The sequence below is a fragment of the Nicotiana tomentosiformis genome, chromosome 8 (genome assembly GCF_000390325.3).
Source record: "Nicotiana tomentosiformis chromosome 8, ASM39032v3, whole genome shotgun sequence".
Taxonomy (NCBI): domain Eukaryota; kingdom Viridiplantae; phylum Streptophyta; class Magnoliopsida; order Solanales; family Solanaceae; genus Nicotiana; species Nicotiana tomentosiformis.
The window spans coordinates 48,366,952-48,439,040 of NC_090819.1; the positions used below are offsets into that span (position 1 = coordinate 48,366,952).

The 72,089-nt window shown below is 38.0% G+C and overlaps 3 protein-coding genes across 3 annotated transcripts; 2 read left to right on the forward strand and 1 right to left on the reverse strand.

Moving 5' to 3' along the window:
- The first annotated feature begins 25,148 nt into the window (after window positions 1-25,148).
- On the forward strand, window positions 25,149-25,616 carry LOC138897432 (uncharacterized). Its single transcript, XM_070183401.1, has one exon. It carries the CDS (start codon window positions 25,149-25,151, stop codon window positions 25,614-25,616), a length of 468 nt encoding a protein of 155 aa, XP_070039502.1.
- Window positions 25,617-32,402: 6,786 nt separating this feature from the next.
- Window positions 32,403-33,101, reverse strand: LOC138897433 (uncharacterized). The gene has a single exon (XM_070183402.1). It carries the CDS (start codon window positions 33,099-33,101, stop codon window positions 32,403-32,405), a length of 699 nt encoding a protein of 232 aa, XP_070039503.1.
- A 4,861-nt stretch (window positions 33,102-37,962) lies between these two features.
- On the forward strand, window positions 37,963-50,121 carry LOC104109188 (putative ABC transporter B family member 8). Its single transcript, XM_009618416.4, has 9 exons — window positions 37,963-38,454; window positions 38,558-38,612; window positions 38,812-38,990; window positions 39,121-39,578; window positions 45,863-46,403; window positions 46,473-46,652; window positions 46,736-48,013; window positions 48,094-48,500; window positions 49,441-50,121. Exons 1-9 carry the CDS (start codon window positions 38,221-38,223, stop codon window positions 49,793-49,795), a joined length of 3,687 nt encoding a protein of 1,228 aa, XP_009616711.1. The 5' UTR covers window positions 37,963-38,220; the 3' UTR covers window positions 49,796-50,121.
- Window positions 50,122-72,089: the final 21,968 nt, after the last annotated feature.

A 72,089-nucleotide genomic window follows, 5' to 3' on the forward strand; every position in this document is an offset into this window, starting at 1 on the left:
TGGGCTCAGGCAAGAGATAGACCAATTTGGCTCAGATATCCATGACCTGCAGGCTCAATTGAATAAAAAACGTTGAGGCGTCTGATGCCTAACAACCAATTGTTATGGATACTGGCCAGCTTGTGGAGCACAAAGAGGAGTTCCAACCATTCCACCAAATAATTATTGATGGTGCCAAGGTTGAGGAAGTGTGAAAAAGTGAGGATGTCAAAAGTGAATCGATTTTAGAGTTGGAGCATATTGGACCTCATTCTAACCACTTTTCAACAATGTGTTGGGATGATGACATGGGAATCGATCCTTTCAATACCATGGAGGAGTCAAGGAATCAAGAACAAAGTACATATACTCTGAAATTCGCTAGGCCAAGAAGACAAAATGACATTCCTCACTTAAAGGCCAAGAAGTGCAAAATGTGGCATTATTTGCTTGATTCTTTTGTATTCATAGCACCACCCCGGAACCATAATCGTAAGATTGACTCAAATTTGGGGATACAATTTATATCTTCAAGGGGGAAGAAAAAGTTGTGAAGTTGGTGTAAGTCGGGCCACAACTATAAATAAGGAGCTTGTTGGGAGGCAACCCAACCTATATTTTTATAGTGTCACATTTTATTTTGCTTTTGTTTGCAGATTAGGGAAAGTTTTAGTACCCGAAGTTAGAAGTTGAGGAGCATGTTTGAGCATAAGTGTGGGGTCGTCCCGACCCTAAATATTGAGTATCATGTTGCTAGCTAGGCCCTAGAGGGTCTCAGGGAGTATTTCTCATCCTTGTTTTAATATTTTTCTCTATGATCATGCATCGAGGACTATCATAATATATGTGTCGGGTGGGGGAATTACTTTCTCAGTGTAATTGTATTAAAAAAATTCTCATTATTTTTTTTAACCCGTAGCTAGAAGTAGTCTAGTTTAGAGTAGTTTCTTCAAAAAAATGAAAATATAGGAAAAAAATAGAAAAAAGCTCGAACTTTTACTTACGATGGATCTCTTGGACAACTTTCTTGAGGGATTAAGGTCCGATTAAAAATACCAAAAAGATTTTCTTTTGATTTTATTAGGATAGGATAGGTAGTAATTCTCTTGATTTTTCTTTGGGCACCGGTTCTTTTCTAAGGGATGAATTTTTTGAACCGGGTACTTTTTATTTTTAGAGTAGTGTAGGATATAGAGACTCAGACTGAATTCGGCATACTCAATGACTTGTTTGATACCAATAGAGTTAGACGTGGGCATGTGGATTATAACTTTTCTTATGAGTTTTCTAGAACTACTTGTGCCTTGAAAAATGAAATAGCTTGTTTTGTGACGCTTAGGCTCATTTTCTTGACTCATGTGCTATCTGTTGTGCCTTGTGCATTAAAATTATGATTTGCCTCTGTACTTGCTTTGATTGAGAGTTAGAAGGTAGCCATCCTAATTGAATCATGTGCTATAGTGTGGTGAGAATTTTTGTGTAGTTCCATGTAATACATTTGTATCTAGAACTTGCCATACATGTGAGTTGAAGCGAAATCCTAGGTTCTGCTCGATTATGATTTTAGGCCTTCTTTGATCCTTTTTGAATTGTTATGCTACCATAAATAAATGCTATCCCTAGTTAACTCTTTTGAGCCTGTAGACCTTTTATTTGGCACCCACATTACGAGCTTATACCCTTTTGTTCTTAATTGAGACATTTGATCCTTGTACCTTTTAAAGCACTTAACTTGTAAAATAAGCACTAGAAAAAGTAAGGGGGAACTTGGGTGGCTTTCGAGTGGAACCAATGAAAGGAAGAAAGGTATACTTGTGTTGTAAGAAATACACCACTAGCAACTGGAAAAAAAAATTGCAAAAGCAATAATACATCTTGCCCTTGCTAGTGAGTGTGAGTCAAAATAGTGCTTAAAGAAAAATGCAAAGTTTTGGAGGTGATGTTGTTTGTGATGTTAGAAGTTGGGTTGAAGAAAGTTGTGCTTAAAGTGATTACTTGTCGTGTTAAAGTACTTAGGAGGGTTAACCACTATTTTCTATATATATCATACCCGTCCCTTAGCCCATGTTACAACCACGATAAAGTACTAATTGATTTTAGATTGAGCAAGGCCTACATTAGTAGAGATTTACACAATGGGCAAGCCTATGGTACCTTTTGTGCGCATGTGAACTTCGTTAAGAGAGTGAGTGATTTCTTCCATTGTTTGAAGTCCTTAAATTACGTTCGAATTTTATTTGAGTGCGTGGACTATCTCTCTTTGATTTATGGTGAGGGCACATATTTCATGATGAATAGGTGAGTTTATTAAGCTCCTCAGTCAGAGTGAGTAAGCTGGCCTTAAAGTAGTTATGCTAGGGAGCCATTTTCTGAGGTTGAGATGTCCCGAATTTGCTATTTGATTATTTTTTACAGTTCAATATTGTGCTTTGCATGTTTTAAATAGGGGAAGGTAAGTTATATGCAAAGAGCTAATTGTTGGTATCAACCAAAGTCATAGGTGTGCTTGAGCTTAATTGAAAAGTTGCGGCTTGATAGTGATAAGCTTAATTTTGTTTGGTCTATAGGTTGATTTTACTTTGCTCGAGGACGAACAAAGGTTTAAGTGTGGGGTGATGATGTTGGGCATATTTCTATATGTTTTAATATTACTTTACCCATATTTTAATCGCTTTTTATTTCTATTTGATATTTAAAATGCCCAATATATATTAATTATTGGTTTTATGACTAATTAAGTTATGTGTGATAATTTAGGATATTTGGAGTACAAACATAAGAAGAAAATGTGCTCCAGATATAGGAGAAGAGGGTGGATGCGTCGCATCCAATATAGAAAAAAATGTATTTGGTGTATCCTTGGCAGTGAAGTCGGAAGAAGGCATCTGCCTTAGCATCCGCACGTGGACACAGCAAAGATGAAGGAACAGAGGGTGGATGCAAAGCATCCGCACCTGGGCACAGCAGAGATGAAGGAACAGAGGGTAGATGCGAAGCATCCACTCCAACATGCAATGCTGAGAAGTTGATGCAGAGGCGGACGCGAAGCATCCACCCCAGCATAAATCCCTGAAGCTGAGCCAGAATAGGAAAAAGAAAACTTTAGCCCACGACTTTTGTACGCAATATATAGGCCAAAAATGCCTCTTTTAGGTCATCTAACACACTAGAAAGCGGAGAAAAGCCATCACAGAGTCCGGGAACCGTGGAATTCGTCTTGAGTTCTTCTTTTCCCTTCTTTTCTTTTGATTTTTATGTATTCTAGGGAATTATTTGATATTGCTACTATGACTATGCATGGCTAAACTCGTTTATTCTGGGGTTATAGTTTTACATGAATGTTGATATTCGGAGATTGATTTGACGATTTAATTTATCATATTGGGTTATTTATTCATATCCTGAGCCTAATTATTTTACTGCATAGCTAACAGTGAAATACTATTTATGAATCTTGAGTTGAACTTGAAAGAGGTAATTCTTGATTGCAATAGGATTGAATAGAGTGCGATCTTGAACCTAGTCATTGGGGAATTGATTTGCGAATATGGATAGAAATATACCTATTTGTCGTGCTTAGCCAATTGTGCAAGAAATCGTGAATGCGTTCTTTTTATCTCTAATCGCATAGGAATATAGGGTTTAGAATAAATTGAATAAGCGAGTAGAAGTTGTCAAATTTCTACGAGTATTATTGTCCTTGCAGGTTAATGACCCAGATAAAATAATAAGTCGAGTCGATTGAAGAATTTAACAGGATTGTTAGCCAGCCATAACCCTGAAATATTATTTCTCATTGAATTAAAATCCTTCGTGCTAAGTATGTTATTTCATTAGTTTTTTTTTACTTGCAATTATCATTCGTAGAATTAATCAAACAAAAATCACCTTGAAATTGTTTTTGACTCGATAAATTAGAAATCGCTTGATTTAGTTGATAATTGATCACAAGTCCTTATGGAAACGATACTCTACTCACTCTTTATTACTTAGTTGACCGCGTATACTTGTGTGTGTGAATTAGGGCAACAGTAGGTCATAGATATTTTAGCCAAATTGGTATATCTCTTACCTGAGCTTAGTTCTTCCTTCTATCATTTGTATCACCGTGTTCATAAGACCATCACAGAGTCCCCCATATTCTTCTATTAATTTTCTGTAACGATCCATACTAACAAAAATACAAGCATTATTAGAATCATCATATTACGGGCATGGATCAACAAAACATGAATACTTATCATACCACAATGATTTATTCAAAGATGCCATGTCAGGGAGAATACAAAAAAAAAATAGAACTTGAATAGGAAAAAAGAAAGTTTAATCTGTCTAAACAGTTAATTTCTAAGTCCCTAACAACGGCACTAAAAATTTGTTGCCCCAAAATATACATGCAAGTATACATGGTCGACAAGTAATAAAGAGTGAGTAGAGTATCGTTCCCACGAGGACTAGTGATTAACTATCAACTAAATTAAACTAAAATAATTAATCTATTCAAGTAATTTTTTAAAGTATGAATATTTAACTAAAACTAATCTAGAGTAGCAAACTAAGCGATTACAGAAAATAAGTCGGCAAGCTTAGACAAATTCAATGGGAGAAAATGTTCTAGAGCTATGGGTTAGCTAGTAATTCCGTTGAGTTTTCTACTTAAATTGTCTAATTAATTTATCTGGTTTATTGATTGACAGTGTTAATATTACTCGTAGCATTCTCCCGAAGAACTGCTCGCCTATTCAAGTTAACCTAACGCCTATTCCTATGGAATTAGGGTTAATAAGAACGCATTAATAATTCTCGTATAGTAACCAAGCAAGACGATTAAGTATATCCATATCCTAACCGCAAATCTGTTCCCCGTAATTCAGGTTCACGATCTTACTCTACTCAATCCTATATGCCATCTAAAATTTCCTTTCTCGAGTTCAATCCGAGATTCGTAGATATTATTCAATACGCGATCAGACAATTAAATAATTAAGAACAAAAATAAATAAATAAATCAATATGATAAAATAATAAAAATAATTCAAATTTCAAACTACAACGTTCATATACCACCCCACAACTCTAGAACTAATAAATTATGAGATTAAAAGAAGATAAGAGAAGAAAAATTAGTTTGAAGCTTTCTCCAAGTGTGGTCTGCATTCTCTACCTCCAAAGTGACGTGTTCTCCTCCCAAAAATATATTAGATATCCTCCAAATTAGATTTAAAACCCCTTTCATACGAGTTGGGACCGTGTATAGCCAAAATAATTTTATTCCGGACGAAATAGAAAAAATTCAGTAACACAGGTCCAGGCCAGCGCTAGGCGCTATACCAGCTTTAGAACCAGTGAGTCTGCCGCCTCATGCAACTTGGAATCTTTCCACCCAATCTCAACACCTTCCATTCTTTACTTAAAAATAATCACTGCCAAAGTCACGTCATGCATAGAACTTTAATCAAAGTTTTCTCCTATTTTGATCCAGAATTTTCCTAATTCACCAAAATTCACGTAATTAGTAAGTTCTTCATAATTGAAGAATATTGGACATATTCAAACGAAATACAACTAAAAAGTGATAAAAATATGAGTAAAGAAATATTAAAATGTACACAAATATGCCCAACATCAACCGTCGTGCGAATTTGAAAAATAGGACAACGAAACATGATTCTAGACAATCAGGTGAAAATTATAGTTATACCATCCATTTTCTCAAGCATTTGTCCAAATGGACGCTTAATGCGAGTTTATAATGGTAAGTTATTGTTTGCCCGTAAAACGGTATAGTTGAATTTATATGTGGTTTCTAGATAAGTGAATTAATTTGATCCTGAAATAAATAAATAATTGAAGAGTTGCGCAATACTTAGCCTTAAGATATAGACGAAACAACAGAAGCAACAATTCCGGGAATAAGGTTTCCGGACACAACAACAAAAGAATCGAAAAATCAGAAGATAAAATTGGATTGAGCTTTGTATAAAATATAATATAAGTTTGCCAGAAAATTCTCCTCCTTCCAATGACAACTGAGCTCACTATTTATAGCTATGAAGAAAGTCCTAGGGTCAGGCCCTTCTTTAATGTCAATTATGAGGGGCATTTATGAAGATGTAACGGTGAGCATAAATGTCAAATTTCTTGTAACGGATAATTGTTCTTAATGCTATGAATATTCTCTATTGAATGCTAGTGAGAGAAGAGCATTTATCACATCTTTATGAGCATTATTCTTCCCGGTGACAAACAAAACAGTTATCTTCAGTCCTCAGTTATCTCCCTGTCTTGGGCTCCACGTATCCCTTTCTCGGAGGGCAACGTGTCATAATATATTTTATCCAATAGAGTTATACAGCTTAATTAATTACCATTCATATGATGAGGGCCTACTTTTGTTCATGTGCGGAAGGGCAAAAGTGTGTCTACAAATCACACAGGATTATCAACTCTTTCGTTCTCAAATTTTAGTGGGAGTTCCCTTCCCAGAGTTAATTTGACTGATTCTGTGTTTTAAATTGGATATATTGATCCAGTTTTGAAAACAAGATTTAGATATGTAAATACATTATTATAAGCTGCAATTGTTTCTTTCAAATGAAGACATTATACTTTCGAAGACTTAGTCAAAGAATTAAGTTTGTGAGTTTTGAGAAGCGAAGTTGGACTATAATCTAAGATAGTACAAGAGGAATATAAAAAACACAATGTCCTGTTTAAAGTAAAGAATAAAGAATTTAAAGACAACGCGTTATGTGAAGAATGGGAAATGATTCCATGATCACTAGACAATAATTAAAGAACTATTTAAACTTTTGCGCAATTTGCTCGTGCTGCAGGATGCCAATTATATTATATATCTGGTACTTTAATTATAGCCATGTGATTAAAACTCTTTTATTTTCTCTTTGTATATAAGTCCTGGAGGAGGTGGGTATACTTCTTCCATTGCGAAAATAAACCACTACATACCGTTTGTACATACCAAAGAAGAGATTCAAGTAAGGCTGCAAAGGATGTGAAGAAGTTTTATTTAGCAGCTGGATTTTGGATGAAAGAACATGAGGTCAGTTTTCATAAAACTTTAGCTTCTTGCACTTAATTTTAATATGATTTGGTTTTTTATTTATCTTTTCAAATTGTCACAGCTTTTATTATGAGTGGTATTTTGTATATTTTTTCTTCTTATTTATTTATTTATTGAAAACGACGATGTCCATAAGATGATAAAGGCAAGCCTTACTCATGCACTTTTTTACTAATTAATGCTTAACATAAGTAGCAAATCTATAGCTATAGAAAGATTTGCAAAAACCTAATATCATAATTACTACCATATTATTTGTTAGATTTAAACTCAACATCATAAGACTTGTGGCACCTTAATCTGGACATTTGAGTTTCAGCTTATTGAGAAATTATTAGAAGAGTGTATAGTCAGTAGTCACCCATTCTTGAGTTTTAGTGGATTGAAAAAATGAAAAGAATTGCGAGTTGTTAAGAGAGTACAAAATGTAATTCATCCTAAATTAATGTAATTCTCTCTCCCTACTTTTTTCTCAATATTCTTTCTTCTTTTATTGTTTTATAACACAAAAGTAAAATGAAGGAGGTGTAAGGTTGGCTTTTTTTTTTTTTTTACTTCAAATACGAGTCACGATTTTATTACCACTGTGTGCAAAAAAAGTTGCCGAAGGGCGTCTAGGCCTTACCTTCATATACATTTTGGAGCCTGTACTAGTATGACTCAAGATTTGTAAACATAACAGTTCCCTAGCTATGAACAAACTCATTGATCCTAAAATAAAGTGGCAACAAAGCTGGGAGTTCAAGGTGGCTCGAACGTGAGCATGCTTGGTCTCCTCTTCTTGACTTGAAATGAAGGCATTTGCCATCTATCTGTGTTCAAAAGTCCTTTAATCTGACTAGGTAAAGAGCAAAAATTTGTACATATGTATTGGTTTTCCTGATTGTGGCTTAGAGAGGCCATTCTATCTGTGACTTGGTTGACCTCTCTAAAACAATGATTGGTGAAGATACCTTGTCTATTAATGAGTTTCTTAATATCTTGGACTGCTTCTTTGATTCTCCACGGAATGGTCCAGTTGCCAGAGATGCAATTTTATAGTAACATTGAATCAGTTTCACCAATGATTAAGTTCAACCTTTTTTCTATACACCACTTGATCTCAAACAAGAAAGCACATGCCTCAGCCTAATTGCTTGTACCTTGCCCCAGCGGAATGGAGTAGGCCATTATAAATTTGCCCATATTGTCCCTCACTACACCTCCTCCTCCACATTCACCATTTCTGCATGAACCATCACTGTTAAGTTTCACGAACAAGATAGGTGGTTTAATCTATTTCACCACATAGGTATTAGTTTCCATTAGAGGTAGTTCCCAAACTCTGCACAGGTTCTCCTATGAGTAGTTGAGATCCAATTTCCTGAATTGAGCTTTGACAATTTGTATAATATTGAAGTTGATTAGTGAGATAGATTTTGCAACTGTTGGCCTCTCCATTTCATATTTAGAGCTGCATTTTGACCTCCATAACTCCCATATTACTATAGGTGGAAGTATCCTGCAAAATATAGGCAGCCACAGAGTTAGCAGTATTATGATTTCAGTAATTTACAAGCAAGTTTCTAAGTGGTACTCCACTGTATACAATGCCAATCTTGCCAGCATAGTAGTCCCATATGAGCTGCTCATATTGTCCACTGATGAACAAATGTTGAACAGACTCTTTTGCAGATTGCATATTTAAATCTGTACAACAATAACACTTAGAAATAATATTAGTACCAAATTTTTTAATTCTATCATCGGTGGGAATTCTGTCATGGACAACTCTCCACGTAATACAGGCCATTTTAAAAGGCACATTTTTGTGCCAGATCATGCTATCAAATTGGGAGATCTATTTCCTTTGTCTTAGTTTCTTCCAGGCAGAGGCTATGGAGAACTTTCCATCTTGAGTTTTATTCCAGATTAGGGTGTCATTTTCATCAGGATGAAGATTGATTTGAAGAGCTGAAATCTGGTCTTTCACATTATCAGGAGGCTGGATGTTTAAAGTGGACCAGTCCTAGAGACCCTCATTTAGAACTTCATTGACCTTGATATTATCCTGTACAATAGCTCCTCCCATTCTATTGTGTAGAGGACCAAGCTTGGACCAGTTGTCAAACCAAAAACTGATATTCCCTTTTTTCAATTGCCATTGGATGCAGGGCTCCAGTTCACTCTTCAACTTACACATGGCCTTCCAACTATGCGATTGCCCATTCCTCCACTGAAGATTGATTGGATGCTCATTGCCAAAGTATTTGGCTTTCATGAATTGAGACTATAGGGAATTACTGGTTCTCAGGTTCCACCATTGTTTAGCCATGAAAGCCTGATTAATATCTTCAAGCCTTCTGAAATTAGCTCCCCCCTCTTCATAAAGGAAACACAAGTTAGACCAGGAGACCCAGTGGTATCTTCCCCCCTCTTCTTAGCCAGACCAGAAAAATCTGGCTATAAACTTCTCAATCATATCTAGTGACCCTTTAGGTGGATGAACAGCTGCCAGCGTGTGAGTATTGATGGCTAGGAGAACATGTCTAATGAGGACAGCCCTACCCCCACTAGATAAAAAATTTAGATGCCAACCTCTAACTCTGTTGATGGTTTTGGTAACCATATCCGCAAAGATAGAGATCTTCTTTCTCCCATAGTAGATAGGGCAGCCTAGATACCTCATGGGGAGTTTATCAAACCTCATACCAAGAATCCTTCCCTCTCTTCTGATAGTGCTCTGAGGGGTATTCTCAGTCATAGAGTAGCATCTTTTGTTCTTGTTTATCAATTGGCCAGAAACAGTTTCATACGTATTCAGGATATTTAGCAGAGGATAGTATCATCAGCAAAGGCCAGATAGTTGACTTGAGGGCCTTGTCTCTTCATGTAGAAACCATGGAATATCCTATTATTTTGGAGAGCATTGAGCATCTGAGACAATAATTCAGCACTGAGGACAAAAAGGGAAGGAGAAAGGGGATCACCTTGTCTAGGACCTCTGCTGGATTTAAAGAAGTCATGCATGCTACCATTGACTATCAGAGAGTACCAGTTATTAGAAATAAACCTATATATAAGATTAATCCATTCCTCAGCAAAACCCAGATGTCTTAACATGAAACATATATATGCCAGGAGACTCTATCATATGCTTCAGCCATGTCAAGTTTAATAACAACATTGCCACCTCTCATAGGTTTTCTAATATCAGAAATAATTTTCTGAGCCAGAAGAATGTTTTCAGTGATGGCTCTACCTTTCACAAAGCCACTTTGGTTAGTAGAGATGATTTTAGGCAAGAGGGAGCTAAGTCTAGCATTGATAACCTTGGCAATGATTTTTTCGGTAACATTACATAGGCTAATTGGTCTAATATCTGAGAAGCTTTGGGGAGAATCAACTTTTGGGAGCATCACCAGGCAAGTATGAGAGAAAAACCTAGGTAAGACAGCCCCATGGAAAAAAGCCACCACTGCTCTATGAACATCATTACCAACCACATACCAAGCAGTTTGATAGAATCTTCCACTAAGGCCATCCGGACCTGGTGCACTATCAGGATCAATAGAGAAGACATTGTCTTTGACTTCTTGAGTAGATGGAGTGAACATCAGGAAGTTGTTATCATCATCATTGATGACCTTTTTAATAATATTCAAGGCTTGAAGATCTTCAGTGGTGTTATCAGCGCTAAAAAGATCTTGAAAGAACCTTACTCCAGCATCAGCTATCTCAGTAGTACCCTCCATCCAATTACCATTACAATCTTTGATCTTCATGATGGATAACATTTTCCTTCTATCACAAATGGCACCATGAAAGAAGGCAGTGTTTTCATCACCTTCAGATAACCACCTTACTCTGGCTTTTTGTCTAAGCACACTATCTTGCAATTCTGCCTTAGCTTTGGATAATTTGAGCATGTTGCCTTGGTTGTTGTCATTAAGGTAGACTTCTTCAAGTCTTCTAATCTCCATTTTCAGTTTTTTTGGTTCCTCATAAATATCCCCAAATACAGTTCTAGACCAAGAGCTTAATGCACTGCATACTCTCTTGATTTTTTGATGCAAATTGTACAAAGGATTGCCATTGTCTTCTCCAAGCCAGGCCTATTGAATCACATTGAGGTACTTCTCGTGATGCACCCAGAAATTTAGAAACTTGAAATACCTAACATGCTCAGAAGGACTAGAACCACAAGCAATCAATAGTGGAGAGTGATCAAAACAGGATCTAGACATGTGTTTGACTGAGGTCCCACCAAATAGATCAAACCATTCAACATTGTAAACCAATCTGTCCAATCTTTTCCATATAGTGTTTGGGGGGTCTCTATTATCAGTCCATGTGAAATCAGATCCTACATAACCCCCATCTTGCAACTCACAATCAGAAAGACAAGAGATGAAGTCAAGACTTTTCTCAACTCTAAAATCTCTGCCCCTAGTTTCTCTGCAGCATTGGAAATAATATTAAAGTCCCCCACAACTCCCCATGGACCATTGATAGTACTGGCAGTTGCTCTAAGATCATCCCACAGAAGGTTTCTTAGTTGCTCATCACATTTGGCATAGACTGTCGTCATGAAGAAGGATATAGGCCTCTGTGTATCAGTGATATGTACTAATACGTGTTGCTCTCTGTCTTCTATGATATCGAGCACATATTCATTGGACCATAGAATTCAGATTTTGTTGGAGCAATTATGAAAACAAGACTGGTAGCCCAGTCATCTTTTAAATTTGTCTATCTTTCTTGCTGCAGCCATAGGCTCTTGAAGGAAGACAAAAGGGAATTTTGTATTGTTGAGGTGTAAGGTTGGCTTATGTATAATGCTTATGTGCTTTTGAACATATGGTTAAACCTTTTGTCCGCAATGGATGAGTCACTTAGGACCAAAATGCTAATCTATTAGTTGACCTCCAGAATCCAGGTCTTAAATTAGCTAGAGACATTCAAACACAAAAGTCTGAGTTCTGTAATTTATTTGAACTGCCATCACTTTGAGCTTTTTCTTTACTTTTTCACAAGTAAATTATTTTACTAATTCATTTTAAGGAAACCTACAGACATATATGAAAATAAACCCATATGAATATTAACTCATATCTTTATAAAACATATACAACCTCCGACAAATCCCACAAAATTAGGGATCTTTTGTAATGATATTCCTTTTTCTCTTTCTTCTTTTATCTTCTCCTCCCACAAACCGCCATTGTCTTTATCCCATCCCTGTTCGTGGTCATCGTAGTTTTGCCTGTTTACAGTTGTCTGCTAGAGTTCGTCGTTACTTCGTCAAAAGTTTGTCAAAGTTCTCTCCTATAGTTCCCTCAACTTCCGTGCACACATGTCATTGTATGACGTATGTATGTCGTTGTATATATAAGTCATATTTGACATACACATGACATACAATGATATATTGGTGACATGCATAGTATAAATTACTTGCATGTCACTGCATGTTGCTCGTATGTCTTATGTATATCACGTGATAGATGTGACTTACATACAACATACACGTGATATACATACGATATAAAGTTATTCCACCACCAGCCCTAACAGAAGTCACCACAACCACTACTAAAAACAACAATAACTACTCCTTATTACACCATAACAATGAAAAGAACATTTCCATTAAAAAAAGAAAGAAGAAGACTCCGGACATATCTCTCCTATAATATATTTCAAACTAGTAAACTTACCCGCGCTTTGCGCGGGGTTTAAAAAACATCAATAAAATTTTAAAAAAGAATTTATCGAGTTAATAACAAATGTAGATATTATCCCTCTTTTTATGACAAAGCAAATCGCCAATAAATAAAATACATTTGGTTTAATTCATAAATTTAGTTTATTTGTAGCAAATAATCTATGTGATGTATAGTTAACTGTATATTATCAATGAATATTACTTAAGTTTTAACTAATTAAGAAAGTCCAAGACTAAGAAAAATAAAACCTAAAATTAAAATAAACGTTGCATAGATTCTTAAAACTACCAATTACACAAATAAAATAAATTAAATTATTGTTAGTTGTATATTGAGAAGCTGAAAATTTTTATGAGAAAAAATATATACTTTTTGACAAAAGATCATTAGGAAGACCTCCTCCTCTTACTTTGCAAACATAAATGTTAAAACTTTTATTCCGTTAATTTATTGTATTATTCTGGTAGTTAAAGCATACTTTTATGGGATATATTTAATTGAGTAACTGCAATATTAAATTAGAGATAATGTCACACTTTAAAGAATAAAATTCACCAAGCATTCACAGGAACATTTAATTTTTTTAATAAAACAATCTTTCAATAACACACTTAATAAGACAAGAATCAAAACTAATTGTGTGTAAATCCTAACATTAGAATAATGAGTATTGTTTGCAAGTTGATTATGAACTTCACTAAGTTTTCAATCATCGATAGTATAACCCGAAAATAAAAAATACTTTATTTCATAAAGTTAATAACTCATTGTCTAGTGATTTTTAAAATACTGAAATCCTACCCCATTCACAGTGTTAAAATTTTTGATCGGTAATAATCTATTATTACATGTGATTTCTTAATTAATTAGATTACATTATATGTTAACTTAAAGTTATCTACAAATTGTCAATGTCATAGATTAATGCCTAATTCAAAAAAGTTCATTGAAGAAAAGAAATAGAGGCAAAAAAATTAAGAACATATAGTAAAAATATATTTATAAAAATGATAAATTATATATAACAGGAAAAGAAAAACACATTAAAATCTCACTTCGACGTCGGATAAAATCACGACTCAAAGTTATTGCAATTGTAGAGAATAAATATATACAACAAAAAACAGATATCAAAATCTCTATGTATTATTTGAAAAAAATCACTACTTCAACTTATACAACATAAACTTAAAGATGACAAAATCAAAGATCATTAACGAGAATTGTGAAATACGCTTTACTTCGATCTTCACCTCATTATTTGACACTTACTCTTAAATATTCTTCTTAAGATTCACACACGTATGGAATATCTTCGTGCATTTACCTTAAACAAAAAACAAAGAAGAGAAATTATACCATATCTTAGTGATAATTTTTCTTTTCCACTACAACCTTTGACATAGAGATAGCTCAAACCATTATAAGCAGAATATAAAGTTAGTATCAATCATATTTGTTCAAAACATAAAAGTCCTTATATAGGTACATATGGAGGAACATATAATAAATAATTATAAACTTACACATTAAATATTTAGAGGTTATGAATATGAAATGCATGAGAGTTATTGAGATTATTAAAAATATAGGTTATGGAGATAAAGAGGTGTGAGTTATGAAGATAGAATTTTTAATATAAAATAAATGGAAAAAATGATGAAAACCTCCCCCAAAAAAAGAAAGGAGAAAAAAGATAAATGTGTTTCTTGGCTTTAGAGAGGTGCCACCTCACTTTTCTATTGCCCACTTATATATATAGATATGGATATGGAACCAAACCCAAAAGCTTCGAAAGTCAACAATGGATTTCAGTTTTCTAGTGTTAATTCGAATTTCACTCCAGGTTTCAAATCTTGAATCTTACAAATAATCTTGCCTCAACATAGATTCAACCATAATCTCAATTATGAAATACAAAAAATTGAACCCCATATGAATGACGATGAAAATTTAAGAATTATAAGGTAGAGAGTTTAGTATATCAATTATTAATACATATGAGAAAGAGAGAAAAAGAAAACGGGCAAGATTGGGAGCGATAAAGCCTGTCAAAATTGGAGCCAAAAATGAAGGGATACTTATTCCCTTAAGTTGCAATATTTTGAAACCTATTGTTATATCGAATAATTATTTGAAAGAGTGTATAAAAAGTATAATGAGGGATTCTGTTTCGTCGTGTGGTGTAAAATTCTCATCATTTTAATGTACATCAAACTAAAATATAATTCAAATAATTTTGAAATTAAAATTAGAAAAAGCAGCGACTCAAGTTGATATATGGGAGCTTGTGCTAGGAACAAGGAGAGGATTGTCAATTTTCTTTTAGATATTCTGCCAATTTTTGTTTTCCAAAAAAATATTCATATAGTGTTTGCCATTTGTATTGGAAATACACTTCTTGGTTTTTTTTTTTTTTTTTTTGGGGGTGGGGGGGGGGGGGGGGGGGGGTTCTACTCCGAGTATATCAGTACTTTAACCATACCTTATTAACTAGTGAAATTACATACTATACTAAAGTAATTTATTTTGTACATTTAGTTTCACTTGATAGGAAATTATCAGACATTTAATTCAATAAAAAAGATGTGTGTAATGTTATAATTCTGTATTGCTGTAATAAATAATTAAACTTTCTGAAAAAACAAAAAAGAAAGTTAGTAATACTTGTTTAACGAAATAGATTCTGAAAAAAAAAACAGTATAGGAATAAATCGAGCCCACTGAATACACAGTGTGCCCTTAAAGAAATTATTCCCCTCAAGTACCCGAGGTGCGGGAATATATCCTCCCAGGATAGAACGATTTAACTCACCAGAGTGTTGGTACCAAAACGCCGGTGAACAGCGAGCCACTCGAAGACTGTAAAACATACTGGAATTTATTGTGCAGAAGAAGAAGAAGAAAAAATTTCGTAAGGAAAGATTCTGAGATTCAAACTCTATTTATAGAGTTATTTAATTAATTAATTAAATAATTGAAAGGAATTTTGTCCAAAAAGATTAATCAATCAATCGATCCGAAGCCGAAGCCGAGCCGAGCGAGCGACGACGACGACGGCGCGAGGCTTGCCTTCTTCTTAACTCTTTAAGAGCTAGAAGAAGAGCAATTATATATATACCCATCAAAAGCCTTTTCTTCCTCCGATATGGGACAATGTCCCTTTGCCAAGGGAAACTTAAATATTTTATTTTTCCTCCATTTCTCATTCACCCTCTTTAAGCTACACAAGCTTAAAATCCCAACAATCCCCCACATGAATGGGGAATGGCTATAAAATAAAGGAATGCACGGACGCATGTGTGTTTTACATGCAAGAATTAATTGCATCTGGATAAGTAGGTTTTCCTTTGAACTTTCCGTAGTAAACTTATATCGGATATGCTCGGTCAATCGATAGATTTGATATCTTTGAACCGTCGAGCTTTGTTGTATACCTAGACAACATAAGTCACACAATTAATCCTTAACCATCTATGGTTCTCACGGTTGTGTTCGTTTCAGTCATGAACACCGCCTGGTTTCATGAGTGCTTATAGAATGGGTCTTTACTTTCATTCCCCTTGAAGCGGCTTACACTTCACACTCACATAGGTGATTTCTAAACGTGTAATCCTATAGACACACTATCTGGTCATATCCTGCCAGACTTAGCAAATCATTAAAAAACCTTTAAGCTTTGTTGACTCATCAAAAAGCCTTAATGCTTTACCTCGGTTTCTGAACATTGTCTTCATCACGAGAATGGGTTGAGTTATTTGACAATATTGAACCGTCATTCATAACTTTGTTTGATCTCTTTGAACCTAGCTCGTGGGATCTCCAGTCTGCTAGGTAGAGTTACCGTCATGATGACTTGTCCTAGACCTTAACCTCATTCCCTTTGATGATCTTTCAACTGCCTCTCTAGATAGGCGTTTTGTAAGTGGATCCGACACGTTATCTCTTGACTTTATGTAGTCAATTGTGATAACACCACTAGAGAGTAGTTGTCTAATGGTATTGTGTCTCCGTCATATATGACGAGATTTTCCGTTATACATAACGCTCCCTGCCCTGCCTATTGCCGCTTGACTATCACAATGTATACAAATAGGTGCCAAAGGTTTAGGCCAAAATGGAATATCTTCCAAGAAATTCCGGAGCCATTCAGCTCCTTCACCAGCCTTATCTAAAGCTATAAATTCAGTGATCCACGTTTGGGCGATGCACGTTTGTTTGGATGATTTCCAAGACACTGCTCCACCCCCAATTGTGAAAACATATCCACTTGTGGATTTAACTTCAGATGATCCAGTGATCCAATTTGCATCACTATATCCCTCGATCACGGAGGGATATTTGTTATAATGCAATACGTAATTTTGGGTATATTTGAGATACCCCAAAACTCGTTTCATTGCCATCCAATGTATATGATTGGGATTACTTGTAAACCGAATCAGTTTACTAATAGTACATGCTATATCTGGTCGTGTACAATTCATGATATACATCAAACTTTCCAATACTCTTGCATAATCCAATTGTGAGTCACTTTCACCTTCATTCTTTTGAAGTGCATAACTCACGTCAATTGGAGTCTTAGCAATTTTGAAATCCAAATACTTGAACTTGTCAAGTACCTTTTCAATGTAGTGAGACTGTGATAATGCTAGACCTTGTGGAGTCTTGTGAATTCTGATTCCTAAGATCACATCAGCAACTCCTAAGTCTTTCATATCGAATTTGCTAGCCAACATGCGCTTAGTAGCATTTATATCTGCCATGTTTTTGCTCATTATCAACATGTCATCAACATATAAACAAACAATAACTTCATGACCTAGAGTGTTTTTAATGTAAACACATTTGTCGCACTCGTTGATTTTAAACCCACTTGCCAACATTGTTTGGTCAAATTTGGCATGCCATTGTTTAGGTGCTTGTTTAAGTCCATAAAGCGACTTAACAAGTTTGCACACTTTCTTTTCTTTATCAGTTACCACAAAACCCTCAGGTTATTCCATGTAAATCTCTTCCTCTAATTCTCCATTTAAGAAAGCTGTTTTAACATCCATTTTATGGATTTCAAGACCATACACGGCCGCTAGTGCCACTAACACCCTAATAGATGTTATCCTCGTTACTGGCGAGTAAGTGTGAAAGTAATCAAGGCCTTCCTTTTGTCTATAACCTTTGACAACAAGTCTTACCTTATATTTGTCAATAGTTCCATCAACTTTCACTTTCCGTTTAAAGATCTATTTCGAACCTAAAGGCTTATTTCCCGGAGGAAGATCTACCAATTCCCATGTATGGTTATCCAAAATTGATTGAATCTCACTATTGACTACCTCTTTCCAAAACGCTGAATCAGAAGATGACATAGCTGCTTTAAAAGTTTGAGGCTCATTTTCAAGCAAGAATGTCACAAAATTTGGTCCAAAGGAAGTAGATGTTCTTTAACGTTTGCTACGCCTTGGATCTTCTATACTTGGAGTATTTTCCTTTGGTTCTTCCCAAGGTCGTTTAGGTCTTTCACTTAACGACTCACATTCAGTTTTATACGGATATATGCTTTCAAAGAATTCAGCATTATCTGATTCCATTACCGTATTAACGTAAATTTCGGGATTATTGGATTTATGAACCAAAAACCGACATGCTTTACTGTTTGTAGCATATCCAATGAAAACGCAATCAACAGTTTTTGGTCCGATTTTAACCTTTTTAGGTAAAGGAACTTGTACCTTTGCTAGACACCCCCACACTTTGAAATATTTCAAGTTGGGTTTTCTTCCTTTCCATTTTTCATATGGATTAGATTGCGTTTTGTTGTGAGGTACTCTGTTGAGTATTCGGTTAGCTGTAAGGATAGCTTCTCCCCACAAACTCTGCGGTAATCCGGAACTTATTAATAAAGAATTCATCATTTCCTTTAATGTCCGATTTTTTATTTCCGTAATTCCATTGGATTGAGGTGTGTAAGGTGCAGTAGTTTGATGGATAATTTCATATTCCGAACATATTTCTGCAAATGGAAATTCATATTCTCCACCACAATCACTTCTAATCATTTTGATCTTTTTATTCAATTGATTCTCCACTTCATTCTTGTATTGCTTAAATGCTTCAATTGCTTCATCCTTACTATTAAGCAAATAAATATAACAATATCGAGTGCAGTCATCAATAAAAGTAATAAAATACTTTTTTTCACCTCGAGATGGTATCGACTTCATATCACAAATGTCAGTACGAATTAAGTCTAAAGGATTTGAATTCCTTTTAATAGACTTATAAGGATGTTTTACAAACTTAGACTCAATACATATTTGACATTTTGATTTATTACACTCGAATTTAGGCAACACTTCTAAATTAATTAACTTCCTCAAGGTTTTGCAATTGACATGTCCTAAACGAATATGCCATAAATCATTTGACTCCAATAAATAAGAAGAAGCTACAATTTTATTCATACTGTCAACAACCATTACATTTAGTTTGAAGAGGCCCTCTGTGAGGTAGCCCTTTCCAACATACATTTTATTCTTGCTTACAACAACTTTATCAGAAACAAATACACATTTGAATCCATTCTTAACAAGCAAAGAAGTAAAAACTAAATTCTTCCTAATAGTAGGAACATGAAGAACGTTGTTAAGCGTTAACACCTTGCCGGAAGTCATTTTCAGGAATATCTTCCCATAACCTTCAATTTTGGCTGTTGCAGTATTTCCCATGGAAAGCTCTTCTTCGGCACCAGCAGTAGAGTAAGTCGCAAATGCTTCCTTGACAGCACAAACATGTCGAGTGGCTCCAGAATCAATCCACCACTCCTTCGGATTTCCAACTAGGTTGCATTCTGAAAGCATTGCACACAGATCATCAATGTCATCATTCTTCTCCACTATGTTGGCATGTCCCTTCTTCTTATACTTTTTTGGGAGACGACAATCAGGGGCTTTGTGACCGGTTTTTCCACAATTGTAGCAGCTGCCCTTGAATTTCTGTTTGTTCTGCTCCTTAGTCTGTCCAGAAGACCTCTTTCTCTTCTTACTTTTTGGAGCAGTCTCCTCAACGATATTAGCTCCCATGATCGTTGAATTTCCACGAGATTTCTTCTCGGCTGTTTTGTTGTCTTCCTCAATCTTGAGACGAATCACAAGATCTTTCAACTTCATTTCTTTGCGCTTGTGCTTAAGATAGTTCTTGAAATCTCTCCACGAAGGAGGCAATTTTTCAATCATTGCAGCCACTTGAAATGCTTCATTCAGGACCATACCTTCAGCAATAAGGTCATGAAAAATAAGTTGAAGCTTCTGAACTTTGGTTCCAACAGTTTTACTGTTTATCATTTTATAGTCTAGAAACTTGGCAACCACGAACTTCTTCAAGCATGCATCTTCAGTCTTGTACTTCTTTTCAAGTGCGTCCCATAATTCTTTCGAAGTATTCATCGCACTGTACACATTGTACAAGTCATCCTCTAAAGCGCTTAAGATATAGCCTTTGCAAAGAAAATCTGCCTGCTTCCACGCCTCAACAATCATGAATTTCTCGTTGTCCGGCATGTCCGCAGCAGGCACTGGAGGTTCTTCACTAGTGAATTTATGCATACCAAGTGTGGTAAGTCAGAAGAACACCCTTTGCTGCCATCCTTTGAAGTTAGCTCCGAAAAATTTCTCCAATTTCTCTGCCGGTGGAACAGCAGTCCGGCTTGACGAGGCTATCGTCGTTGCCGCAATAGTCGCAGAAGAATTTTCGTTATCAATTGCTATTTCTCACTGTAAACAACAGAAGAGTTCAATTAATGGCAAAATCAGAACAGTAAACAATACTGTTATTAACAAAAACAGTATGTATAATAAATAAAATCGAAGTTTTTACATATTGTTTCACAGAAAAACGATGAAGTTTTTATGTTCTTCAAATCTTTTTATGAATTTCAATACTCTGATGAAATTTTTTATATCTTCAAATCAGAATAGTAAAATTCAGAAGGAGTAGAAAACCACACAGGTTTTAATCTCCACAAACAAAATATAGAATATAATAAAATAATTTCCTTAAGAATGTTATAATTCTGTATTGCTGTAATAAACAATTAAACTTTCTGAAAAAATAAAACAGAAAGTTAGTAATACTTGTTTAACGAAATATATTCTGAAAAAAAAAATAGTATAGGAATAAATCGAGCCCACTGAATACACAGTGTGTCCTTAAGGAAATTATTTCTCTCAAGTACCCGAGGTGCTGGAATATATCCTCCCAAGATAGAACGATTTAACTCACCGGAGTGTTGGTACCAAAACGCCGGTGAACAGCGAGCCACTCAAAGGCTGTAAAACACACTGAAATTTATTGTGCAGAACAAGAAAAAGAAGAAGCTCAGAAAATTTCGTAAGGAAAGATTCTGTGATTCAAACTCTATTTATAGAGTTGCTGGCATTATTTCTGAAAAGGTTTGCAACCTTTCAGAAACAGCCATGGCTGTTGGAACAGGGTTGTTTGAAATATTGCGGGAAAATATATTTAAAATAATCCGAAAAAAAAAACGGGCCTGACCGAACCGGGTCGCGGGTCATGGGTTATTCCGGATTGAATTTTTCGTTAATTATTTAATTAATTAATTAAATAATTGAAAGAAATTTTGTCCAAAAAGATTAATCAATCATTCCGAAGCCGAAGCCGAGCAAGCGACGACGACGACGGCGCGAGGCTTGCCTTCTTCTTAACTCTTTAAGAGCTAGAAGAAGAACAATTATATATATACCCATCAAAAGCCTTTTCTTCCTCCGATATGGGACAATGTCCCTTTGCCAAGGAAAACTCAAATATTTCATTTTCCCTCCATTTCTCATTCACCCTCTTTAAGCTACACAAGCTTAAAATCCCAACATGTGAGGAATTGCTTAATAAATCCTTACTAACAGAGTAGCCCAAAATAAATTCGCCCCGGTATGATGCTATATCATCCGCTCATCGTGTTAGCTCAAGAGCAATGAGGGGAAACAATAAAATAATATAAATATAAATAAAAGGATGATCCAACTAAAGTTAAAGCTACTGTAGTAACCTTTAGCTCACCTTTATTTTTCATTAGATATAGTTTAAAATGAAAAAGATTGTACAGTATGCGACTTTATCATCCTCACGAAGAAAATAGCTAGCGTACTTTTCCTCACAAATCCAACCCACACTTTACTTTTTATTTGGATCATTGGGATTCTTTAACTTGCAGCTTCACACACACAAAAAAAAGGTATGAATAATTAATATTTGTGAAACCAGAAGTTGATAAGAGGGAGGCAACTATGCACTAATTAATATCCATCTTTACTAATTGCTTCAACCACTTCGATAACATAAGAACCCACATTTACAAGATTATTCTTTGGAATAGTTAAATATGAAATTATCAAATATTTGATTTTATATTTATTATACTTATAGAAAATTTTGAGATAAGTCAAAACTTGATTTCATGTTCATAACTTAATATCTATTCTCATTAATGAAATATGTCAAATAAAAAGAATTAAATCAGAGTTAAAAGAAAAGGAAAAAAAAAAAGCAAAGGTAATATTATGCAAGAAGATTTAGAAAATTTAGCAAAACAACCAATAAGTAGTAATAGAGGTCTATATCTCGCTTTTGGCATTATTTATTTATTTTTCTTTGTTTCTGCTGATTCTTTTTCTGTTGTAATTCCTAAGTACAAAGTAGCATTTCGAAGGTAACCCCCCCCCCCCCCCCCAAGCCCGGGTTTTCTCCTTATGACCTTAACCCCTCCCTTTATCATAACACAAAGCATGCCCGCTTATTTTCTCCTTTTTGTCCTCACATTTCTCCCTATTTCCCCTCGCTTAGTAAAAGTCTCATCAGCTTTGAAAATTTTAACAAAAGAATTTAAGCTATATATGTAAATAGTGTAATGATTATTAATAAATTTTAATTTGAGATAGAAGTTAGTTATCATTTATCAGGTTACCAATGATGCTAAAATTTAATGTAATAAATTTATACGTAATCTGAATATAAAAATATATTTTATATCATCAGCGCATACAACTTAATTTTTCAACAAAATTATATAAGCTATTTTACATTGTCTAACACATTCTTCGCAACTTTTGTTTTTAAAGTTTGTTCACTCTTCTCGAATTGCTAGTGAGATAAATTTTGGATGAGCCCGTCCATTTTGATCTATCTGAGATAGATCGCTCATGCCAATGCTTTTAGAAAAGGAAGTGTACAGGGTAAAATATGTCATGACACGTGGCCGTCCAAAAAGGGACACGTGGAATTCAAGACGGGGATGACCAAAAACCGAAGGTAACTGTTTCGTTAGTCACCGAAAAGAATAACGCTCATAAAAATGTGACAAATGCTCTTCGCCCGGTAGCATTTAATAGAGAATACTTTATGGCATTAAGAGCAATTACCCGTTACAGAAAATTTGACATTTATGTTCACCGTTACATCTTCATCAATGTCCCTCATAATTGACAATAAAGAAGGCCACGATCCTAAGACCTCCTTCCTTAGACATAGCTATAAATAGTGAGCTCAGTTATCATTGTAAAGGGGAAAAATTCTCTCGCAAACTTACGCTACATTCTATACAAAGCTTAATACCATCTTATCTTCTTACTTTTTGATTTTGTTGTTGTTGTGCCCGGAAACCCTATTCCCGAAACTGTTGCTTCTGCTATTTCGTCTACATCCTAAGGCTAAGTATTGCATAATTCTTCGATTATTTTATTATTTTATGATCATATTAATTCATTTATTTAGAAATCACGTATAAATTTAACTGTATCATTTTACGGATAAACAGTTTGGCGCCCACCGTGGGGCCTAGACAACTGTGTAATTAAATTAATTCTTGTCTTTTTTACTAACGTGTTTTGATTATTTTGTCTTAGAAAAAATCATAAGAAATGGCAAATAACACTGTTAACAACATGCACAACCCCGAGATTCGAGGGGATTAGCCTCATTTCGAGGACTCAATCAGTGACACCCATAGTGAGGGGAATGGCGCCACACTAGTGCATGACAGGCAATATCCTCGATATGTTCAGGAGACAACTCCCGATGATGCTGATGAGGAACATGTCGTTGATGCGGTTAGGGTCTTGCAAGAACAACATGTCGTTGATGCTGATAAGGAACATGTCGTTGATGCGGTAAGGGTCTTGCAAGAACAACATGCAATTATTCTAGACCACCTCACGCGACAGGATAAGGTTATGACGGAGTTGAACAGGCATTGTCGGGAGCTTCAAATAATGCAAACAGACGAGATTTGATTCCTCCCGGGGCTCCCGCGAATAAAATAACGCAGAGGGTCGACAACAACACTCCTAGGGGTGAAATTAGCTCTGATGGGGCAGGGGGAGAGGATCCGGCCTCATTAACGAGAATGATCCTTTCAAGAATAAACTTTTACGGTTTATGAGGAAAGTGAATGCTCGCATGGACCAGATCCCGGGTGCGCCACCAGTGCTGAAAGGTTCGGACTCGAAAAGGTATACTCAATTGCCATACAAGTCAAGTGCTGCACCAAAGTTAATCCCGAAGCGGTTCAAAATATCGGAAGTGCCAAAGTATGATAGAACTTCAGACCCCGAGAGCATATTACCACCTACACAATGGCGGTAAAGGGAAATGATTTAGCTTCTCACAAAATTGAATCTGTGTTGCTAAAGAAATTTGGAGAAACTCTCACCAGGGGAGCCTTGACGTGGTATTCGCTGATACCCGAGCATTCCATAGACTCCTTTGAAATGCTCGCGGATTCTTTCATCAAGGCTCATGCCGGGATCTAGAAAAGTATAGGCCCGAAAGGTCGACATATTTAGGATTGCACAAGGAGAGTTTGAGCTGCTACGAGAGTTCATTACCCGATTCCAGAAGGAGAGAATGTTGCTCCCGGCTATCCCAGATGAATGGGCGGCTGAAGCATTCACCAAGGGATTGAATCCGAGGAGTTCGGACGCTTCCCAAAAATTGAAGAAAAGCCTACTCGAGTTTTAAGTAACGACCTGGGAGGATATCCATAACCGGCACGAATCAAAAATAAGGATCAGGATGATCAGGTTGAATTAAAGGATAATTATGATGCGGACAGACAGACTTCGAGGGGCCGATTTTTGCCCTACGAACGGACCGAAGGCCGTAGTAGAGGTTTTCGGACGGCGGACAAGTTCGCCGTTGACAGGAGGACTGATCACGATTGGAACAATCAATCACTGCAGGATAAAGATGCGTCAGGGTCACGGGATCCTTCTTACCCCAAGTTATCGGAATATAACCTCAACGTCAGTATAGTGGAGTTGGTGTCGGCCATGAGAAATATCAAAGAAGCACGGTTCCCGAAATCGATGAGATCTGATCCCAGCCAGAGGGATCCAACCTTGTGGTGTGAATACCATAAGATGAATCGCCACCAGATAATGGACTATCGACACCTTCGGGAAGAAGTGGCAACATTATTGAAGAATGGTCACCTCAGAGAATTGTTGAGTGACCAACCTAAGAACAATTATAGTCGTAACCGGGCCAACGCAAAACCCTCAAAAGCAGGAGAAGATCCCCCGCGTCAAACAATCAACATGATCTTCGGAGGGAACGAGACTAACGGGGTCACCTTTTCAGCAACAAAGAAGATGAAAGTATCAATAACGCATAGCAAAAAGCTTCGAGAAGACGATATCACTTTTACGGAGGAGGACGCGGATGGATTGCTGCTACCACACAACGACGCACTGGTAATTTCTTTAAATGTGATAGATTTTAAGATTAAACGTGTTCTAGTGTATCCAGGAAGTTCGGCTAATATCATACAATAGAGAGTATTGGGGCAAGCTAAACTCACCGAAAGCATTGTTTCGGCCAAAAATCTCCTCGGCCGGATTCAACCTCGCAAGTGTGACAACTCGGGGAGAAATTTTATTACTCTCAAACGCTGAAGGATAAATGAAAACAACTCTTTTCGAAGTGATAGATGGTGATATGGGATACAACATCATTCTGGGAAGGCCATGGTTGCACGAGATTAAAGTTGTACCATCAACATATCATCAATTACTGAAGTTTCCAACGCCCGAAGGAATTAAGCAGATAAAGGGTGATCAACCGGCGGTCAGGGAGATGAATGCAATTTTGGTCTCCAATATCAAAGGAAAGGAACACGTGGCATAGCAATTACAGGAGCCGACACCTACTCCTGAACTAGATGAAGTTAGTCCTGGGGCAGAGGCATCAAAATATTATCAGGTGCCAAGATATTTCCAAGTTCCAGAAGAGACCGATGCAGCGAAGTCCACAACGGAAGAGCTGGAGCAAGTGGAATTGTTCGAAGAATTCCTAGAAAGGAAATTCCTCTTGGGGACAGGACTGCACCCAGAACTTAGGTCCGACTTTATTAAATTCCTTAAATCTAACGCTGATTGTTTTGCATGGTCGCATGAGGATATGACAGGCATCCCAACAGAGGTAGCCGTATATAAGTTAAGCTTGGATCCCAACATACCTTCGATAAGACAAAAGAAACGCCCGATTGCTGAAGCCAAGAATAAATTCGCCAAAGAAGAGGTAACCCGCTTACTTAGTATCGGTTTGATTCGAGAGGTAAGATATCCAGACTGGCTAGCCAATGTTGTAGTAGTTCCTAAGAAGAACACTAACTTTTGCATGTATGTAGATTATAAAGATCTTAACAAGGCATGCCCGAAAGACTCATTCCCACTGCCAAATGTCGATCAAATGATTGATGCCAAGGCCGGGCACGAGTTAATGAGTTTTCTCGATGTTTATTCCGGGTACAACTAAATTAAGATGAACCCGGAGGATTAGGAAAAGACTTCATTTATAATGAATTTCGGTATATATTGCTACAATGTGATGCCTTTCGGGTTGAAAAATGCCGGAGTCACTTATCAGCGGCTCGTGAACAAGATGTTTGAAAATCAAATAGGAAAACCTATGAAAGTTTATATAGACGATATGCTCCTTAAGTATTTAAATATAGGTGATCATCTTAAACATCTGCAAGAAACTTTCGGCATCCTAAGGAAGCATAATATGAAACTTAATCCCGAGAAATGCGCGTTCGGGGTCAACTCTGGTAAGTTTCTGGGATTTCTGGTATCACAAAGGAAAATTAAGGATCAAGGCGATAGAAGATATCCAGAACCAACTATCAAACGTGAAGGAAGTTCAAAGGCTTACGAGGAGATTGGCAACTTTGAGCAGGTTCATTTCTTGGTCATCTGAAAAGTGTCATCGTTTCTTTGCATTGCTCAAAAAGAAAAATAATTTCTTATGGACCCCGGAGTGCCAGCATGCTTTGAGGGATTTAAAGAAGTACTTGTAAAGCCCTCCATTGCTTTCAAAACTAAAAGAAGGTGAAACGTTGCTAGTTTATCTCGCGGTCTCGAAAGTTGCGGTAAGTGCGGTTTTAGTCGAAGAGAAAGAAGGTACGCAATCTCCAATTAATTATGTTAGTAAAACTTTAACGGGAGCAGAAACTCGCTACCCACATTTGGAGAAAGTAGCCTTAGCTCTCGTAGTCGTTGCTCGGAAGCTGAGGCCCTACTTGCAATGCCACCCAATAGCTGTGGTGACTACTTTCCCTTTGTGGAACATCCTCCATAAACCCGAGCTCTCGGGTAAATTGGCCAAATGGGCAGACGAAATGAGTGAATTCGACATAGAATATAAACCAAAGACTGCAATTAAGTCGCAAGTCTAGGATGACTTCGTGGCCGATTTCAGTCCGGGATTATAGCCTCTGGCAACCAAGGAGGCAATAATGGTGTCAGAATCGACATCAGGGATTTGGACCTTATTTATAGACGGGGCATCCAACGTAAAAGGGTCCGGGCTCGGTATAGTCTTAATCACGCCTTCGGGGAAAACCCTAAGGCAACTCATCAGAACGGTCCCTTTAATTAACAATAAAGCAGAGTATGAAGTTTTGATTGAAGGGCTCGAATTGGCTCGGGGACTTGACTTCGAGGTCATCAAAATTAAATGCGACTCACAGCTGGTGGTAAATCAGGTCTACGGGATCTTCGAGACCAAAGAGGAGCGCATGCAACAATACGTGGTAAAGGTTCAGGCTCTGTTGGCGCGATTCCGGGAGTAGTAAATTACTCATATCCCAAGGGAAGATAACGCAGAAGCAGACACATTGGCAAACCTAGGATCATCGACGAAAATAAAGGGATCAGAGTCCGGGACGGTACTACAACTGATGAACTCAGTCCTGGATACATATGGTTACTATGAGGTAAACTCAACTAATTTGGTCTGGGACTGGAGAAATTAAATTTTTGATTATCTCGAACACGGGAAGCTACCTGAAGACTCCAAAGCATCTCGGACGCTGCGCGCCAAAGCAACGCGATATAGCTTCAAGAGAGGCCAATTGTATAGAAAATCTTTTCAAGACCCGCTGGCCCGATGCTTAGGGACATCCGAAGCTAACTATGTCATGAGAGAGGTTCACGAAGGGATATGCGACGACCACTCAGGCGCAGATTCCTTAGTACTGGAGTTGGTAAGGGCAGATTCTTTAGTGCTGAAGTTGGAAAGAATAACGCTCATAAAGATATGATAAAATGCTCTTTGCCCGGTAGCATTTAATAGAGAACATTCCATGGCATTAAGAGCAATTACCCGTTACAGGGAATTTGACATTTATGTTCACCGTTACATCTTCATCAATGTCCCTCATAATTGACATTAAAGAAGGGCACGATCCTAGGACCTCCTTCCTTAGACATAACTATAAATAGTGAGCTCAGTTATCATTGTAAAGGGGGAAATTTTCTGGCAAACTTACGCTACATTCTATACAAAGCTTAATACCATCTTATCTTCTTACTTTTTGATTTCGTTGTTGTTGTGCCCGAAAACTCTGTTCCCGGAACTGTTGCTTCTGTTGTTTTGTCTACATCCTAAAGCTAGGTATTGCATAATTCTTCGATTATTTTATTATTTCAGGATCAATTTAATTTATTTGTGTAGAAATCACGTATAAATTCAATTGTACCGTTTTATGGGTAAACAGGAAAAAATAGAGAAAAGACGAGAGAGAGGGTCGCATTGCAATATTATATTAATAAATTTATAATTAAGTAATTTGATTATAAAATATATATTTTATTATTAGTGCATACAAATTAAATGTTTAACAAAATTACATAAACTAATTTACTTTGTCTAACACATTTTTCTCAACTTTGATTTTTAAAGTTTGAAACCCGCTATTTCATTCTTCTCAAAGGGAATAGGGACAAAAATATACCTCAACTATAGGAATAGAGCAAAATATCTTCATTTTGAATTTTGTTTAGAACATACTAGTATCACTAGTGGATCGGTTTAGATTTTTCCACCAACTATGAGAAATAGAATAAATTTGCACTCCACTTGAATTTTGTCCCAAATATGACTTAAGTGGGACTACCTCATACTAATAGAGTTCCAATTTCTTATTTTTACCTTTAAAAATATATTTTATTATTAAGATACAGTGTCACCATGTAAGACGATAATCTTAACCCCAAATATTCTTGTAAAAGTTTTAACCAGAAAAATTACACATATCCAAAATAGCAAAAAGAGCCAAAAATATATAATTGCTCATCATATTCATGTCTTTCCCCTATTTAATTTTTTCTTACTCTCCTGAAATTTAACAACTAGTAAACATAACACTAACTCTAAAAAACTAATTATTTTTTTTATGGGAAAATGAATAATCTTCAGAAACACAAATAGAAATTTTAAATTCTTAAATCAGTGAAAATAATTAAAAATAAATGAAGAAATTACATGGAGTTATCATGTACACTTAACAACAAGTTTTGATCTTGCTGAAGAAATTGCAATTACTGTCATGTCAGAAAAATAAAATCCACAATATCCATAACAAGGTCGGCGTACACCATATTTATTATTGTTGTTGTTGAGCTAAATTTATGCATATAATTGAAATTGCATAGATAAGAGAGTATTAATCTTCACAAATATAAAAAACTAAAAGAGAGAAAACTTATTAGTTATCCTTTGAGCACAACAAAATATTTTGTGAATCTTTACCTTTGATGTATATTTCTAGAAAAAGAAATTCCATATGTTCTTTTATTTTCTTTTTTTTTTTCTCTTCCTCTCGTTGTTTTATAAATAGAAGTCAAAATTTTGACACTAAAATACAAGAGTTGATCGAAAAAAATAAATTTCATGAGTTTTGAGGGGAATATGAGCTAGTCCACTTACCATAAAGGCAAATTTGGGACCAAATCAAATAATGGTATGTTTGATACCAAATTCAAAATGAAGGTAATTTTGCTCTATTTTTCATATGTAGTTGAGGAGCAATTTTGGCCCTTTTTCCCTTCTCAAATTGTCAGTGAGATTAATTTTTTGATGAGTCCGTCCAGTTGGATCCATCTGAAATTGATCGCTCATGTCAATGCTTTAACTAGGGGTGAGAATAAAAACCGATAAACCGAAAAATCGGATCATATCGAACTAATTCGATTCTTCGATTTCGATTTTTCGGTATTCAGTATGTTATTCGGTATTGGTATACTAATATTTCGGTACTTCGGTTTGATTCTCGATATTAGGGTATGCATCATTTCGGTATTTCGTTATATACCGAAATACCAAACTTTTTAAGTTAATACCTGAATTCTTCTGAGTGCTCAAGCTTGCGACTTCCCTTGATGTTGGATTACACATCTGCAGACCCATAAAGAATTGACCCATCATGAGGAGGTTTTAGATTACTCTTAATATCTTTGTATTTATTTTCTTTTAATATTCAAAATGGCTCTTTCTCTTCTGCTAGTACGTGAGCCCTCTTATTATTTTTCTTTTTCTTATGGATTTCTCTTCTGTGTCTGGCATCTACTTGTCTTGTACGCTCTTAGTCTCTTATTGTCAACGATTCTTTTTCTCCTTTTTTCTCTTTTCTTGTTCTCTGTTTTGTTACGGTAATACTAACAACTGCTAACAACTACTGGAACTTCCTAAAGTGAGTCTCTAAGAGTAGAAAATGGAGGTTGCCAAAAGGTTTCAAATATCCATACAATAAAAGTAAAAAACAGTAGTATTTAAAAAAGATACAATTCCATTAATGTATTAAACCGAAACCGTACTGAATCAACAACAACAATAACATACCAAGTATTATCTCACACCGTGGAGTCTGGGGAGGGCAGTGTGTACGCAAACCTTACCCCTACCTTGTAAGGGTAGAGAGGTTGTTTCCAATAGACCCTCGGCTCAGGAGAGCATAAGCACCACATTAATAAAAATATAGACAAGAAGGGACAGTACCAAAAAGTCATATAAAAGCAGAATTAAAATAACAATACAGTAAGATGATCAACAATGAAAGAAAATAACGGTTAGTCATAAGAACCTACTACCAACAGAAAGCGAGACTGCATGCCATTACTATTGTTATGAACACTCTAGACTACCTACTCTACTACCTTAATCCTCGATCTCCATACCTTCGTATCAAGGGTCATGTCCTCGGTCAGCTGAAGCTGTGCCATGTCTTGCCTAATCACCTCTCCCCACCTCTTCTTTGGCCTACCTCTACCTCTCCGTAGGCCCTCCAATGTCAACCTCTCACACCTCATCACCGGTGCGTCTGTGCTCTTCCTCCACACATGACCAAACCACCTAAGTCGCGCTTCCCGCATCTTGTCCTTAATAGGGGCTACACCCACCTTATCGCGAATAACCTCATTTCTGATCCTATCTAACATGGTGTACCCGCACATCCATCTCAGCATCCTCATCTCTGCTACCTCCATCTTCTGGACATGAGCGATCTTGACTGGCCAACACTCAGCCCCATACAATATCGTTGGTCTGACCACCACTCTGTAGAACTTACTCTTAAGTTTCGGTGGCACCTTCTTGTCACACAAAATACTGGAAGCGAGTCTCTATTTTATCCATCCCGCCCCAATACGATGTGTGACATATTCATCAATCTCCTCATTCCCCTGAATAATAGACAAAGTACTTAAAACTCCCTCTCCTATAGATGACCTGCGAGTCCACCCTCACCTCCCCTTCCCCTCCTTGAGTCTCGCCATTGAACTTGCACTCCAAGTATCGTGTCTTGGTCCTGCTCAACTTAAAATCTTTAAATTCCAGAGTTTGCCTTCATTCTTCTAACGTTCACACCGTCTCGTGTCTCGTCAATCAATACAATATCATCTGCAAATAGCATGTACCACAGCACCCCCCCCTTGGGTGTGGCATGTCACTACGTCCATCACCAGAGCAAATAAAAAAGGGCTGAGTGCCGGCTCCTGATGCAACCCCATCATAACTGGAAAATGGTCCGAGTCCCCACCCACCGTCCTCACTCGGGTCTTTACTCCATCATACATGTCCTTAATCAACCTAACGTAGGCAACAAGTTCACCTCTAGCCTCCAAGCATCTCCACAAAACCTCCCTCGAAACTTTATCGTACGCCTTTTCTAAGTCGATGAATACCATATGCAAGTCCTTATTTCTCTCCCTATACTACTCCATCAATCTCCTAACAAGATGAATGGCTTATGTAGTCGAACTCCACGGCATAAACTCAAACTAGTTCTCGGAAATAGACACACTCTTCCTCTTACTTAGCTCCACCACTCTCTCGCAGACTTTCATAGTATGGCTAAGCAGCTTGATACCCCGATAGTTATTGCAATTTTGGATATAACCCTTATTCTTGTATACAGGAACCATCATGCTCCACCTCCACTCTTCGGGCATCTTGTTTGTTCTAAAAATGACATTAAATAATGTAGTGAGCCACTCCAAGCCTGCCTTGCCCGCACTCTTCCAAAACTCCATCGGGATTTCATCCGGTACGGTCGCTTTGCCCCTGCTCATCTTACGCATAGCCCCCTCAACTTCATCAACTCTAATCCGCCTACAATACCCAAAGTCACAACGACTTCCGGAGAGTTCTAAATCACCCAGTACAATGCTTCTGTCCCCCTCCTCGTTCAAGAGACTATGGAAGTAGGTCTGCCATCTCCGACGGATAAGCCACTCATCTAACAAAACTCTACCTTCTTCGTCCTTGATGTACTTCACTTGGTCCAAGTCCCGCACCTTGGCTAACCTGAACAACCTCTTATTCCCACCCCGGCCCTCGAGTTCCTCATACAAATGACTAAAAGCTGCAGTCTTGGCCGCCGTAACTGCTAGCTTTGCCTCTTTCTTAGCCAACTTATAATGCTCCCTATTCACCCTCTTCTCCTCCTCATCTACACTTTCCACTAACTTCAGATACATTACTTTCTTGGTTTCCACTTTTCTTTTCACCTCTCCATTCCATCACCAGTCTCCCTTGTGATCACCAGAGTAACCCTTTGAGACCCCTAATACCTCTCTCGCGGCTTCCCTAATGCACTGCGCAGTCATGGTCCATATAGCGCTTGCCTCCCCACTACTCCTCCAAGCTCCCATAGTCACCAGCTTGACCCCCAACTCCTGCACTTTAGTTTTCGTCAAGGCTCCCCACTTGATCCTATGTTGGCTATACATTGCCCTCTTCTTCCTCTTCCTCGTGATCTCAAGGTCCATGACCAGGAGCCTATGAAGGTTCGAGATGTTCTCACTCGGGATGACCTTGCAATCCGTGCAAAGACCTCTATCGGACTTCCTGCAGAGTAAATAATCAATCTGAGTCTCGGCCACCGAACTCCGAAAAGTGACCAAGTACTCTCTCTTCTTCGGAAAACTCGAGTTTTCTATCACCTAATCAAATGCTCTAGCAAAGTCCAACAGAGACGTTCCTCATATGTTTCTATCTCCAAAACCAAAGCCACCATGCACATCATCATATCCCCTAGACGTCGCTCCAATGTGGCCGTTTAAATCTCCTCCTATGAAAAGCTTCACGGTATGCGGGATACCACGCACCATCTCATCCAAATCCTCCAGAAACGCCTCTTGACTTCCTCATCCAAGCCTGCTTGGGTGCGTACGCACTGATTATGTTCAAAGTAAAACCTCCAACAACTAGCTTAATAGTCATCAGCCTGTTATTGACCCTCCTAACCTCCCCACTAGTTCATGGAGGTCCTTATCAACCAAGATACCTACCCCGTTCCTGCCCCCACTCTTCCAGAATTTCAAAGTTTGAAACTGCCCACATCCCGCGCCTTATCTCCTACCCACCTAGTCTCCTCTACACAAGCTATATTAATCTTCCTTTTCTCGAGAATCTTCGCTAACTCTACAGATTTTCCAGTCAAAGTTCCTATGTTCCAAGACCCCACTCTCAGCCTAGTAGCTCCCTTAGCCCTCTTACCCCCTTACCCCCTCCGCACCCCCTCCCCCGCGCTGACACCTCCGAGGACAAGACCTTACCCTACTATCGTTCACCAAAGCCACTATAATCTAGGAGTCACTACGCAAGCACTATCCCGAAAACAAGCGACAAAAATAAAATGAATTACCGAAATATAATCTACCACTAAAGGTTGCAAAATAGGTGAAGAAATAAAATAAAGGAACTAACGAAAACTATAATCTACAACTAAAGGTCAGAAAAACAGGTGAAGAAATAAAGCAAAGGAACTAAAGGAACTATAATCTACAACTAAAGGTTAATTCGTTGTTGATAGAATCTAAATTCCCTACCGAACCAAATAAAAAATACCGAACTACTTTGGTATGCACAATTAATAAATCGAATACCAAAATACCGAATCGAAATTCTTAAATATCGTACCGAAGTATCGAATGCTCACCCCTAACTTTAACTATATAATAAGTGAAAGTATCCTTGGATGGCCAATGGCATTTTCGTAAATATAAACTTCTTTAATGATTAAATTGTTAATATTTTTAATCCTTGAAATAACACGTGCCCCGCTAGAAGTCCCCCTCTTTTACATGTGTTGGTTCCTGTTTGAGTGTTCTCTCTCTCATTAACCTTCTTCTAATCCTGCGTCCAGGTTTCTATCACTAGGTTTCTTTCAAAATCAAATGTTGTCCGTCAAATTTGTCTCTGGCAGGAGCTTTCAGTTGTGGTAAAACTTTTCTCCAACTAATCTTTTCTTATTGCACTTATTTGTGGGTAAACAATTTCCAGATTTTTACATGCGTGTCAGTATTTTTATCTGATACTTCACATGCATGTGTAGAAATAGATACTCCAATGCGTAATTTCGGATAATTGGTGTTTGATGTCTTTTTTGATTAACTCTCTAATGGCGTTTGCTTCAGAAAATTACTGGTTTAAATCTTCTATTGGCGTTTTATCAGTATTCATTTATTAGGAAAAGAAAAAAATAAAGAAGAGAGAGAATTGTGTTGCAACATTATACTGGTAGTATAGCCTTTATAATAGTCACCTTCTATAATAACATTTTATAGTGATGAACCTCTTTTTTTTAGAATTAACTTTATTGTTCTATTTTACCTCACATCAGTGGCAGAGTCAGGATTTTTCATTAAGGAAGGTCAAAATATAAAGAAATAAACTCACCAAGAAGTCAAGGGGTGTCAATACATAGTATATATTCATATTTTATAAAAACGTACCTAACTATACAGTGTAATTTTCGACAAAGGGATGTCGGTTGACACCCCTTAAATGCACGTGGCTCCGCCACCGACTATAATAACATTTTATATATAACAACAATATTTCTCATTATAACAATACATCTTTTGTAAAATTAGCACTCTTTAACAGCTTTACTCAAATATCTATATATTTATTATTTTATAATAACCAAGAATCAATCTACAACATATATTTATTATACATATAACCTTAACAAAATTTGTAAGTTCCAATGGAAAGTTTGGAATGCAAAAATCTCTTGTTAACTTGGAACATGAAAAATTAAAAGATGAAGTGGAACCTTTTGTACGCCACTTTCCAAACATTCCACCTTATTAATATTATATTAGCTTTTAATTAAAATTTTAAGTAATCAAGTATCACTTGAGATTTTAAATTAAATAATTGTATTATCTTTTATAACATAAACAAATATAAACAATGAGTTTTTGGGTATTTATTTGTCTATAACTACCAAATAAAATCTAAATGTCAAATGTTATTATAAATATATAATAATCAATCGCGATAAAAGATACAAAAGGTCCGGACCAAACAAAATTGTTACAGGGTGATTTGATTCTATTTGTGAAAGAGGAAAAGCAAAACGTATCGAAAAGACTGATTTAGAAGGAGTTAGATCCAAGAGGGTAAATTACAATTTCTGGTAGTCGAATTTTTTTTTTACCCCACGTTACCCTGATAATCCCTTAGTGTTTCCTTATTACTTAATCCTTTATTAAGTGAATATAATGAACATGAATTAAGGGCAGCTTGTGCTAGGCATTTATGATAATGCAACCTAACTCTGTTGTGACTTTCTTTAGGATTTTAAATATTTATTCCGTTTAAGCATTCACATTTTTTAAAATTCTCTGATTGATTTGAAATTGTATGGATGACAAAATGCATAAGACTGAGCATATCTCTTCCTTTCTCCCCTAAGATTGTGCAATGCTCTCGTGGAGCGTCCTTAGATCAATTAATATCAATAATCATAAAGCAAATGTATTAATTGATCACCTGTTTAGTTAAGACACTATTAGGGAACATATGCCGAAGTATACGAATCCGGCTTAATTAAGTGCATTCCTCTGTAATGATCTAACACTGTATCCTTAACTATACTTAAGGATCTGGTAAGGAGATCTAATTAAGAGCTGTCCCACATCTATGATCTAACTATTTTAAATAAAAATAGTTAAAAATGTATAACAAAATATAACATTCTGCTCTAATCCAACTCCAGTAATCAGGGTAGCAATAGTATACTGCTAAAAGTTGTGCCATATATTAATGGAACTGCAAGATTATTATCTGGCTGATGTGCTAAGATAAAGAGCCGTTCACTTTGATTTTATGGGCTAAATAAAATTCTTATTAAAGTCCGGTGGTATGCAATTCACAAAGCTTTTGAAAAGCAAAAAAAAAAAAAAAAAAAAAAAAGAAAAAATTAAGCCGGATGGAATTTTTTAGAACTATCTTTATATTTTGACCCCATTACGAAAAATTTGATTAAATAATCCCACTGCCAGAATTTTGAAGTTGCTGCTAGAATTTTGAAGTACGCTGCCAAAATTTCCATATGAAAAATTCTGACTATTACCATATTTTGTGGCAAATCTTGATGATCACTATATGAAAATTTCTAGTGACTCCATGTTTTTGCAAATTTTAGTGATCACCATAAAATAATTCTGGCGATCGCCATATTTTTATGGCAAATTCTGATGAATACCATATCAAAAAAATCTGGCCTTGTTTCCAAAATTCAGGCGAAAGCTATATTTTCAAAACTTTTCTTACCGGAATCAAAAAATTAATAATAATACTGAAGTGTCCTGCCATTCCCCCGAAAAAAAGAGCTGATAAAATTCTTTATGTTTTACATACGATAAGTCCTCTTAAAATTACCATACTTATAAAATCATAAAAGTAGAAAGAAAAAGGACCACTTGAGTACACCTCATGAAAAGTTTTATAAAAGGGGCTGAAAATATGCGATAATGTCAAGTAGCAATTTGGTTTCATATATTGATCCATGTTATCGGAGTTGGTATTTATGTACGTATTAAATATTAAGTATTCTTTTTTATCATATCTATCACTGCAAATTGGACAATGAAGGGACAAGAATAAGAACAATCCATGCTGCAACTAGCTCCAAGATGGCTACAAATTAAAAGCGTTAACACAAGCAATAGATATATTGGTTGTTTTACTAACCATAGTTAATAAGATGTAATTGTGTTGCACGCTTCCCCACTGTTTACTCTATTTACCTTTCCGTTTATTTTTCTTCTTCCGTTCCTCTTTCGCATGTTAATTGTTTATGGCTACTCTGGTTACAATAGTTAAATTACACAACAATATAATAGGGTTGGAAAAAGAGAAGTGACCAGCCTATGATAACTACTACCAAATCAAAAAGCACAAATAAAAAGCTAGAAAGAAAGAAACAAACATCATGCTCCAGAAAAAAAGCAATAAGGACGACACTATTAGTCAGAGTCATCTTTGTTGGAAAACTCTATAAAAAGTGTTATGGTGGACTGGTCATTTCTACAACCACCATTAAAGATTTTCATGCAACAAACAAAACTCATATATTATTTAAATACATTATGAATTATGATATGGGGTTCCACGAAAATCATTTTCTGCCACTTTATTATAAATAATAAGTTAGTATTCCATTCTTGGTCAGAAAGGAGTATGGGAAATCAAGGTCTTTTTTCTTAGTAATAATTTCCATTGTTACCTTTTCTGTTTGTTTGCAGAAACAAACATTTGAGCATTGTTGCTGCGTTTAACTTGTTTTAGAAAAGAAAAAGAATGACGACTTCATCTGAAAAAGCATTAGCGAAGAAAGATAGAAATTCAGTAGCTATTATTTTCAGATATGCTGATGGAACAGACATTTTACTGATGTGTTTGGGCACTATTGGAGCCATTGGAGATGGCTTATCAACAAACTGTTTGCTGGTATATGTTAGCCATCTTTTTAATAGCTTGGGTTATGGTAAGACTCAACAGAACGATGAGATTTTCATGGAAGAAATTGAAAAGGTTAGCATTTTAAGTTTAATTAGTACACACATTAATCTCTAGCTGTCTTGCTTAATATCTCTTTCTAATATTTTTGCTTTATTTCTGGCAATTTTGTTTACAGTGCAGCTTGTATTTTGTATTGTTGGGATTGGCAGTCATGGCTGTGGCCTTTATGGGTATGTTTCTATGTACTCCACTTTTTTCTAGCTTGGCCCTTTTATGTTTTGCCAACATCTAAAAAGTCCTTGAGGATAACATACGAAGTTCATTCATCAAACCCTAGAATATTCTGTATGAAGAACATATTAATTAATGGACATTCTATTACAGAGTGGGTCTTTTCTGATTATTTGGAGACATAATTAATTGTTGCAGAAGGTTACTGCTGGAGTAAAACAAGTGAGCGGCAAGTGCTAAAAATTCGATACAAGTATTTGGAAGCCATTCTTAGGCAAGAAGTTGGTTTCTTTGATTCTCAAGAAGCTACCACATCGGAAATCACTAACAGCATTTCGAAAGACACTTGTCTCATACAAGAAGTTCTTAGTGAAAAGGTAAATTTTTATTGACCCTAAGATTTCCTATCAAACAAACAGTGACTTTTGGTCAGATTCACGAACACTAGAAACTACAATTCCATAACCTTAAAGTCATAATTATTTATGTTTCGTTTTGTATATGCAGGTACCCATATTTCTTATGCATACAACAGTTTTCATGTCAGGAATTGCATTTTCAGCCTACTTCTCGTGGAGGTTGGCTTTAGTTGCCTTACCAACACTTATTCTCCTCATAATCCCAGGTTTGATCTATGGGAAATATCTACTCCATTTGTCGGAAAAGTCGTTCAAGGAATATGGGAAAGCAAATGCTATTGTATGGCAGGCTCTTAGTTCCATTAAGACTATATATTCATTTACCGGTGAGAAGAGCGTGATTGAAAGGTATCGTTCGATTCTTGATCGAACCATAAAGTTGGGAATGAAGCAAGGAATTGCAAAAGGTCTTGCTGTTGGAAGCACTGGGCTTTCCTTTGCAATATGGGCTTTACTAGCATGGTATGGGAGCCATTTGATTATGCACAAAGGAGAAAGTGGTGGCAGAATTTATGCAGCTGGAGTTTCTTTTGTCTTGGGTGGACTGTGAGTGCCTCTAATTCTTTTAATTACTACGTACTGATATAGATTATTAGAAATGAAACTAGGGTAATGATTAAAGATGTTATGGAGCTGAAGCATATATACACTAATTAATGACCAGTAATAACACATGCCCTCCAAATAACAGCTGACTTATAGACAAACTTGGAAATGTCATTTTTTCCCCTACAGCCAGTACTAGACCTTTCTTCTTTTAGGCTGAGAATTATGAGAAGCCTGGTTCATTACATATTTACATATTGGTATTGGTTATAGCTGTTGGGAAACGTGTCAGGCTAATAGATGGGAAAAATATTTAAAAGAGAAAAGCAATAAATTGCACAAGATAAGACAAGACAAGATTTACTTGGTTTGGCAATTTTTGCCTATTCCACGGCCACACAAAGAATAACTCTTTATTAATTGAAGAAAGAAAGAAGAAGTTGAGGGTTGATATGTAAATGAAAATGCATACCCCTTTTATAGGCATTTGAATGCCCTGCCGACGTAAGCGCTTACATCATAGGAATGCCGATGTAAGTGCTTACATCATACGAATGCCGATGTAAGCGCATACATCATAAGAGTGCCGATGTAAGCGCTTACATCATAAGTTCATCTCTTTTGTTTTACTTTTCTTTCTTTTGTTTTGTCTATTTTTCTTTCTTTCACATACAACAACATGTTTGCTACTATCAATCTCCCCCTCAAACCTATGTTACATCAAGCAAGAAATTAAAAAAAAAAAAGATTTGCTATTCTCTAGTGGCGCCTTCACGCTATCAGTCTTGAAGGCTAACTGAGGCAGTGCACAGCCTCAGTTTGTCAACACCGACAACTTTGGTCAACATGTCTGACAGGTACTTTGATCCTGGTAGAGAAAGAGTTTCTTCACTTATCAACTCTCGGATATGATGATACCTCAACTGGATATGCTTCGATCATGCATGAAACACTGGATTCTTGGCAAGAAGAATTGCACTCTGGCTATCGCTGAAAAGCTCACAATTGTCCTGCTCTTTACCTAGCTCTTTAAGAAAATTCTTGAGCCAAATCATCTCTTTTCCAGCTTCTGAGATTGCCATGTACTCTGCTTCAGTGGTAGATAAAACAACACTTTTCTGAAGTCTGGACATCCAGCTAACAGGAGTACCACCCAAGGTGAACACGTAGCCTGTGGTACTTTTTCGACTATCCAGATCGCCGCCTAAATTTGCATCAGCAAAACCTTGTAAGATAATATTGCTCCTTTTAAAACAAAGTGTCATACCTGAGGTGCCTTTGAGATTTCGCAATATCCATTTTACACCTTCCCAATGCTCCTTTCCTGGATCTGACGTGTATCTACTGACAACTCCAACTGCATGGGCTATGTCAGGTCTAGTGCAAACCATAGCATACATCAAACTTCCTACTGCTGAATCATATGGAACTTTGGACATGTACTTCCTTTATTCATCTGTCTTAGGTAATTGGTCCATCGACAGATTAAGATGGCTTCCGAATGGAGTGCTTCTGGTTTTTGCATCACGAAGACTGAACCTGCTTAGTTCCTTCTGTATGTACTTTTCTTGAGACAATTTTAAGGTTCCTTCAGACCTGTTTCTGCTAATCCTCATCCCAAGCATTTGCTTAGCTGGTCCTAAGTCTTTCATTTCAAACTCCTCCGCCAGTTATTGCTTAACCCTGTTGATCTCATTTATGCTAGATCCTGCAATTAGCATATCATCAACGTACAACAGTAAAATGATATAGGATTTATCAAGATTTTTGATATAACAACAATGGTCCATCTCAAATCGTGTGAAACCATTATTATGCATGAATCCATCAAATTTCTTGTTCCATTGTCGGGGTGCTTGTTTCAAACCATACAAACTCTTCTGCAACTTACACACAAGGTTTTCTTTACCAGAAACTTGAAAACCTTCAAGTTGCTTCATGTAGATGTCTTCTTCAAGATTACCATGTAAGAAAGCAGTTTTAACATCTAGCTGCTCCAAATGCAAATTTTCTGCAGCTACGATATTTAGCACCAACCTGATAGTAGTTAATTTGACTACAGGAGAGAAGATCTCGGTGTAGTCAATCCCTTTCTTCTGCTGAAAGCCTTTTACTACTAATCGTGCTTTGTATCTCTTCTTACCGTTATGCTCTTCCTTAACCCCTATACACCCACTTGGTTTGCAATTCCTTCCTTCCTTTTGGTAACTCTGTAAGTATCCATGTTTTATTCTTTTGAAGAGAATTCATCTCTTCTTTCATGGCTAGCTTCCACTTATCAAAGCTTATCACCTGCATTGCTTCAACAAAATGCTCTGGTTCTCCAACATCAGTCAGAAGTAAAAAGTGTAGAGAGAGAGTTAACCTATCTGGAACATTCGTGACTCTTTTAGATCTCCTTAATATAGGTTCAGGATTAACTGATCCTGAATTTGATTCAAGTCCTGACTCCAGATCTGGTTCTCCATCTGATTCTATCTATGGTTCTGGTTCTGATTCTGATCCAAATTCGGCTTCTGGTTCGGCATCTTCAATTTCAGATTCAGTTGTAGTCTCTCTAGCCATTTCATTTTCTGAGATTTCTTCTAACTCAACTGTTTCAGATGTCTGTCTGCTGGTGGTGGTTGGTTCTACTTCAAGCTTGTCTTTGTACATCACATTTTCATTAAATGTGACATTCTTGTGTCTTAGGATCTTTCTATTATGATCATCCCAAAATCGATAACCAAAATTATCATCACCATAGCCAATAAAAAAACATTTCTTGGCCTTAGGATCAAGCTTATCTCTATCATTAGAGTTTACATGCACATAAGCAACACAACCAAAAATTTTCAGATGTGAGAAAGTTACCTCCTTTCCTGTCCATACCTCCTCAGGAATTTCAAAATTCAGCGATACAGAGGGTCCCCTGTTTATGAGGTAAGCTGCCGTGTTAATAGCCTCAGCCCAAAAATACTTCGGTAATCCAGAATGTATTCTCATACTTCTGGCTCGTTCATTTAGGGTTCTGTTCATCCTGTCAGCAACGCCATTTTGTTCCGGTGTTATAGGAACTGTCTTGATCATTCTGATCCCATTCTCATAGCAGAATGCTTTAAACTCTTGACAATCATATTCTCCTCCATTGTCAGACTTCAGACATTTTAACTTTAGACTAGTCTGATTTTTAACTTCAGCTTTCCACCTTTTAAAGAGAAAAAACGCATCACATTTATTTTTCAGAAAATAAACCCATACCTTTCTTGTGGAATCATCAATGAAGGTGACATAATAGCGTGAGCCTCCCAGAGAAGTTACAGGAGCTGGTCCCCACACATCTGTATGCACTAGTTCCAACTTCTCTTTCTTTGGCGTCCTTCCCGCCTTGTAGAAACTAACTCTCTTTTGTTTCCCGCAAATGCAATCTTCGCACAAACCTAATTCAACATGCTTCAGGTTTGAAAACTTTTCTTTGGATGCCAACAACTTCATCCCCTTCTCACTCATATGCCTGAGCGTCCGATTCCACAATGTTGTATCACGACCATGATCAACTGTTGCTATAGTATCTCTCTGTATTGCAGTTGCATACAGTGTTCCCTTCTTGAAACCTCGTGCCACAACCAAATTTCCTTTGGTTATCTTCCACGATCTGTTAGCGAATGTTGTTGTATATCCTTCACTGTCAATTTGACCCATAGATATCGGATTTTTCTTGAGGCCAGGAACATGTCGGACATTTTGCAATTTCCATAGCGTGCCTTGTGAAGTCTTTATATGAACTTCACCTTTCCCGACATTTTCCAGAGGTTCGCCGTCTGCTAAATAAACTTTCCCAAATTTTCCAACAATATAATTATGCAACAATTCTTTGCATGATGTAGAGTGAAAGGATGCACCTGAGTCCAAAATCCAAGATTCGACTGGACTGTCTGCACGACAAATTAGTGCATCACCGACTTGTTCAACAATTGCATTTGCTGAATTATCATCCTTGTATTGATCGTTCTTCTTCTTCTTTGGCTCTCTACACTGACTACTTTAGTGACCCTTTTTATCGCAATTCCAACATGTAATGTCTTTGCGATTTTTGGATTGCCATCTTCTCCTTGACTTTGATTTCCACGACCATGACTTTGTCCTTTTTGGCTGGTTCTCCCCCTGCTTTCGGTATTCAAAGCAGATCCCGGGGAGTCACTTGATTCTCTCCAGCGAATATCTTCGCTTAGAACCAAGTCTCTAATATCATCCAACTTGAGTTTGGTACTTCCCGATGAAATGCTAACTGCAGTTAGTGTTGCAAACCAACTCTCCGGTAGAGATGATAGTAGAATCAATGCCCCGACTTCGTCATCGAATGTTATATTGATAGAACTCAACTGAGTTAATATTACATTAAACTCATTGATGTGTTTTGTAACAGATCTACCTTCTGTCATCTTGAAGTTGAACAATCGACGCATGAAATAGGCTTTATTTGAAACAGATGGCTTCTCGTACATATTTGATAACGCCTTCATCAGGCCTGCAGTGGTCTCCTCGTTAATGATGTTAAACGCCACATTTCGTGTTAGCGTCAAACGAATCACACCAAGAGCTTGGCGATCTAATAGATCCCAATCCGCTTTGGCCATATTCTCTGGTTTTATCTCGGTCAGAGGTAAGTGTAATTTTTTCTGGTACAAATAATCCTCTATTTGCATTTTTCAGAGTCCAAAATTTTTTCCACTGAACTTGTCAATCTTAACCTTCCCTTCTTCCGATGCCATTTTTCACAAAAAAAAATTATGTGAATAGTGTCTTTGAATAGTAACGATGATCAATAGTGTCACACTATTCTTGTGAATAGTACCTGCACCAATACCGTACTTTTCTACCAGAATTACAGTGTCTGTGCTCTGATACCGGTTGTTGAAAAACGTGTCAGGCTAATAGAAGGGAAAAATATTTGAAAGAGAAAAGCAATAAATTGCACAAGACAAGACAATACAAGATTTACGTGGTTCGACAATTTTTGCCAACTCCACGACCACACAAAGAATAACTCTTTATTAATTGAAGAGAGAAAGGAGAAGTTGAGGGATGATATGTAAATGAAAATGCATACTCCTTTTATAGGCATTTGAATGCCCTGCCGACGTAAGCGCTTACATCATACGAATGCCGACGTAAGCGCTTACATCATACGAATGTCGATGTAATACATCATAAGTTCATCTCTTTTTTTTTTTTACTTTTCTTTCTTTTGTTTTGTCTACTTTTCTTTCTTTCACATACAACAACAAGTTTGCTACTATCAATAGCTACCAGGCATTGGTCTACAATATTACGATTTAAGTTTATCAATGCAAGAAAAAAGGGAAAAAAAAACCGTATTAGTGAACCTTGTCAAGTTATCCTACCCATTTTTTTATGATCAAGTTCCAACTCATTTTGTTATCTTTGTCCATTTAAGCATTTTTTTGATATATGAAAATTGGACTAGCCGTACTAATTATTTGTTTCCCCCAGTTAGATATCCTGAGTAACATGTCATGAATGAAAACGGTTAAGATCCTTGATTGGAAATATTAGCATTATTTTGATCGCACTCACAAATTTGACTAAAAATGTCTTACCACCAGCTTTTACTTTGTCCAAAAGATGTGGCTGCATTTTATGTTTAGAGACTCGCATGAATTACTACATTCAACATAGGTGGCATTTTGATTTGGATTTGGATTTTTAATCTATAGGATGCAAGAAGCAAATGTTTCATACAGAGGAGCTATATCCCATGGAATTTGTAAACTCTAATATTTGAGTAATATAATAGATGGATTAAATAAATTTCTAGAAACTGTATTCTATGAGTTTTTTTAGTTATTGATAATAAATCCATGCGATTCTGGTAACTCCAACTAGTAAGTTAGCTGCTCTTCCAGTTATTTGAATATCTGATTGTGGAAGACTTTGATGTTCATCTGTTTTGAAGTTAGCTATATATATATATATATATATATATATATACACACACACATACGTGTGAAGTGCTCAAACACCGCTGAATCTTCGTGATGCTAAAACCACCACATTTAACAAATGAAAAGCTAATTAACATTAACCGGTGTGTAGCTGAAAATGGTTTTGATTTGAGCATCTGAAAACGAATTTCTAACAAAACAAAAAACCATTGAAGTAGAACCATTAATTCTCTGTCAAGTAGGAATTTGTTTCACCTATGATGCTTGAAGACATGAGATATCTTCTTTCTATTTAATTCAAGTTGTTAGTAGAAAATACCTAATTAATGTGTTATGTAGATCACTAGGGATGGCACTGCCTGAGGTGAAATACTTGACAGAAGCTTCAGTTGCTGCCTCAAGAATATTTGCCAGGATTGATCGCGTTCCAGAAATTGATGGGGAACACACAGGGGGACTCGTGCTAGAAAAGATACGAGGAGAAGTTGAATTCAAGAATGTAAACTTCACATATCCTTGTCGGCCAGATACGGTTGTGCTCCAGGAATTGAATCTTAAAATTGAAGCAGGAAAAACATTGGCCCTTGTTGGAGCAAGTGGTAGTGGAAAATCCACTGCCATTGCCTTGATTCAAAGGTTTTATGATAGTAACGTTGGAGCTATATGTATTGATGGTGTAGATATAAAGTCATTGCAGCTGAAATGGTTGAGAGGACAAATGGGGTTAGTAAGTCAAGAACATGCATTATTTGGAACATCTATTAAGAAGAATATTATGTTTGGGAAAATTGACGCAACCATGGATGAAGTTGTGGCTGCAGCAATGACTGCTAATGCTCATAATTTCATCACGCAACTTCCAGAAGGATATGAGACCAAGGTCAGTTCATGTATTGATGTTTCATGTTTGTAATGTAATCATTCTAACATGATTGATTAATTGTTACAGATTGGTGAAAGAGGAGCACTTTTATCAGGTGGGCAAAAGCAGCGAATTGCAATTGCTAGAGCCATCATAAAGAATCCTGTGATTCTTCTCCTTGATGAAGCCACAAGTGCACTTGATTCTGAATCAGAAACACTTGTTCAGAACGCCCTAGATCAAGCCTCCATTGGAAGAACTACACTGGTACGTACTCTGAAACACATTAATTATAAGTTGTTGAAAGTACGTAGCTATATGAAAAAGAACTGTACAAATTTGATGATCAGGTTGTTGCCCACAAGTTATCAACAGTTAGAAATGCAGACCTCATTGCAGTAGTGAGTAGCGGTTGCATCACTGAACTAGGGTCACACAATGAGCTTATCCAGAAAGATGGGCACTATGGAAGAATGGCAAAACTTCAAAGACAATTTAGCTCTCATGTTGATCAAGAACAAAGCGCTGAATCTCTTATTTCTTCAGTAGGAAGAAGCAGTGCTGGAAGACAAAGCTCAATAACATCAAGTCCGTCTATATTTGCCTCACCTTTACTCATACAAGACAGCTCCCAAGCTTCACCTCCTTCCTTCTCTCGACTCCTTTCATTAAACTTACCTGAATGGAAGCAAGGAATTACTGGAAGCTTATCTGCCATTGCATTTGGTTCAGTTCAGCCTGTATATGCATTAACCATAGGTGGCATGATTTCGGCATTTTACTCACCAACTCATGAGGAAATGCAATCTAGAATTCAGAAATACTGTATGATTTTCAGCATCCTTTGCCTTGTCTCATTTGTTCTCAATCTATGCCAACATTACAATTTTGCTTACATGGGCGAACACCTAACAAGAAGAATAAGACTGCAAATGCTTGAGAAAATCTTGACCTTTGAAGCAGCCTGGTTTGATGAGGAACACAACTCAAGTGGAGCCTTATGTTCTAGATTGAGCAATGAAGCAGCTATGGTCAAATCCCTTGTTGCTGATAGAGTCTCACTCTTGGTCCAAAGCACTTCAGCTGTCACTGTTGCCATGGTAATGGGGCTAGTTGTGGCTTGGAAGCTTGCACTAGTTATGATTGCTGTCCAACCACTCACAATTCTATGCTTTTACACGCGAAAAGTCTTGTTATCCACCATCACAGCTAAATTCGTCAAGGCACAATATCAAAGCACTCAAATTGCTATGGAGGCTGTTTATAATCATAGGATTGTGACCTCGTTTGGGAGCATAAATAAGGTCCTTGAAATCTTCGATGAGGCACAGGATGAGCCAAGGAAGGAGGCTAGGAAGAAATCGTGGTTAGCTGGTGTTGGTATAGGATCAGCACAAGGCCTAACTTTCATTTGTTGGGCCCTGGATTTTTGGTATGGTGGAAAGCTAGTTAATGCTGGAGAAATATCAGCTGCTGATGTCTTCAAGACTTTCTTTATATTAGTCAGCACCGGTAAGGTAGTAGCTGAAGCTGGAAGCATGACTTCTGATCTGGCCAAGGGCTCAGCAGCAGTTGCTTCTATATTTGCCATTCTTGATCGAAAGTCACTCATCCAAGGATCCTATAATGTAAGATCTACATCCTATTTCACATTCACTTTTCAATTGCATAAATACTACTATTATTTTAATTAATATTGTAAAATTAGGCAAAGAATAACAGCAATTTGGAGAAGATGACCGGTCGGATAGAGATGAAAAAGGTCGATTTTGCATATCCAACCCGGCCTAATAGCCTAGTGTTGCGCGAATTCAACCTGGAAGTGAAAGCAGGAACTAGCATTGGTCTTGTCGGGAAAAGTGGCTGCGGAAAATCTACAGTGATTGCCTTGATTCAAAGATTTTACGATACAGACAGGGGATCACTGAAAATTGATGGTATGGACATTCGATTACTCGATATTGGATGGTATAGAAGGCAAATGGCGCTTGTGAGCCAAGAACCAGTGATATATTCAGGCACTATCTATGAAAATATTTTGTTTGGCAAACTTCATGCATCAGAAAGTGAGGTGGTGGAAGCTGCCAGAGCTGCTAATGCTCATGATTTTATTTCGTAAGTATGCTTTTTATGGTCGAGAAATAACTAGGTAATTAATGAGTTTATATAAAAGTTAAGTTTAATTTTTGTGCACTTACAGCATAAAAATTATGTAAACAATCAAATCATTTAAGTAAGTAACATATTATAACATGTTAAACTACACTGATAATCAAGGGCGTATCTAGGGGGGTTTCCATGGTGCACGTGAACCCATGCTTCCCACCCTAAATTATGTATAGTAATGTTATATTTTTTCAAAAAATATTTAAATATATGTGTGTGCACCTATGCTCAAAGTGTTATATGATGTGATGGTTATTGAGTGTACATCTCTAGGTGAGGTTGTGAGTTCAAATCTTATCTCAATCTTGTTATTTTTTTCTTTTTTTCTTTTCTAGAAGTAGACGCCCATGGGATATGGACATGTCTGGTGTTATTTTTTGCGTATTAATTAAGTACTTTTTCTTTTTATTTCTTTTTTTGTTTGGTTAATTCTTTCAAAATTTTCACATATTGAAATTCCTATTCTTCTTTTGTCGCTGTAAAATCTTATATGATTAAACAAAATGTGTATATTAAAACTAGTAGCAGTGTATGATGTAGCATATAGTCAATGAGTTCAACTGATCTCAATATTTTCAACATGAAAAATAGATATAGATGTAAGAAAATTACTATTTAATAAAACAAAACTATGAACTTATAATTCCAAAAATGCAATGGGTACGCAATCGTAAGAACTAAAGGTTGAACCCGTAGAATTTATATTCTGGATTCACCTCTTCTTAATAGTGCATCTATCCTGTCAAAATCCCGGATCCGCCTCTGCTGATAGTTTAATAGATTATTAACATAAAAATTTAGTGGTATTTAAGTAGTGGAGTAGTAATTCATACATCACCATCTGAAATATTGAAAGGTTACATTCTAAGTCATATTCTTACACATGCAGGTCACTGAACAATGGATACGACACAGAATGTGGGGAAAGAGGTGTGCAGCTATCAGGAGGGCAAAAGCAAAGAATTGCAATTGCTAGGGCCATAATACGGAACCCAACCATACTACTATTAGACGAAGCTACGAGTGCTCTGGATGTTCAGTCGGAGCAAGTTGTGCAAGAAGCATTAGATCGACTAATGGTTGGAAGAACGACAGTGGTTGTGGCACACAGGCTTAATACCATCAGGAATGTAGACTCCATTGCATTTGTATATGAGGGGAAGGTGGTGGAGAAAGGAACCTATTCTCGGCTAAAGGATAAGCGAGGCGCATTTTTCAATCTTGTCAATATTCAATCCACATAATGTGAAGAGTGAATGTAGTCACGTATATAAGTTCTAAATTTTGGACATATTTTTTTTTTAAAAAAAGAACCACCTTATTGGTCTGCGGTCAGGTTTGACCCCGACCTATATATATCACAAAAGAAGAGAACATGGAAGAGGACATAAACCTTTGCTTCCAATACAAAGTGATAGTAGAATGAAAATTTTCTACTGGATAGTTGTACCAAAGGAAACTTGCTGAGGAGAACTTCTTCTTTACAATTTGACAAAAGTGAACTATACGCTGTACAACTATCATGTTATAACTATCCATAATCAAAAGTGAAATTTGTTGTTTGTGCTTTTATCTGAAAGTTGGGTAGATCATCAATATCATTCTTCAAAAAGTTTTTAGCTATCAAAGGAAGAGCTAAATCCCATGTGAAAAATAAATCTTGCTTTGTATGCTCTCCCATGTTAGCAAGAAAATCAGCTATACAGTTAGCTTCTCTATAACAACACTGAAACGAAAAGTTGCCCAGAACCATCAACTCTATTATCTTCTTAATAATGTACTTAACTTGCCAGGATGGTTTGTATGATCCACTAATCATCCAATAATAACCAAAGAATCTGATTCCACAATAACATTGAGATGGCCATTAGAAATACACCATTGCATCCCAACCAAAATAGCTTTTGCCTCAACTACATTGTTAGAACATGTTCCCAAAAAGCTGCATATGCCATGATCAGTTGATCATTGTAGTTTCTAAGAATGCCCCCCCCTCCCCCCATCTGCCTGGATTCCCTTTACTACACCCATCTGTGTTTAATTTATGAGTCACAGTTATTGGCTTCTTCCATCTGATGTATTGAATATTAATTTTAGGCTTGAGCTTTTTGATTTGTTCACAAGCCACATGCCATTGTTTATCCAAAACGAGAGAAGGGAACTAACATGAAATCAACATTCTCATCAAATAGATAACTTGATTTATGATCCTACCATATGTGCACTTATGACCTTTGTACTTGCAACTGCACCTCGTCTTTCATACTTCCGAGCAAATGATAGATGACAAACACTGTAGAATAAAAGAGTGCACTTTATTATTATGTTTGGTTAGCCACCAATACATCAGAGTGTATCTTATGCCTCATTGCTTGACTCCCACCCCACATGTTCCAGAGAAGAATTCCTAGACTGCCGAGGCAAATTTACTTTCTCTGAATAAACAACCATTATTTTCCATTGCTCCTTGAATACAACAATAGCATCTAGAAGGCCCATGAACATTGAACCTCTGTATTAAATAAAAAAGAGACTTTGAATGGGATTTTAGGATGCCAAATTTTAGTTGTAGTCGAGGTGACATTCTTGATCTTCCTTAAGGAATTCCAAGCTGACTTGTAAGTAAAATTCCATGTTGATCAGGATTCCAAACATGAAAGTCATGAACCTCATCAAAAATTTCTGTATCAAGGACTTGGGATACCAAAGACATTGGAAGGACTTCCAGAAATTTTCCTTGGTTCCAAGAACCATCATATAGAAACTTTGATACCCCGAGCTTTTTAGATTTGAAGTTGTGAGGAAAAACTTAGCTAGTGGTCTAATGCCCACCCAGTTATCCCACCAGAAAGAAATATCTCCAATGGCTACCTTCCAAATAATTAACTTTTCACAATCCTTTCTAGAATCAAGTAATCTTTTCCAGGTGTGTGACTGTCTTGCATCCCATTTCTATTTAACAAGATAGGCTTTTGGACAATATTTGGCTTCCATGAAAGATCTCCATAGAGTTCTCTTAGTTCTAAAGCTCCACCATAGCTTAGCACCAAGAGTATTGCTAAAATCTTGGATGGATCTGATGCCCATCCCACCTTCAACTGTAGGGTAGCACAATTTTTTCTAGGATATAACTTTGGGCATATTGATAACCGTTATGCAGAATAAAAAAAAAATAATTGCTTTGCAGCTTGCCATTAACCAATTAATTCCATCCCACACAAAACTCTCGCATCTGGCATCTTAATAACAAGATGTTTGAATAATAATACCTCTCAAAATAACACACATATGGAGGATCCTCTCAAACAATTGGTACCTAGTGCTCATAAATGGCCAAGCTTCAGATTATTTTCTTACTCTACAAGGGGAGTCAAGTAAGGACACCCACTCTCTCCTACCCTATTTATCCTCTTTGCTAAAGTCTTATTAAGGGAAATAAACTCACTATTTGAGGATAAGGACTTTAGAGGATATGGCATGCCAAAGTGGTCCTCTCCTCTTAACCACTTATCATATACTAATGATACAATTATTTTTGCCTTTGTTGAGATGTAACGACCCGACCAATTATTTTGAGCCTCTGCATTTAGTTCGGTGGTTTGAGGTCGTGAGTAGCTTCATATGATATGTTATGACTTGTGTATATCGTCTATTTTGATTTTCAAGTGGTTCGAGATTGATTTGATAAGGATGATTCTCAACTAGGAAGCTTTAAGTTAGAAGCGTTGACCAAGTAAGACTTTTATGCATTTGACATTGGATCGGAGTTTTGATAGTTCTATTAGGTCCAAATGGTTATTTTGGACTTTGGCGTATACCTGGATTTGTATTTGGATGCTTCTATAAGGTTTTGAATCAATTTGGTGAAATATGGTAATTTGAAGGTTTGGAAAGTTCATAGGTTTGACCGGGAGTTGACTTCGATGTTATCGGGAACAAATTATTTTTTTGGGAGTTCGAATAGGATCGTTATGTCATTTGGAACTTGTGTTCAAAATTTGGGGTGATTCCGAGTTTTTTTTAGACGTGGTATGCGTAAGTTTGGAATTTGAAAATTTATAATAGTTCATTAAGCTTGAATTGAGGTGCGATTCATAGTTTTGATGTTATTTTGTGTGATTTGAGACATTGAGTAGGCCCATGCTGTGTTTTAAGACTTGTTGGCATGACTAGACGGGATCTCGAGGGGCTCGGGTGTGTTTCAGATTGATTTCGGATCATTTAGGGGTATTTTGGCAGGTCTGTTTCCGGTGTCACACATCTGCATTTGTTTTTGCGCAAGTGCGGCACTCGCAGAAGCGTTAGTTTTTGTCGCACCTGCGAAGAAGGTTGGAGATTGGGATGTTCGCAGATGCAGAGTCCTGGGTGCATCTGTGGGACCACAGAAGCGGTCACTTTGGCACAGATGCGAGAAGGCAGGCTGGAGGGGTTTAGCGCAGAAGCGGGATTTAGCTCGCACCTGCGATAACACAGAAGTGGAATGATATCTGCAGGTGCGAGAGGTCGGGATTTTAAGTGGTATTCATAGAAGCGGCTGTTGGACCGCATATGCGGAAGTGCTGGGCAGAAGCTTGTATATATATCGAGAGTTTGGTTATTTTATCACATTTTGAGATTGGGAGCTCGAATTTGGGCGATTTTGGAGAGGATTTTCACCACTTGGATTGGGGTAAGTATTTTTGACTTGGAGTTGATTATTTTACATGATTCTGTCATGCCCTAACCTCGGGAAGCGCGATCGGCGCTCAACTGAGGGAACCCTGCCGAGCAAGCCTGTTAGATACTTTCTACCCAATTCACCCCTAATCAAGAAAAGATGCGATTTCATTAATTATATAGTAAGAAGCTCATTCATACAATCTTAAATTGTTTCATTAGTCATTGTGCCTTTAAGTCTCAAAATACATATTTCTTATAGTTCAAGGGGAACAAGTGATCATCCACAACATAACTTGTTTAACATTCCCAACACCCATATACAACCCACATAGTGTCTACGGAGCCTCTAAAGATACAAAAGAGAGTAAAGATAGTGCCGGAAACAAGGCCCCGGCTATACCTCAAAAAGTGACCATGATATAAACAAAAGGTACAATACATGACCCAATAATAAAATGGGGCTCACCGAGTCCACTGAAAAGAGGATGCAGCACTATCTGTGATCAACATTGTCTGCTATGTTACCACCTGCATCTATTTAAAGATGCAGCGCCCCCGGCAAAAGGGACGTTAGTACCGTCGAATAGCACTAGTATGTAAAGATAAGAACCAACTCAATAGAATGAATAATAATACAAGAGGAACAATCAAGAATTCAATAAGGGCTTCAAGTAATAGTAAGGCAACAAGTTAAGGATCATATACGTTTTCAAGACAATTTTCATATTATTAGGTTGGGTGATCTTTAGCACCAATATTCCACAATTCACAATACCCCCGTATTCTTACACGGAGTCCGATCTTGGCCCGATCGGCTAGGCCATCGCATTTGAGACATTACCACAATTTCATTATAACTTCCAGCACAGAACCACCATGTGTGCGGCATGGCGTCCGATCACGGCCCGATCGGCTAGGCCATCTCATTTGAGACAATACCACAATTTCATCCACAATACCATCGTATTCTTACACGGAGTCCGATCTCGGCCCGATCGGCTAGGCCATATCATTTGAGACATTACCTTCTTCAGTCAATCATCTCACATCGAACTTCTTTCATATACTTTCAATTCATTGACACTAGTGATTACGATTACAAAGTCATTCTTGGCACTTGGCCGTATTTCATAGTTCCAGTTCCCTTTTATACCTTCAAATATAATTATCATTATCATCATCAATATGGCTTCCCATTCAAGACATTAATTAACATATGAGCAATTTGGGAAATCTAAGGCACATAGGGGCCTTTCATACAATTTGGCAAAATAATCTTTATTTCATACTTGACATGAAGTCTTAACATTCCTAACACATATTCCACATTTTGAACATATTCACAAATGGCAAGATGACATGATGAAGCATTTAGCATAAACATTGAACAAACATCCTTCAACACAACCACATTAGGAAGAGCCAATTCAATAATGATCAAGGACTTACTCCAATTACATGAACACCGTGGGATTCGATTCTAAGAAGAAGGGTGTTTAGCCAACATACCTCAATTGAGCCTCTTAAAACTCTAAGATGTTCCGGACTATTAGAAACTTCAATCTATTTTTGCAATATAACAAAATTGAACCAAAATTAAGAAGATGAACATGGTTTTAGCTCATTTGAGCATACTATCAAACACTAGGCGTGCATCCATATTTTAAGGCTCTTTTGTGGAAGATTCCATCATTTCCCAACCCACTCTCTACCATTATTAGCTCACAATATTCCCACATACTACAAGGATACATGCATGCAAGGTAAGTATTCCCATCCCCATGAATTACCTTACTAATGGCCCATTCTATTTACATTTTGAAATTAAGAGTTTGGGTGATAGAATCTTACCTCTTAGGAAGAAGACCTAGGTGCCTCTCTTGACAATCTTCAAGATTTAAGTGAGAATTGAATAACAATTTGATGAAGATCACTTCTCCCTCTAGGGCCCCCTCTCTCACTCTAAAAATATCAGAAAATATGCTCAAAATAGTCCATGGGGTGTGTTTTAACAAAATAGAGTCGGATTTAAAAACCCAAAAATGAAGCTCCAGAACAGGTTCTGTGGTCGCATATGCGACCGCATAATGGTTATGCGGACCGCATATCGGTCGCATAACCGGTGACCAAAACAGCCAAAAACCTGTCCGTGTCTGCGGTCACTATGCGGTCCGCATAACTGTTCTGCGGTCGCATAATGCACTGCAAAACAGTTATGCGGTTGCATAGTCTACCGCATAATTGCTTCCAGGCTGACCCTCTCCTACCTCACTTCTGCGGCCATTATGCGGCCCGCAGAGTGATTCTGCGGTCGTATAATGGACCGCAGAAATGTATTTTTCTGCCAAAAATTTTCCTTTACTTTCCGGTGCATTGTTCAACCCAAAAAGTCCGAGCTGCGGCTCGCAAGCTTGCCGCGAAGAATTTCTACAATCCTCAAACACGTAAGCCTAGTCCGGCACCATGAAACATTATATTTTTTTTATTTTGCAAAATTTTACGGGGCCTTACAGATTCCATCTTTAATTTTGGCATTTGATTGATGAATCTAAAAGTGAAAATTAAGGGGGGGGGGGGTGGTTGTCAAAACTTTTTTAAATGTGAATTATTGAGTTTTGAACATCGATTCAGAGTCTAATTTGGATGAAACTAGTATGGTTGGACTCATATTTGAATGGATTATCAGAATTTGTGAGTTTTTCGGGGTTCAGGGATACATGACCAGGTTGACTTTTTGGTTGACTTTGAGTATTTGATTAAAGATTTGACCTTTATCGTTTGGGTTTGTTTCCTATGACATTATTTGATATTTTTCAGTTGCTTTTCGCTAGTTTTGAGCCGTTCAGAGATCGATTCATGTGGGATAGTGTTTCTAGAGTATCGATTTGGCCTTCTTGAGGCAAGTATCTTACCTAAACTTTGTTGAGGCACTAGTTTCCTGAGTTATTTGTGATAGCTACGTGCTATAGGTGGTGCATATGTGTGAGGTTGAGCCCATGTGAGTGCAACAGGGTACTTTGCATGCTCGGGGTAGTGTTTAGGCTATTATATGCCTTGGATTGATTGCTATGCTTCATGTTGTGATAGTTATTATATTTGTACCCCTGTTGTGAGTAGTTTGACCCATGTGTGAGGTTACATAGAGGTTAATCTCCTAATTAAACCTGACAATTGCTACTTTCGTGATGTGTTTGCCTGATTGAGCGATGATAGCACACTTTGCACATGCATACACCTTAGCATGTTACTAATACCAGTCCAAGAGTATGAATCTTGATGTTCTTTGATCATATACATGTATTCTTATATATCTACTTTCTGTGTGATATGGAATGGACTGGTAGCCCGCAACCACACCGGGCAGATTGTAATATTGAGCCTGTGACCACGCCAGGCGGATTGTGATATTGAGCCTATGACCACACCGGTCGGATTATGATATTGAGCGTGTGACCACACCGGGCGGATTGTCATTACTATCACATGACCATGCCATGCAGATCCGAGATGTTGATTTATATAGAACGTGACTATGCCGTGCGGTTGTGATATGATAGCACGCGAGTTGTTCGTGCAACGTGTGGATATGGATCCATCCCCCTAGGGTCACCCTCTCATGTGCCTTCTTGATATTGTACACATAGATTGTGAGAAACCGATGGGTTTTTGGTTGATGTGGTTTGAGGAAAACTGATCAGTGGTTTGGTATGGTTATTTAAATTCCAAGGAATAGCTGGTCAGTATTTGATTTGGTTATTGCATTTCATTTTTACTTGCAATTTTCTTTGTTGTTTACTTGATTTATTTGTATATCTTCTTTATATGCTGGATTGTTGACTAAGTAGATTACGTTAAGTTATCATGTGCACCATGGTGGGTTTATCTGTGATTCATGACTTGATCGTAATACTGTTCTGTACTTGTTAGATTTATGAACTATACAGGTGATTAACGAGTATTATTTTTAATTCTTGCTTCTATTACCTCACCGAGATTAGTTATGATACTTACTGAGTACATGGGGTTGGGTTGTACACATACTACACTTCTGCACCTTGCGTGCAGATCTTAGAGTTGAGTTGATGTCGATGGCGGAAGCTGGCATGGAAGATGTACTTGCTTTCCGGATAGCTGCCACTAGTCCTTGGTATCTTTAGTTTTGTAATCTATTTATGTATACTCCAAACAGATGTTGTATATGTTTTCATATCAGCTTTGTAAATCTAAGTCTTATCAGCTCATGACTTGTACTACTAATTCTTGGGTGATTGTATGAAAATTCAGTTATTTCACTTATTGATTTCTTATTATTTTCATTAGAATTGTGTTGACTGTCATTTAGCTTACCTAGCGGGTTGGGTTAGGCGCCATCACGACTAGGTGGATTTTGGATCGTGACAAGTTGGCATCAGAGCTCTAGGTTAATAGGTTCTATGAGTCATGAGCAAGCGTCCTGAGGATCGATATGATGACGTTCATACCTATCTTCGAGAGGCTACAGGGTATCTAGGAAAAACTTCCCATATTTCTTTCCTTATCGTGCAACATTGATTTAGCTTGAAGCGTATCTCTTTGATTCCCTTCCATCCACTCGTAAGTCATGTGAGCACTCGATATTAGATGTGCATCGACGGCTTGTGATGTCATGGATGAGGTGAGAGATATGTTTTTTGTGTTATAGAGGTAGGCGAGTCTGGATGACTTGAGGCCAGGTTCAGATGTAGCTTGGGCTCGGTGGGTTCAATTTTGTAAGTATGTGCTTTTGGACTCATATGTCCGATAGTGTCCCTAGGAGTGAGATTGATGGCGCAATGCGTTGTTGGATGGCTATATAATAAGTATTATGTGACGGGGGAATGTGGTTAGATTATTTGGATGTGACGAGGAGAATTTTTGTTAGGATGTGAAAGGGTCTATGTATGCTTGATTTCTGTCTATATGTGCCGTACAGTTTCGGGATGTGGGTATGTTGGTGGATCTTTCAGTTGTTCATTTGTGGAATGAAGTAGATTATTGTGTCATATTGACGAGTTCAGACTCCGGAGGATTAAGTGATTTCTTGGTAGTTGTGACCATAATATGGTCATCGGGAGATTCAAGTTTGAGGCTAAGCAGGTGGGTTATCTCATGCGGGATGTTCTGAGATTGGGTGATCCATGTGATGTTTCTGTGAAGAGTTTTCTTCCTACCCATAGGGGTGCATATGTGCTGCCGATTGAGTTAGGATCGCTTGAGAAAGTTTGCCCGACTATCATGAGAATGTATAAGCATTTAGCAGATGATTTAAGGTAATTTATGATTTGTGCTACATGAGCGTATGAAGGATTTTGTTGAATTACAGTACGAGAGCATGGCAGTTATGGAGTAAGGGTATTGTGGATTACCGGATATTATGTTCTATGGCTTCGAGCCAAGTGGGGGAGTCTGCTATTGACGATTCGATTGGTTGGTTATATGTTATATTATTTTAGGTTTGAGGCATATTTGTGGATCAGTTATGACTTGAAGGAGGTTGACTCCGAGGATGGTGCGGGGAAGGAAATTGCCAGATGCATGATGTACTATACTTTATGGGCATATAGAAATCTTAGAATGATCTGGCTTTGATATTCATTGTGGATGTGATGTGCAAGGAGAAGGGGTTCACTCGGTAGCTTAAGGCGGGGTTACTTCTTTAGGTGTTTGTATGCTAATGGAGCATAAGTTGTTTGGCTCGTATTGGAAGTGCATTGGAGAATGAAGCAGAGTGGATGACTCTCGAGAAGGTTCTAATGAATTCAAGATTCATATGTGGTACTTGAGGGTTCCCTGGAATTGTATATGGCTAAGATCATAGATTTGCATTGGATGGTACTGAGACTGGCGGTATTTTTGTATCATTAGTGATTCTACATTTTAGTATCAGAGAGGTTAAAGAACATCTTCAAATTCATATAAGGTGTATTCAAAGTAGCTATTTTGGTTGTGGTACTATCGGGTGCTTAAGAGGGAATACAGTGACTTATGAGATTTAGGACGACGTGGCTTCATGCTAGGATCACTTGGGGTGACCTTTGGTTAAGGATCATAGTGAACTGGCAAAGAGAAGTGCTAACTTGAGGCAAGTCGAGAGGAATTCGAAGAATGAGTTTGCTTGGTAGTGGTTTGGGTCAGCATCGTAATAAAGGTGATTGGTTCCTTTGGTGTGGTGAGGCTTTACCGGTGTTTTGTGGCAATACTATTGGGCTTGGCGACCTGCATGACTTGGTTAAGTTAGATGGATTCAATTTTGATGTTTGGTTTGTGCTAATGGGTTTTGAAGAGTTCTCGATGATTTCGACCACAACTTGGGATGAATGTTTTTGACAGTCATGAGGAGTTTGTTACGTGTTGTGTATTTCTCTTGGATGGGGGTCAAGTGCAAGGTTTAGAGTTGATGGAATGTGTATCCCGCTTGTGATTCAGGGTTGATAATGGGGTTCTCGTGTTTTTATATGATGGCATGTTAGATGCGGTGCGACATGTGGGATTGAGGTTTTCATGTACAAGGTTATAGTTTCGTTCAAAGGAAAGGAAATGAGTTCTAGACAACATGAATGATTTCAGATGTTTAGAAGAATGTTGGCACTACCTGGTATCACCTGAGTAGGGTGCGTATTTTAAAAGGCACACTGTGTTTTGACTTGTGAATGCTTGACTGGTATTACTGCAATCGCCTGGTTGATCGACTGCTGATGTTCATATTTTGCTATATGGCACGGAAGAATTATGAGAGTATTTCTCGTGAGATGATTGTGCATGAGGGATGTGTTAGTAATTTGAGTTGTGGAGTTGGGATCAGACATGGAGATTCTTGTATTCTAGGGATTGAAGACTAGGAGGGTTCTTAGAGACAAATTGTTCCTTGGTTGCGGACAGAGAAGATATGTTAAGAGGTTGACGGTTGATTGTATGTGTTATGGACATGTTAGTGTGGACCTTTCAGAGGTTATCTACCTATGTTGGGAGGATTAGAATTGATTTGGAGGCCACTGGTAGGCCTAATGAGATTGTATGTTCTACACATATCAGATTTGTTTTCTCAGCACAGCTATGGTTGAGGGGTGTGCCATCGGTTAGAGTTGATCTTATTTGTGTTTTGGTATGTTCCACGTGTTACTCTTCTATGCCACGGTGGGTTGTGAGACTGTTGACTATTTACACACATGATGCGGTTTTGTTTCTGTCAAGCCCCGAGCCTGGGGGTGAGACCGGCACCCGGCGCCTCATCTATCCTTGCATACCAACTGCGACTATGGGGATCTGAACATATAATGTCATACTTTAGCCATGGGACACATTGCAAGATGATTTGCGAAGTAAAATATAAAACTAAATGGAAACCAACACGGACTAAACATCAATATAAAGCTGGGCCGGCAAGGCCGTCATAAATACAACAGCTGACAAACCAACAAAATATACATATAAGGCCTACAAGCCCAACATACTGCACTAACTGATAGGTTGTGTCTACAAGCCTCTACTGCTGGATATACTGTGATCGGAATAGTTTCCCGACCTACCCATAACCTATATACGTATATACACAAGATGTATACAAAACTTCTAGACCCGGCAACTTCGAAGGACGTGAAGCTTACCGATAAATCTAAACTCGGGCAACACCTACTGAGTAGGTCTACCCGCCTATCTGTCTGAACCTGCACGCATGAAATGCAGTGCCCCCAAAAAAGGGACGTCAGTACGAAATAATATACCGAGTATGTAAGGCAACAAAATAACTGAAAGATGAAACTGAACTGATAATATAATAACTGAAAGTAACTCGGAGTCAAAGATAATCTGAAGATATGCTTACCTGTTGATACTGACTCAACTCTCTCAATATAGTAAGTAAAATAGCTGTCCGGCCCTATAAGGCTCGGTATATATATACAACTGCTCTGCCGTAGTAGGCTCTCTCATAGGCGCTCGGCCATACTAGGCTCTGTATCTCGGCCATTCTGGGCTCGCTCATAAGCGCTCAGCCACATTAGGCTCGGTATATAACTTACCATCTAATCAAAGGTTGCCCAATAGGGGCCTGCCCATCTATTATAGCTTGATGGTAATGAAAATACTGTAATACAGTATATATAGGCTCTCTGCTCTCTTGACTAGAACAAGACAATACTCAATTGAATATGAAGTCCCGATAAGGGAGAATACTATAACTTATGAGACTAGGATAATGTATATAAATTCGAGAGTATGAACTTCTCTTTATGCCTCGTTATCAAACACATGTAATTACGAGATCATGCCAAAATGAAGAAAGGGCTTAACCTTAACATACCTAGAGTAGGAAAAAATCCATGTGATATTCTTGAGAAGGATTACACCGTACTCCCTTAAAACTGCAAAATCTCTATTTGATTTATTGAAGATCCGTACCCTTCTACGTTAACTGCCGGTTGTCTTCTTCGTCAGCTTCAGATTGCACACATTTAGAGTTCTTTGTTATCCTCTTAATTGTTCAAAGATGTGTATCTTTGAATTGTTCATATTCAAAGATATGTAACCTTCTAGGATTTAATAATTCCTTATGTTGGAGGATAAGCATCTTTTGATTGTTAAAAGATTTGTAGCTTTTTGTAATTACATGGATTATTTAGGAATTGGTTGCCACCTAATATAATATGACTAAGAGTCATTTCTCCAAGAAGTGGCTTGCTGCCACGTGGGGGTGGGGGTGGGGGTGGGAAATTTTAATCTTTATCCACTTATTAGGTAATTAGGTAATGTCCCGTTATCCGGTAATTAACCAATTACCCGCATAATTAAGAATTGTCTCAAATTACATAAAATACTACTTATTTTTAATACCCCTTATACGTCATACTATCATGGTCATATGGTACCTTGTATGGCACTAGTCCATAAATACAGGGTATTATAGCTTGGACCGTATTTTATCCCAAATTGCCAAACTTCGACTAAACTCATTTTCTTCTATTTGCTTACCTTCTCTCCTTCACGAATTTACTTATCCCTTGTTTGAAATAGCATAATACTTGTAATCTCAAAATAATTTCCTTCCCGAACTTATGTCGATTAACTTACGACGAAACTTTAGCGTATGAAAATGCGAGATGTCACATTCTTCCCTCCTTAGAAACATTCGTCCCCGAATGTTTATTCTTAGAGACTTTGGGGAAACTTTACCAGAGTCTCTTCCATACATTAGATTAAAACCATCCTGTACGCAACCAGAAAACCTACTATGCATGCCATACATGGCCAATGTCTATAAATAGAAACACTTGGCTTCACATAGCTGTCCATTATAAATTCTGAAAATCAACAATAAGAGCTTACCTGATGACCTACTGGCCTGAATAAAGATGTGCTGAGGTATCCCACCTCGATCCATATCTTCAGTTTGAAATAGGTGGGGGTATTTAGACTTTATTTCTTCCTCCACTTCCCATGTCATCTCTTTCACATTCTTGCTTCTCCATAAAACCTTCACGGAGGCTACCTCCTTATTCCGTAGCTTGCAGATTTGTCTGTCTAGGATGGCAACCAGAATTTCCTCGTATGATAAGTCCTCTGTAATCTGTACATCATCCGTGGGCACCACCCGGGTAGGATCGGCAATGCACTTCCGTAACATAGATACGTGAAAAATCAGATGGATAGACTCTAATTCCGACGGCAATTCCAACTCATAAGCTACTTGTCCCACTCTCTGAATGATCCTATAAGGCCCAATATACCGTGGGCTAAGCTTGCCTTTCTTGCCAAACCTCATCACGCCCTTCATATGTGACACCTTTAAGAATACCCAGTCATTAACCCCGAACTCTAAATCTCGTCGCCGCACGTCAGAATATGACTTCTGACGACTCTGAGTTGTCAACAGTCACTCCCGAATAAGCTTTACTTTCTCTATGGTCTGCTGAACTAGGTTTGGCCCATGTAACCCAGATTCTCTAACATCAAACCATCCTATAGGAGATCTGCACTTACGCCCATACAAAGCATCGTACGGAGCCATCTGGATACTGGAGTGGTAACTGTTATTATATGCAAACTCGATAAGAGGTAGATGTTCATCCCAACTTCTTTTAAAATCTTATACACATGCTCGTAGAATATCCTCGAGCATCTGAATTGTTCGCTGGGCTTGTCCATCAGTCTGTGGATGAAAAGCTGTGCTGAGATTCACCTGAGTCCCTAGACCTTTCTGAAATGACCTCCAAAAATGTGCTGTAAACCGGGCCCCACAGTTAGATATAATAGATATTGGTACTCCGTGTAGTCGCACTATCTACTTAATATATAATTTTGCATAATCTTCTGTTGTATATGTAGATCTGACCTTTAGGAAATGAGCTAATTTCGTGAGCCTATCGACTATCACCCATATGGAATCGAACTTACGATGAGAACGAGGTAAACCCGTGATAAAGTCCATGTATATCGCCTCCCATTTCCATGTCGGGATCTCTATAGTCTGCATTAGCCCTCCGAGCTTCTGGTGCTCTATCTTCACCTGCTGGCAACTAGGGCACTGAGCGACTTATTCAGCAATGTTCTTCTTCAAATCGCTCCACCAATACATATCCTTAATGTCATGATACATCTTTGTCGACCTAGGGTGAATGGAGTACCACGAATAATGTGCCTCTGACATAATCCTGTCTCGTAGCCCTTCTACATCTGGAACACACAAACGACCCCTGTATCTAAGAACCCCATCTCCCTTGAGTTCTAATAACAAATTCTTCTGCTGCGGAACTCGCTCTCTCAACTCGACCAACTCTGGGTCCTCGTACTGCCTCTCCTTTACTTCAACTATGAGAGATGATTTTGCAGTATTTTGGAGTACAACTCCACCATTGCCAGAGTCTACCAACCGAACCTCCAAACAAGCTAATTGATGAATATCTCTAGTTAATTGTCTTTTTTCGGCCTCTACATGTGCTAAGCTACCCATAGATCGGCAACTTAAGGCGTCTGCTACAACATTAGCTTTCCCTGGATGGTAGAGAATGTTAACATCGTAATCTTTCAATAACTCAAGCAATCACCTCTGTCGCAAATTCAACTCTTTTTGCTTGAAGATATATTGCAGGCTTTTATGATCTGTGAATACATCAACATGAACACCATATAAATAATGCCGCCATATCTTAAGTGCATAGACAACCGCAGCTAATTCGAGGTCGTGGATCGGATAATTCCGCTCATGCTTCCTTAACTGCCTTGAAGCATACGCAATTACTTTCCCATGTTGCATCAGGACACATCCTAACCCGACACCTGAGGCATCACAATACATAGCATAGCCATCTGGACCATCTGGAAGTACTAGAATTAGCACTGAAGTCAACCTGTTTTTAAGCTCTTGGAAACTCCGCTCGCAAGCCTCCGTCCACTGAAACTTAGTTGCTTTCTGCATCAACTTCGTTAATGGTGCTGAAAGAGAAGAAAAACCCTCTACAAACCTCCGGTAGTATCCTGCTAAGCCTAGAAAGCTATGAATCTCTATCGGAGTGGTAGGTCTAGGCCAGGATTTCACAGCCTTAATCGTTTGAGTGTCTACCTTTATACCTCCATCGGATACAATGTGCCCCAAGAATGCTACAGACATCAACCAGAACTCATATTTAGAAAACTTAGCATATAATTTACTATCACAGAGGGTTTGGAGTACCGCTCGCAGGTGGTCCGCATGCTCATCCTCTGAACGTGAATAAACCAAAATATCATCAATAAATACTATCACGAACAGATCTAAAAATGGCCGGAATAGGCTATTCATCAAGTCCATAAATACGGCAGGTGCGTTCGTCAACCCGAAGGACATGACAAGGAACTCGAAGTGGCCATATCGGGTCCTGAAAGCTGTCTTGGGAATATCTCTCTCCCGAACTCTAACCCGGTGGTACCCCGACCATAAATCTATATTTGAAAAGCATCTAGCTCCCTACAACTGATCAAACAAGTCGTCTATCCTTGGAAGTGGATACTTATTCTTAATAGTTACCTTATTCAGTTGCCTATAATTGACACACATCCTCAGCGAGCCATCTTTCTTCCGTACAAATAGTACCGGTGCACCCCAAGGTGAGGTACTGGGTCTGATGAAACCTTTCTCCAGTAAATCTTTTAACTGCTCCTTCAACTCCTTCAATTCGGCAGGTTCCATTCTATACGGAGGGATAGATATTGGTTGAGTTCCCGGAAGCAAATCGATGCCAAAATCAATCTCTCGCTCTGGAGGAATACCTGGAAGTTCATCTGGGAATACATCTGCGTACTCTTTGACTACTAGAATAGACTGAAGTGTAGGTATCTCAGCAACTGCATCTCTAACTCGCACAATATGATAAATGCACCCTTTGGCGATCATCTTCCTCGCCTTCAGAGAAGAACTAAATCTACCTCTGGGTGTTGCTGTATTACCTACCCATTCAAGGACTGGGTCACCCGAAAAATGAAATCTAGCTATCTTTGCTCGACAATCAACTGTGGCATAGCAAGCTACCAACCAGTCTATGCCCATGATAGTATCAAAATCCAACATCTCTAGCTCAACTAGGTCGGCTGAGGTCTGACGACCACAAACTGACACCGTACAACCTCGGTAAACTAGTCTAGCAATAATCGATTCTCCGATCGGTGTAGATATCGCAAAAGGATCATTTAGTATTTTAGGCACTATAACAAACTTCCCCGCGACACATGGGGTAATACACGATAAAGTAGATCCTGGATCTATCAAGGCATAAGCATCATGAGAGCAAATGGTCAACATACATGTCACAACATCTGGTGAGGACTCCTGGTCCTGTCGACCCGCTAAAGCATAGCTATGATTTTGGTTACCACCTAAACTGGAACCTCTACCTCTACCTACCGAAGATTAAGACTCACGCCGTGAAGGATGCACAGACATAGATGATCCTGTTGTTGAATTCGCTGGTTGTGCCATACCCCCAGAATCTCTATTTGGGCAATCTCGCATCATATGCCCCAGACGTCCACATGTATAACAAGCATCAGAACCTGCTCGACATTGGCCCAAGTGTCCTCTACCACAGATGTCACACCATGGCGGAAATGGCCATGTCTGCCCTGAACCTCGATGTCACTGCAAACCCGACACCCGTGAGCTCTCACCTGGTCCTGACTGAGTGTAACGGTCATACCTGTAACCCTATAATTGAGGTGGCAGAGGCCTAGGTGGCCGTTTGAAGTACTGGGGCCTATAACGACCCTGAGACTGCTCCTACGACTTAGCAAATCTCATCCTCTTATGCTATCCTGACTCAGTCCTCTTTGTACCCTGTTGCCGATGCCTACCCCTTTCTATATTCTGGGCGAATGCCTGAATCCGAGAGATATCCATACTATCCTACAATGCAGCGGTGGCACATGCCTCGGTCAACTCTGGGGCCAACCCTGCTATAAACCTGTGAATCTTGTCCCGTATAGTAGCAACTATGGATGGTGCATATCTGGCCAATGAGTCAAAACAGAGACTATACTCTCGAACACTCATATTGCCCTGCTTGAGGGCTAGAAACTAATCGACTCGACCCTGTTGGATCTCCCGCGGTAAGTACTGGTCAAGAAAGGCATCCAAAAAATTCTCCCAAATAGCTGGAAGTGCATCACGTCCCCTGGAACTCTCCCATCCCTCATACCAAAGGATGGCTATATCACGGAGTCGAAAAATTGCTAGCTCAACTGCCTTTTTCTCCATGGCATGCATAACCCGAAAGATCTTGTGAAGCTGATCTATGAAATCCTGCGGGTCCTCCCTCTGATCTATCCTCGTGAACTCTGGGGGACTCAAAGCAATAAACTCTCGGACCCTTGAACTCCCAGACCCCTCAGAAGATCCTGCACTAGTGGGTGCCCTAGCCTGTTGCTGGGTAGCTACCAACTGTGTCAACAAATGCACCGCACTCCTCAAGTCCTGATCTAATGGAAGTGGAGGGGGAACGGGATGTGCGGTCTCCCTAGGAATCTCCTCAGGTGGCGGAGGAGCCACTAATGGTTGAGTAGGGGTCTCTCCCTGGGCCTCCGATTGGGCCCCATCTACTGGGGGTGCCCTGCTAGTCCCCTTACCTACTACTGTATCTCTCCTCTAGCTAGCCGTAGTCTTCCTAGTTATCGTCATCTGTGCATGCAAAAGCCAACGCATAAGTTTAACTCAAATTTCCTATAACTCAGTTCTACAGCACGATTTAGATTTAAAAGAAGGGTAACCAACTCCTAAATGCCCTGTAGTCCCATGCTTATATAATGTGGTGCACAACTCATCTATAAACAAGGCCCTACTAGATTCGGCTTGTAGACTCCCTAGGATAGAACTGCTCTGATACCCCTTTTGTCACGCCCCGAGCCTGGGGGCGAGACCGGCACCCGGCACCTCATCTATCCTTGCGTACCAACTTGCGACTATGGGGCTCTGAACATATAATATCATACTTTGGCCATGGGACACATTGCAAGACGATTTGCAAAGCAAAATATAAAACTAAATGGAAACCAACGCAGACTAAACATCAATATAAATCTAGGCCGGCAAGGCCGTCATAACTACAACAGCTGACAAACCAACAAAATATACATACAAGGCCTACAAGCCCAACATACTGCACTAACTGACAGGTTATGTCTACAAGCCTATACTGCTGGATGTACTGTGATCGGAATAGTTCCCCGACCTACCCATAACCTATATAAGTATATACACAAGATGTACACAAAATATCTAGACCTGGAAACTCCGAAGGACGTGAAGCTTACCGATAAAGCTGAACTCGGGCAACACCTACTGAGGAGGTCTACCCGTCTGTCTGTCTGAACCTGCACGCATGAAATGCTGTAAAATAATTGAAAGCTGAAACTGAACTGATAATATAATAACTGAAAGTAACTAGGAGTTAAAGATAATTTGAAGATATGCTTACCTACTGATACTGACTCAACTCTCTCAATATAGTAAGTAAAATAGCTGTCTGACCTTATAAGGCTCGGTATATATATATAACTGCTCTGCCGTAGTAGGCTCGCTCATAGGCGCTTGGCCACAATAGGCTCGGTATATAACTTACCATCTGATTAGAGGTTGCCCAATAGGGGCCTGCCCATCGATTATAGCTCGATGGTAATCAAAGTACTGTAATACTGTATATATAGGCTCTTTGCTCTCTTGAATGGAACAAGACAATACTCAATTGAATATGAAGTCCCGATAAGGGAGAGTACTATAACTTATGAGACTAGGATAATGTATATAAATTCGGGAGTATGAACTTCTCTTTATGCCTCATTATCAAACATATGTAATTACAAGATCATGCCAAAATGAAGAAATGGCTTAACCTTAACATACCTGGAGTAGGAAAAAATTCTTGTGATATTCTTGAGAAGGATTACACCGTACTCCCTTAAAACTACAAAATATTTGTTTGAATTATTGAAGATCCGTACCCTTCTACGTTAACTGCCGGTTGTGTTCTCCGTCAGCTTCAGATTGCCCGCATTTAGAGTTCTTTGTTATCCTCTTAATTGTTCAAAGATGTGTATCTTTGAATTGTTCATATTCAAAGATATGTAACCTTCTAGGATTTAATAATTCCTTATGTTGGAAGATAAGTATCTTTTGATTGTTAAAAGATTTGTAGCTTTTTCTAATTACATGGCTTATCTAGGAATTGGTTGCCACCTAATCTAATATGACTAAGAGTCATTTCTCCAAGAAGTGGCTTGCTACCACATGGCGGTGGGGGTGGGGGTAGGGGTGGGAGTGGAAAATTTTACTCTTTATCTACTTATTAGGTAATTAGGTAATGTCCCGTTACCCGGTAATTAACCAATTATCCGCATAATTAAGAATTGTCTCAAATTACTTAAAATACTACTTATTTTTAATACCCCTTATACGTCATACTATCATGGTCATATGGTACCTTGTATGTCACTAGTCCATAAATACGGGGTATTATAGCTTGAACCGTATTTTATCCCAAATTGCCAAACTTTGACGAAACTCATTTTCTTCTATTTGCTTACCTTCTTTCATTCATGAATTTACTTATCCCTTATTTGAAATAGCATAATACTTGTAATCTCAAAATAATTTCCTTCCCGAACTTATGCCAATTAACTTACGACGAAACTTTAGCGTATGAAAATGCGAGATGTCACAGTTTCGGCCTTGTGGTGATATTCGAGTAAGATGGCTCTTGGAGTGTTGAATAGTGGATTGCGCCATGGTTGTGGTCTTCCTTTCCGTGGTATATTGTGCTATCCGGTTTTCATGGTTATGGTCATTCTCTTTGCATGTTTGTTGTTGGTACACAAGTATCTATTGATTGTGAGCATTACGGCTCGATGGGTATTCCATGTGGATTGGTATGTTGGATCGGGCTACGTAACGCGATGGAGTTATGTTGGGGTATGATTCTTTGTACTTATTTCATGTTTATTGTTTCTCCTTTATGACATGGGTTCATAGCATTGCGCTTTATGGTGGTATCAATTGAGATTTCGGGACGGTTCTCTCATTTGATTCTCTTTCCATCATTGGGTACATTCGAGTTGTTGCTTGTTTGGTACACGGATTACATAGTATGTGGCTTGAGGTGGTGCTGGTTTAGCGTGTAGGTCGAGCAACTTGTACCGGATGAGATGGGGTTATTAGACTTGAAATGAGTGCTATCAGATTTGATTAAGGTAAGTTGGGATAATAATAATGTCATTAGTCAGCTTAGAATTTGGCAATGGTTCTTATCAAGCGAGAAAGCTCCACGACTTATTGATCTGATGGGTGTTTTATGAGTTCTACATGTGTCTTTCATCATTGGCAGTGTACGAAGGTTTAGAACAAGGTTTTATTGGATATGAGGTTTGTCACCGATACCGGATTTGTTAATGAGCATCTATGGTGGTCGGAAATCATTACCATGTGTGTCTGAGTTATGTGGTATAACATGTGATTATATCTTGGAATATGTGTCACAATCCAAAATCCTAACCTATCGTGATGGCGCCTATCGTGGTTCTAGGCAAGCCGACATTTATGAAATAACTCCAACACTTAAACAAAAGACGAATTTAAAATAGTTTAAATGATAACAACTCCTCATAAACAGGATAGAAATCCAAAATAGAACGCGAAAATTTCCAATATCGGGGTGTCACTGAGTACATGAGCATCTATGGATCACAAGTCCGGAAAATACTGTCTATCAAAATCTGAAACCAAATACAATAAGTGAAAAGATAGGGAAGGAGAAACAAGGTCTGCGAAACGCCGGCAGCTACCTCGAAATCTCCAGAAGATCCACTGGGCGCGGAAATCAACACCCACTATGTCCGGGAACACCTGGATCTGCACACGAAGTGCAGGTTGTAGTATGAGTACAACCAACTCAGCAAGTAAAAATACTAAATAAAGAACTGAAGGTAGTGACGAGCTTTACAGTTATAGTTCAATTACAGTGATTTTAACATGGAAGGTAGGCATGCTTTCAAGTTCAACAATTAAGGCCAAAACAGTAATTTCATGTCAAGTTCAACTGAAATAGAGTGCAATATCCTTCAGAAATTATCAAGACAGTGATACATGGCAGCTAAGTGCAACAAGTATGAAATCAAATGCATCCTCTCATGGCCACAGTCACTCAGCCCTCCCATTCACTCAGCACTCGACATTCTGCACTCGCACTCAGTAGGTACCTGCGCTCACTGGGGGTGTGTGCAGACTCCGGAGGGGCTCCTTCAGCCCAAGCCCTATAATCCGCACGGACAACTCACGTGCTGCACGGATAACTCACGTGCTATAGTATAATATCTGGATCCGCACGGACAACTCACGTGCTGCACGGACAACTAACGTGCTATAGTATAATACCTCACAATCAGTCCCTCGGTCTCACTCAGTCATCATCCTCTCCAGTCTCTCAGGCTCCCAGAAATCATAATAATCAGCCTAGACAACAATGATATGATGCATAAAAATGAACAATAGAGACTGAGATGTAATATACAAATAAACTATGACTGAGTACAAACAATTTAGCAGATAATTCAACATGTACAAGACCTCTGTGGGTCCCTACAATGCACACACATAGTCTAAACATGATTTGTGGTTCAATTTCTCTAATACATGGAGAATAAACAGATAACAACAGATTATTCATTACACAGTCTAATGGAATTTGACCAAGTCAAAATTCCTATAGTGCACGCCCACACGCCCGTCACCTAGCATGCGCGTCACCCCAAAACAAAATACATGACACGTAATACGGGGTTTCGTACCCTCAGAACCAAATTTAGAACTGTTACTTACCTTAGTCCAAGCAAATCTTTACTCCGATACACCCTTGCCTCGCGAAACGGCCTCCGAATGCCTTGAATCTAAACATAAACAATGCGATACAATCAACACGGGCTATAAGAATCAGTTTCACTAGAAAATATGAAGTTATTAATCAAAATCCAAAATCGGCTCAAAGCCGGCCCCCGGGCCCACATCTCGAAATCTGACAAAAGTCACAAAACGCAAAAGCCCATTCAACACCGAGTTTAACCATACCAAATTTATCAAAATCCGACACCAAATCGTCACCCAAATCCCAAAATCGAACCCTCCAAATTCCTAGCCTCAAACTCCCAATTTACACCTTAAATACACACTAACTAGGGGAAAAATCAATGGGGAAACAAGATTATTGATAAAAAATGAGCACTAGGGACTTACCTCAAGAATATCCTCAAAAACCCTCTCAAAATTCACCTTAGACCGAGCTTGGAATGTCCAAAATGAAGAAAAATCGCGAACCCTTGCTTTTATATGTTCTGCCCAGTCATTCCGCTTCCGCG

Bases quoted from the DNA above. Each gene is read 5' to 3' on its own strand.
- LOC138897432 (XM_070183401.1), top strand. From the start codon at position 25,149: ATGAGATCTGATCCCAGCCAGAGGGATCCAACCTTGTGGTGTGAATAC.
- LOC138897433 (XM_070183402.1), bottom strand. From the start codon at position 33,101: ATGTATCTGAAGTTAGTGGAAAGTGTAGATGAGGAGGAGAAGAGGGTG.
- LOC104109188 (XM_009618416.4), top strand. From the start codon at position 38,221: ATGACGACTTCATCTGAAAAAGCATTAGCGAAGAAAGATAGAAATTCA. The intron at 39,579-45,862 runs GTGAGTGCCTCT...TGTGTTATGTAG, and splicing joins TCTTTTGTCTTGGGTGGACT to ATCACTAGGGATGGCACTGC. The intron at 48,501-49,440 runs GTAAGTATGCTT...TTACACATGCAG, and splicing joins AATGCTCATGATTTTATTTC to GTCACTGAACAATGGATACG.